General features: G+C 50.7%; 2 protein-coding genes and 1 long non-coding RNA gene across 3 annotated transcripts; all 3 read left to right on the top strand.

The window, feature by feature from the left end:
• Positions 1-194: 194 nt before the first annotated feature.
• LOC120505716 lies at positions 195-13609 on the top strand. Its single transcript, XR_005628286.1, has 3 exons — positions 195-292; positions 6624-6723; positions 13582-13609. It is a non-coding gene; the product is annotated as an uncharacterized LOC120505716 (long non-coding RNA).
• A 14012-nt stretch (positions 13610-27621) lies between these two features.
• Positions 27622-46439, top strand: LOC120505717 (otoferlin-like). Its single transcript, XM_039716527.1, has 9 exons — positions 27622-27626; positions 34494-34567; positions 37249-37375; positions 38530-38584; positions 39759-39890; positions 41389-41451; positions 42747-42831; positions 44316-44475; positions 46229-46439. The coding sequence occupies exons 2-9, from the start codon at positions 34519-34521 to the stop codon at positions 46437-46439; spliced, it is 882 nt and encodes a 293-aa protein (XP_039572461.1). The 5' UTR covers positions 27622-27626; positions 34494-34518.
• Positions 46440-46671: 232 nt separating this feature from the next.
• On the top strand, positions 46672-58534 carry LOC120505718 (otoferlin-like; the record flags this gene model as incomplete). The annotated part of the gene is made up of 8 exons (XM_039716528.1): positions 46672-46693; positions 48240-48463; positions 50317-50425; positions 50875-51058; positions 55481-55608; positions 56056-56059; positions 56167-56257; positions 58345-58534. Coding segments are annotated over exons 1-8 (952 nt in total), but the record flags the coding sequence as incomplete, so codon positions are not given.
• Between the last annotated feature and the right edge of the window lie 24 nt (positions 58535-58558).

Below are 58558 nucleotides of genomic sequence, written 5' to 3'. Positions count from 1 at the left end.
TGGCTCATCCCTCTCCTCCTTTTCCCAACTAATCTTTGCTCATCCATATTTTCCTTTTCCCAAAATGCTCCCAGGTCATCCCTCTCCTTTTCCCAAAACCCTCCTGGCTCATCCATCTCCTCCTTTTCCCGACTAATCTTTGCTCATTCCTCTCCTCTTTTTCCCAAAACGCTCCCGGCTCATCCCTCTCCTCCTTTTCCCAGACTTTCCGCTGGCCGGTGGCGACCAACATCGACGGGAATGAGATCCTGGAGATCCAGGTGTTCAACTACAGCAAAGTCTTCACCAACAGGTGAGTCCCTGCTTCCCACGGCCCGCACGGATCTCATCCCACGGGAAGAGGCGGCTCCGCTTCTGTTTTGAGGCATTCCCAGAGAATTCCTAGATCCCTGGCAGTGCCCAAGGAAAGGCTGGATTGCGCTGGGATCATGGGAAGAGCCCCAGGGATGGGATTGAAGGTCCCTGGATTCCATCAAATCAATTCCAGGATTCTGGGATCAAGGACACTCAGGATCCATCCCGAGGCATTTTTATGGAATTTGGGAATGGAAAAGGGAGGGGAGACCCTCCCTGGAGTCCCGAATTCCCAGTGAAGCCCCTGGATCCCAAAATTCCTACTCAAGGAGGAATCGGGATGGGAGGGAGAGGCTTGGGAAAGCTGATCCGGGCGCTCCATGAATAATTCAGGAGCAGCTGATGAAGGCCATTGATCAAAGGCCTGGAAAAAGGCGGGATACCTGATCCAGGACCTGATCCAGACCCTCCGGAATGACCAGGGAGTCACGTCCCAGCGGCTCCCTTTGTTCCCTTGTCCCCGTTGCTGTCACCAGCAGCCAATTCCTGGGAATGTGATCCTTGTTTGGCCTCATCCAGGTGCCTCTGGATCCTGGTGGGTTCATCCCGGCTCCAGAGGGTCGCCGGGAGCGTTCCCAAGGTGCTGAGTATCCACGGAGAAGGGATGAGGGAGAAGCCTCTTAAACCCCCAGACAGGTCACGACATCCCAAAAATCCTGTCCCCAGTTCCTGGATTGGGAATTTCTGGGCTGGGAATCTCTCCAGGACACATCCAAAGCATCCAGGAGCCACATCTCGCCCTTGGGTCATTTCCAGATGGAGATTCCCACTGGAAAAGCTCCATACGTGGGAAGGGTGAGAAATTGTGGGGCTTCCACATCCTGAATAAAATCCAGGAGATTCCCATGGCATGGAATAATCCATCTGACCCCATCCTGGAAAATTCTGGTGTGAGGTGGGATGACCTGGGTGGGAATACTGGGATCCTGCTGCAATTCAGATGTTTTGCATGGAGAGACCTTCAGAACCTCTTCAAAATTCCTGGGATGTTCTCCCACAGTTCCGTGCCGTGGGAGAGGCTGAATGGAGGAAATCTGAGATCCCAAATTGTTTTGGGATTTGAGCAGGAAAAGCCACCATGGGACGCTCCTGAGGGATGTGGGAATGGGAATCACACCCAGGAGAGGGGAAGATCCAGGGAAAAAAAACAGAGGCACACCCAGGGATGAATCCAAGAGGCAGCCGTGATCCGGGGCTGCGGAGCATCATCCCTGTGGTCCCATTCCCAAACCTTTGGGACAGCCTGGCCCAGCCTTTCCAAGCAGGTTTTCCTTGTGCAGAAAACAGGGACAACACTGGGCAGAGATCCCAATCCTTAAGGAATGGGCACAAAACCCAGGAGCTTTTGCTCCAGGGGGTTCTGCCTCCTCCTTGTCCCTGTTTTCCTCCAGAGCAACAACAGGATCTGGCCAAAGGCCCAAAGCCACATTTCAAACCTGGAGCAGAGATAATTTTCCTATGGAAAACCAATCCCACAGAAAAGAGGTGGTAGTTGCTCCGTTACTTGACAGGGACAAAATTATCCAGATTTGGAAGGGTTAAATCCATCCCTGGAGTCTCGGGGATGGAAATGGAGCTTTGTCCCAGACTTTGTTCTTCTCCAGCCATGGAGATCCTGGCACAGCTCGAGTTCTTTGTGTCTCCGGAGGGATCCTTGTTCTCATTCGGAAAAATCATCTGCAGAAAGTTATCTGGAGAAATAATACACAGAAAATTATCTGGAAAATCATCTGCAGAAAATTATCTGGAAAAATCATCTGTGGAAAATTTTCCAGAAAATTATCCATAGAAAATTATCCAGAAAATCATCTGTGGAAAATTATCTGGTGCAGGATCAGGAGAAGGGAAAAAATTAACTCCGGAGCTGGAGGGTTCCCTGTTGTCCCACTTCCCTTCCCACATGGAGTGGTTACATGGGATTTTGGGATGGAATTCCATGGAGATCCTGGCACAGCTCGAGTTCTTTGTGTCTCCAGAGGGATCCTTGTTCTCATTCGGAAAAATCACCTGCAGAAAATTATCTGGAAAAATAATACACAGAAAATTATCTGGAAAATCATCTGCAGAAAATTACCCGGAAAATAATCTGTGGAAAATTATCTGGAAAAATCATCTGCGGAAAATTTTCCAGAAAATTATCCAAGGAAAATTATCCAGAAAATCATCTGTGGAAAAATATCCGATGCTGGAGCAGGAGAAGGGAAAAAATTAACTCTGGAGCTGGAGGGTTCCCTGTTGTCCCACTTCCCTCCCCACATGGAGTGGTTACACGGGATTTCGGGATGGAATTCCTGGCTGTGAGGGGCTGGGGTGGAATTCCCAGGGACGCTGTGGCTGCCCCGTCCCTGGAAGTGTTAAAAAAAAAGTTGGATGGGACATGGAGCAATCTGGGATTGTAGAAGGTCAGGGTTGGAGTGGGATCAGCTTTCACGTCCTTCCCACCCAAGCCATTCCAGGATTCTGTGCTGGAATTCTTGGTGCCCAATCCCTGCCTGCAGCTCCTTGGGTGTGACCCTTTCAGCTCCAGCCACGTCAGATTTTGTGGAATTTTTAATTTCCAGATCCAAACACAGAGCGAGAGCCTGAGCACACCCAAACTACCTCTCCAGAAATCTCATCCCAAACTAAAATTCCTGGCAGGATATTTCCATACCCAGGGCTGACTTCCACTCACCTTCCAAAGGAAAAAATAATTTCTATTTATTGGGAATTTTTGCAAAAGTTTCCCAAAGAAAAAGGGGGAAGAAACTTGGCTGGAGCAACTTTTAGTACCTGGAGGCTGCTGAGCTGGAGTGCCCCACATTTCTCCAGGTATTCCAGGGGAAAATGAACCTGGAGTAATTACTGGCTCCTGCAAGTGGCGGGAAGGGGATAATTAGGAGGGAAGTGATTTTGGAAGCTCTAATTCCACAGTGTGAGACAATTCCAGATGAAGCTGCAATTTGGCTGGAGAGGGAAAAAGGCTCCAGAGAAAGCTCCAGGCAGGAGCTGCAAGAGGAAGGAGCTGGAATTAATCAGGATTGCCCAAGCAGGGATTTGGAAATCCATGGAAAAGCTGCAGGTTCCAAATTGGAATGGGCACCTTCCACTGTCCCAGGGTGCTCCAAGCCCCATCCAGCCTTGCCTTGGGCAATTCCATGAGGGTTCAGCAGGATAATTCCCTGGAGAAGGGGCCAAAAGGTGTGGAATCCCTCTGCTTTCCTTATCCCACCCTTCCAGGGGTTTCTGGAAGTGGGGAACAAACTGGGGTGGAGGTCCCAGGATTTGGCTGTTGTCAGTTCCAGGGGATGGGTGGATGGATGGATGGATGGATGGATGGATGGATCCATGGATCCATGGATCCATGGATGGATAGATGGATCCATGAATGGATGGATGGATGGATGGACGGACGGACGGATGGATGGATGGATGGATGGATGGATGGATGGATGGATGGATGGATCCACAGATGGGTGGATCCATGGATGAAGGGATGGATCCATGGATGGATGGCTGGAGAGAGGTATGGATGGTTATGTGGATGGATGGATGGATGGATGGATGGATGGATGGATGGATGGATGGAGGGATGGATCCATGGACGGATGGATATGCCATTCCCAAAAGCGGATGGATGGATGGATGGATGGATGGATGGATGGATGGATGGATGGATCCACAGATGGGTGGATCCATGGATGAAGGGATGGATCCATGGATGGATGGCTGGAGAGAGGTATGGATGGTTATGTGGATGGATGGATGGATGGATGGATGGATGGATGGATGGATGGATGGATGGATGGATATGCCATTCCCAAAAAAGAGCCTCTCCCTGGCTTCAGGAGCAGACCTTGCCCATGGATCAAACAGTATCCAAAGGCTGAGGGAGCAGAGGAGGGAAAATGGGATTTCCTGGGCTGGAGGATGCTCCTGGCACAGGAACCTGGAATTTTGGCACTTGGAAAACTTCAGTGCTGGCAAAGCCTGACTGGATTAGTGGGATTCACCATCCCCCCAGTGTCCCTGGAATCGCCTCAGGGACACAGGAGGCATCCCTGGAAGTTGGGATGCACCATGAGGGCAAATCCTGGTGGGTCCTGGGATTTGGAGCATCCCAAACTCCCTGATCCCGGGATTTGAGCGAGCTCCAGGTACAGAACCAGTCTGGCTGGGGTTGGAAACGAGCTGCTCCTCAGGGCTGATAAAATTACAGATGACCCAGAAAATTTCCCTTTTTTCCATCAGCAGAAACGGCGGGGAAGGGAGGGAGCAGGGCCCTGATGAATTATGGAACACTCGGAATTGAACGGCGGCACAGACAAGTCCTGAATTTTTAATTCCGTCTTGCTCGGATCCTGCCGGGGGGAGCGGCCTGGGAAGGATCCGAGGAAGGACAGGAGCTTCTCTGGGGAACCTGTGCCAGGGCTCGCCACCTCCACAGCCAGGAATTCCTTCCCAAGATCCCATCTGTCCCTGCCTTCTGCTGCAGGGCTTGGAATGGCTCTGGGTTTGCAATGGATTCATGGAATGCTTTGGGTGGGAAGGGACCTTAAGGATCGTCCCATTCCAAGCTTGACACCTTCCACTATCCCAGGTTGCTCCAAGCCCCATCCAACCTGGCCTTGGACACTGCCAGGGATCCAGGGATCCTCTGGGAATTTCAGCCAGGAATTCCTTCCCAAGATCCCACAATCCCAAGCTCCTCTTTCCCACTGGAAGCTCCTGGCCCTCCAGGTCTTGTCCCCAGTCCCTCTCCAGCTCTCCTGGAGCTCCTTCAGATCCTGGAAGGGGCTCCAAGGATCTCCCTGTGTCCTACTCCTCTCCAGTTGGACATTCCCAGCTGTCCCAGTCCCTGGAGCAGCTCCAGGGCATCCTCTGGACTCATTCCAAAGCTCCAGATCCTGATGTTGGATCCTGCAGCTGGAGCAGCTCTGCAGGGGGGATATTCCAGGAGGAATTTCCTGTTCCTTCCTCAGCCCTCTCCGGGCATTGAGCACCTGGGAGCCCACAGCCCCTGGATCCATCTGGATCCAAGAGGAGCAGGGAAGCCACCACCACGCCTGTGAATGTTCTGGATTCCAAACAGGTTAAAAAAGAGGGAGAGCTGCAAGAATCCAGGGCCCTGAATGCTCCACCCCTGAAGAAAAGCTGGAATTGGCCTGGAAGATCCTTGAGGGACCATTCCAACTCAGGATATTCCATGGAACAAACCCAAGGAATACTTTCCAAAACAAAAGTGCTGCTGCTCTGGCAGACGGGGGATAATGTTGTTTTCCAAACCCTGAAATCCAAGTGGATAAAGCAGTTTTTCCTCAGCTTGGAGAAGAGGAAGGACGTTTCCATGGGATGCATTATTTCTTCTGGGTTGCGAATTATGGAGCAAACAAAGGAAAGGTTTTCCTGTTCCATATCCTGCGGGGCACCTTGGAGACAGAGCTCTGCCGGGATTGATCTGTGCTTGGAATGTGGAAAATGAGGGATGGAGGTGGAAATCCTGCAGGGACCTGGAGGGGCTGGAGCATGTCCAGGGAAGGGAACAGAGCTGGGAAGGGAATGGAGCCCCAGGAGAGGCTGAGGGAGCTGGCAAGGGGCTCAGCCTGGAGAAAAGGAGGCTCAGGGGGGACCTTTCCCCTCTCCACAACTCCCTGGGAGGAACCAGAAGGGATCGGGATCTGCTCCCAGGGAACAGGGACAGGATGAGAGGAAATGGCCACGGGGAGGCTCAGGTGGATCGGGCTCTGCTGCCAGGGAACAGGGACAGGATGAGAGGGAATGGCCGCGGGGAGGTTCAGGCTGGATTTTAGGAATAATTCCTTCACATCATTGGAGCTTGGAGTCACCTTGGATGGTGGAAAGAATCAGGATGAGCTCCAAGGTGCATTCCCACCCAACACATTCCTTGATTCCATGATGTGGTGCAGCTGGATGAGGGACAGTCCCTGCTCCTTATCTGAGTCACCAGCATGGAAAATTAAGGATATAACAAAGTTAAAGGTGTCCACTGTGGACATTCCATATGGAAAAGGCACTTTGGGATCCCGCAGCGGCGTCCCAGGAATTTGAGAGTGATGGTTCCCCAATCTCCTTCTTTCCTTTTCCCAACAGCATTCCCTTGGAATGGCTCCTCTCCTGGCTTCTCCTTTTCCCATCACCTCCACTGAACCTCAATCTGGGAATCTCACCTCTCCCTCTTCCTAAAGAAAATGGGAAACAAATCCTTTTTCCTGTGAAAACCCGTGCTGGTGGGTGAGAGCTCACGGGATTTCCTGTCCTTTGCTCCGCAGGCTCATCGGGACGTTCCGGATGGTCCTGCAGAAGGTGGTGGCGGAAGGGCAGCTGGAGGTGACGGACACGCTCATCGATGACAACAATTCCGCCATCCAGGTGGGTCACCGAGGCCAACATTCCCATAATTCCCGGATCCATGCGTCCGTGTCTCTGCTGAACCTGTGGGAACAGGGATGTCGGTGTTCCTTGCCTTGATCCCGTTATTCCTTGATGACGTTACTCTGAAAGGACGAGGCAGCCGGGAATGTCTGGAGGGTGCACAGAGAAAACCAAATTGGAAAAAGAAGTTTGGGACTGGGAAAAAACAGGGATGGACCCGAGCATGGACAGGGAGAAGCAGAGCCCAGGATGGAATCACTGAATTCCAGACTGGTTTGGGTGGGAAGGAACCTTATATCCCACCCCATTCCAATCCCAACACCTCCCACCATCCCAGGGTGATCCAACATTTCCTGGGACACTGCCAGGGATCCAGGGATTCTCTGGGAATTCCAGCCCAGCTAAGAATTCCTTCCCAAGCTCCCCTTTCCCACTGGAAGCCATTCCCTGCCTCCTGGCCCTCCAGCCCTTGCCCAAATCCCAGCTCTCCTGGAGCCTCTGCAAAAGGCTCCAAGGATTCCCTGGATCCTTCCCTAATCCAGCTGCACATTCCCAGCCCTCCCAGCCTGGCATCCCCATCCTGAATCCTCTCTGAGAAGGAATTTCAGGAACAAGGGGGTTCACTTGGAATCTCTGGACTCCAGGAAGGGTCTCCCTTCCTCCTTCCTCCCTTTTACATCCCAAACTCCCACAAAAAATCCCACTGGATGCATTCTGAGTGTCCTTTATTATGGAATCATGGAATGGTTGGGATTGAAAGGGACCTTAAAGCTCATCCAGTTCCACCCCTTTCCAGGGGGCAGGGACAGGTGGGATATTGGGAAGGAATTCCTGGCTGGGAGGGTGGGAAGGAGCTGGGCTGGAATTCCCAAAGGAGCTGTGACCACCCCTGGATCTCTGGGAATGTCCAAGGCCAGGTTGAATGGGGCTTGGAGCAGCCTGGGACAGTGGAAAGTGTCTGGAATGAGATGGGATTTAAATTCCCTTCCCACCCAAACCAGCCTGGGATTCCAGGATTCCATCCCAAGCCCTGGCCAGGCTAGGAGGCCAACAGGAATTCCTTTGCCACCAGAAATTTGGGAGGATTCAACTTCCATCCATTGATTTCCCTCTCTGCCCTTTGTGCCACCGAATGATCCTAAAAATCCGGGATTTTTCTCCCTTGGAGGGCGATTTTCATCAGGCAAATTCCCAACAAACCAGCGAGCAGCTGGAATTCTTTTTCCCAAGCGCATCTGCACTCCTTGCGTTTCCCCTCCCTCCTCAGGACTGCATTTCTGGATTTTATTGGTTCCACTCCCTCTATCCCCCCACAGGAGCAGCCACTTAATGAAATCCTGCTTGCCTCCCTGCGAATTCCAAGAATTCCTGCCCCTGTCCTTGGTGCTGGATGAGGCAGCGCCTTCCTGGGAAAAAGGCGGGGGGTGGCTGGTTTTTAATGGAACCCCCGGGGTTGGATATCAGGATCAGAAATAGCTGCGTTTCCAAGCCAGTTCCAAAACTCCGTTTCCATGGGAAACGGCTCCCGGGAGATGGGAGAGCAGCGAGGGAAACGGCGGCTGCTCCGAACAGGGGGGGATTTTCTTTTGGGATGGGGGCTCGGGATCAGGGGTGCGCTCCCAGACTGGTGGATCTCATCCTGCTCTTCCCAGAGGGGTGTGGAAATGTCCACAAGGACATTCAGGATCCATCCCAGGGGATTTTTATGGAATTGGGGGATGGAAAAGGGAAGGGAGACTCTTCCTGGAGTCCACAATTCCCAGTGGAGCCTCTGGATCCTGAAATTCCTTCTTAAGGAGGGATCAGGATGGGAATGGATCCAATGGCAGGCTGGGAGAGCTGGGAATGTGCAGCTGGATCAGGGAAGGATCCAGGGAATCCTTGGAGCTTTTCCAGAGGCTCCAGCAGAGCTGGGATTTGGGCAAGGGCTGGAGGGCCAGGAGGCAGGGGATGGCTTCCTGTGTGAAAGGGGAGCTTGGGATTGTGGGATCTTGGGAAGGAATTCCCAGCTGGACTGGCATTCCCAGAGAATCCCTGGATCCCTGGCAGTGTCCCAGGAAAGGTTGGATGGGTTGGAGCACCCTGGGATCATGGAAAGTGTCCCTGGAATGGGACAAGGGGAGCTTGGGATGGTGGGATCTTGGGAAGGAATTCTTAGCTGGGCTGGAATTCCCAGAGAATCCCTGCATCCTTGGCAGTGTCCAAGGAAAGGCTGGACAGGGCTTGGAGCACCCTGGGATCACAGGAAGTGTCCCTGGGATGGGATTGAAGGTCCATGGATCCCATCCCAACCATTCCAGGATTCTGGGATCAAGGACACTCAGGATTCATCCTGAGGAATTTTTATGGAATTTGGGGATGGAAAAGGGAAGGGAGAGGGAAGGATCCAGGGAATCCTTGGAGCCACTTCCCAATCCCAAAGGAGCTCCAGGAGAGCTGGGATTTGGGCAAGGGCTGGAGGGCCAGGAGGCAGGGAATGGCTTCCAGTGGGAAAGGGGAGCTTGGGATTGTGGGATCTTGGGAAGGAATTCCTGGTGGGGCTGGAATTCCTAGAGAATCCCTGGATCCCTGGCAGTGTCCAAGGCCAGGCTGGATCACCCTGGGATGGTGGGAGGTGTTGGGATTGGAATGGGGTGGGATTTAAGGTCCTTTTCCACCCATCCCGAGGCAGTTTCTGGGAACAGAAATTTTTCCATGATGGAACCCGAAGGAAAGGTTGGAAATAGTTTTCCTTTTTTTTTCCTGGCTGAGAACCTTCCCTGGCAGCTCCCTGATGGTGGGATCTTGGGAAGGAATTCCCGGCTGGGCTGGAATTCCCAGAGAATCCCTGGATCCCTGGCAGTGTCCAAGGCCAGGCTGGATCACCCTGGGGTGTTGGGAGGTGTTGTGATTAGAATGGGGTGGGATTTAAGGTCCTTTTCCACCTATCCCGAGGAAGTTTCTGGAAGCAGCCTCATTGTTCCATAATGGAACCCAAAGGAAAAGTTGGAAATCCTTTTCCTTTTTTTCCAGGCTGGTTGAGAACCTCCCCTGGCAGCTCCCACCCTCCCTCCTGACTTTATTGCCTTGGCCAGGAGATTAAAAAACTCTGGGAACGCCGGAGCCAGGAGCAAAATTCCGGCCGTGTCCATTCTCCTACAACAGCAAAGCCGGGATGGCTCTGAATTAATTTTTTTTCTCAAGAATCAGGGGAAAAAAATCCATAAAAATCAATTTAAAATCCCCACGGAAATATCAACCTCTCCCAGCTCTGCAGGGAGTTTTCTCCTTCTTAATTTTCTTTCCCAGTCCATTGTTTCCAACAGGAATTTCTCCTAATTTCAACCCACACCTCCTAATTGCCCTTCCAAGGCATGATCCCACTCATCCCACAGATCTTTCACTTTGTTATATCCTTAATTTTTCCTGCCTTGAAAGGATTTTTTAGCTCCCAAATCCAGCTGGAAAAGGAGATTTTAACCCCAAAATGTCTGAAAATGTGGAAAAACTGAATATTCCAACTTTGACTCCTGTTTTTCCCCCTCATTTCCTGTTTTTTGTTTTTTTTTTTTCTGTTCTCCAATAGCTTTGGGGGAAAAACTACGTGTGATTGACTCAAATTTGTATTTTGCAAAAAAAAAAAAAAAGAAAAAAAAAAAAAAAGGAAGGGGGGAAAAACTACGTGTGATTGACTCAAATTTGTATTTTGCAAAAAAAAAAAAAAAGAAAAAGAAAAAAAAAGGAAGATTAATCAATCAAAACCTTCCCCCAGAGCTCCATTCCCAGCTGGGACTGAGTCACCCTTTGGCTGTCACGTGCGGGATGCACAGAATCCCTCTGGAATTGTTGCTCTCTTCCCAAATCTTGGATTTTCCAGCTTTACAGCATCCCCCTTGTTTGGAGCAGGTGGGGAGGCTGCACCTCCTTTTAAAATAAACGTGGAAAAAAGAGGATTTCTGTAAGAAATTTCTCCACTCCTCATTTTTTAACCTTTTAATTTTTTTTTCTTTTTTTTTATTTTGTTCTAAAATCTGTTGGTTTTGAACCCAAAATAACAGATAATTTCTCCATGGAAGCAGAGTGGAGGTGGAAAAGTGCTTTTTCCTTGTACTTAAATCTTGTCAGCAGCTGATGGCTTTTCAAAAGAGGCATTTTCTAGGAAGAAGGAATTGGGAATTGATTTTTTTCCCCCAATTTACTTTGCCCAAACCTGAGCTTTTAGAAGGACTTTGGCCATGGGAGCAAAGGCAACGGGATGAAATTCCATGGATTTGATTCCATTTGGAATGCAGGGAATGATTTTAGGGGGGGAAAAAGGGAAATATGTTAGGGAGAAAAAAGGAAATATTTTAGGGAGAAAAAAAAGGAAAGATTTTAGGGAGAAAAAAAAGGAATGATTTTAGTGAGAAAAAAAAGGAAATATTTTAGGGAGAGAAATTAAATATTTTAGAGAGAAAAAGAAAAGATTTTAGGGAGAAAAAGAAAATATTTTAGGGAGAAAAATACTTGAAAGCTTCAGTCTTGAATTTGCTGCAACCTGGAGTAAATTGGGAATGACCACATGGAAAAGGGAGAGGAACTTACCTGGAGTTGGTTCATCCAGAGAGGTTTAGATCAGAGATTGGATATGGGATTTTGGGAAGGAATTCCTGCCTGGCCTGGATTTCCCAGATCAGCTGTGGCTGCCTCTGGATCCCTGGCAGTGTCCAAGGGAAGGTCGGACATTGGGGTTGGAGCACCCAGGAAGGTGGAATGGGAATGGGGTGGGTTTTAAGGCCCTTTCCCACCCAAACCATTCCAGGATTCCGTGATCCATGAGAAGTTTGAGATGAGGCTTGGACACGGCCAGTGCCAGGTCCCTTCGTGTCCCCAAGCCCCCCCTGGTCTGTCATGGCCACTCTGGGAAATCCAAACTAGAATCAATCCAAGGCTCCCCAGGGATGCCCATTCCTAAAAACCCCTGTGCTGCCTGGAGACAGGACCAGGCTGGAGTGAAGCACCACAAATCCATGGATTAGCAGTATCCCAGGGTAAAATTCCCAAAAAAAGCGATGGACCAGGGAACAGAGCTCCACCAGCTCCATCTGCTCCTGGTGCCTCCAGCTGCTCCCCAGGGATGCCCATTCCTAAAAACCCCTGTGCTGCCTGGCTGCAGTGATGCCTCACAAATCCATGGATTAGCAGTATCCCAGGGTAAAATTCCCAATGAAGTGGTGGACCAGGGAAAGGGCTCCACCAGAAACTGCCTCCATCTGCTCCTGGTGCATCCAGCTGCTCCCCAAGGCTCCCCATTCTTAAAAAAACCCTGCCCAGCCTGGAGACAGGACCAGGCTGGAGTGAAGCACCCCAAATCCATGGATTAGCAGTATCCCAGGGTAAAATTCCCAATGAAGTGGTGGACCAGGGAAAGGGCTCCACCAGAAACTGCCTCCATCTGCTCCTGGTGCCTTCAGCTGCTCCCCAAGGCTCCCCAGGGATGCCCATTCCTAAAAACCCCTGTGCTGCCTGGAGACAGGACCAGGCTGGAGTGAAGCACCCCAAATCCATGGATTAGCAGTATCCCAGGGTAAAATTCCCAAAAAAGCGATGGACCAGGGAACAGAACTCCCCCAGGAGCCGGCTCCATCTGCTCCTGGTGCCTTCAGCTGCTCCCCAAGGCTCCCCAGGGATGCCCATTCCTAAAAAACACCCTGCCCAGCCTAGAGACAGGACCAGGCTGGAGTGAAGCACCACAAATCCATGGATTAGCAGTATCCCAGGGTAAAATTCCCAATGAAGTGGTGGACCATGGAGCTCAGCTCCACCAGGGACTGGCTCCATCTGCTCCCTGTGCCTCCAGCTGATCCCTGGGTTTGCAGCTTTTCCAGGCTTTTCCTTCTCCTGGCTCTGCTGCCGCTGGTCTGGGATGCACCAGGAATTCCTGGTGAATCAGGACCATGGTCAGATCCCTCTCTGGCCCAAAGGTGCTTTCCAGGTGTCCAGATGTTGAAACCCTTTGTAGAGAGACGGGGCTCCATTTTTGGTTTGTTGGAGAGAAGTGCTGTAGAGTTCAGGGTTTGAGAGAAAATATAGATAAGAACTGTGAAACATCTGAGTCCCAACAAGAAATTGCAACAAGAAATTGTGATTTAATTCCTTGGCAGAAGAAAATAAGCAAAGAATTCTCATCCAGGAAGAGAGAAACTTCAGGATCAGCAAGGCTAATACACCCAACAGCCGATGCTCTTCCCGCTTTTTGGATTTCTCGGGATATTCCATGGGCGCTGATATATGGGGCAAGATGGAGGTTTTAGGGAAGTGGCTGATCCTTCTTCTTCACCTTCTTCTTCATTTTCTTCACCTTCTTCTTCTTCACCTTCTCCTTCTTCACCTTCTTTTTCCTGCTGCCCTCGGAGGATCCAGGGAACAGCTCCAGGTGAGGATGGGATCCAGGTGGCCTCCAGCAGGTCCTGGAGCTCCTGGAGCAGAGCTGGACTTCCAGGATTGTGGCACTTGGAGAGAAAATGTAATTCCATCCTGATCTCAAGGCGATCAGGATGGAATCACAGATCCAGATCAAAGGTCTGGATGGGATTAAAAGGCCTTGTAGAGAGACGGGGCTCCATTTTTGGTTTGTTGGAGAGAAGTGCTGTAGAGTTCAGGGTTTGAGAGAAAATATAGATAAGAACTGATAAACATCTGAGTCCCAACAAGAAATTACAACAAGAAATTGTGATTTAATCCCTTGGCAGAAGAAAATAAGCAAAGAATTTTCTTCCAGGAAGAGAGAAACTTCGGGATCAGCAAGGCTAATACACCCAACAGCCGATGCTCTTCCCGCTTTTTGGATTTCTCGGGATATTCCATGGGCGCTGATGGTGTCTCCCTGTCTTGCAGACCAGCATCTCCATAGAGATCCGCCAGGGCTCACTGGTGAATCCATTGGCAATTCTCCAGGTGAAGGTGGGATCCAGGTGACCTCCAGCAGGTTCTGGTGCTCCACCACACCTGAAGAGAGCTGGACTTCCAGGATTGTGGAATACTTGGAGAGAAAATGTCATTCCATCCTGATCCAGAGGGGATGAAAAGTCTGGATGGGGGTCAGGGCTCACTGGTGGATCCATGGGAAAGCTGCAGGTGAGGGTGGGATTCAGGTGAGCCACCAGCAGGTCCTGGTGCTCCACCACACCTGGAGAGAGCTGGACTTCCAGGACTGAAGAACTTGGAGGGAAAATGTCATTCCACCCTGTTTCCAAGGGGATAAAGTGTCTAGATGGGGGTCAGGGCTCACTGGTGGATCCATGGAACAGCATCAGGTGACAGTGGCCTCCAGTAGGTCCTCACGACACCTGGAGAGAGCCAAACTTCCAGGACTGAAGCACTTGGACAGAAAGTGTCATTCCATACTGATCCCAAGGAGATAAAAGGTCTGGATGGGGGTCAGGGCTCACTGGTGGATCCATGGAACAGCTCCAGGTGACAGTGGCCTCCAGCAGGTCCTCACGACACCTGGAGAGAGCTGAACTTCCAGGATGGAGGAAAAGTGTCATTCCGTCCTGATCCAGAGGGGATGGAGGGTCTGGCTCCTGGTCAGGCCTCACTGGTAGGATTTAGGACACCTGGAATCTCAGGTGTCCATGGAGCACATGGTGCTCTCAGGACTGAAGTGGCTCCAAGGCCACTATTGGGGTCTCAGTCACTCCCCAGGACAAGTGGAATCCCACAGCAGGAGATTCCTGATGGGAATTCCTGAGGAACCCCACAGTGACAGGTGGGACACCTCCAGCTCTTCCAAGGGAATTCCGGTTTTCCATTCATTTAGGGATCCTTAGCTTTCCTTGGGTGTCTTTGCAGGCTCCTGGGATCTGCCCCTGGATGGGAACAATCCCAGGGGCTGAATCCTGACATTCCTTGACACAAAGCTGCTGGAACCAGTTGCAATCCCAGCCCAGTGACTGGGAATGCTGCAGGTGACTCCATTGGGATGGAGTCCGAGCTGAACAGTTCTCCATGAGCCTGTGGATACTCAGGGCATGATCCTTGGATGGTGATGGAGTGCCCATCCCTGGAGGTGTCCAAGGAATTCCTGGATGTGGCACTCAGTGCTCTGGGCTGGGGACAAGGTGGAGACCAGGCACAGCTCGGGCTTGATGATCCTGGAGAGATTTCCCAGGGAATCTGCTGGGATTCTGTAAATCCAGAATTTGCAGCCACGAGGGGATTCATGGAATGCTAAGGTGGATTTTCAGGCAGCTTTCCACAATTTTTGGAGTTGTGCTATCCGGCGTGGCTTTGTCTGTGGGTCTCCACTCTGAGAGCTCTTGAATCCATTGGAAAAGGGAACAGTTGGAATAGGGGAGACATGAAAGCCCAGAATTTGCTGGAATTCTTCAGGAATGAGGGGGAGGTGGCATGGAGACTCTGGAAGTGGGAGAGGGGGACGGTGAAGGCAGAGCTGGGTCTTGGTGTCACCCACGGCTCCCTCGGGAACACTGCATTCCCTGTCTGCTCCTCGTGGATCCACCACTTCCATGGTGATGGATAAAGGAGGGCAATCCCTGTATTCCCAAATCATGGAATATCAGAACACTTCCAGCCAGAAAATCCCTCTGAGAACACCATGGCAGGGGTAGCACTGGATGGGATTTAAGGTCACTTCCCACCCCCCCAGCACTGCCAAATCCCTAAATCCACACAGGGAGCCCAGCCTGGAGCTGTGAATCCAAACAGAGCCCTGGGAATCAGCTGCTCTTTCCATCCCATTTCCCCCGCCTCAGGGTTATCCCATTTTGGACCACATTCCATCTGGGATTAGCACTTCATTGTGGCCAAAAAAAGGGAAAAACGGGAGACAGAGGGAATATCCCTCTAATTGCTCACATCTCTCCAAGGCAGTTCATTAACTGTGGGAACTGGGCTGAATCCAGAGAATTTTAAAGCAAATTGGAAGCGCAGAATCGTTTTGTTTCCTGGCTCAGTGAGCCGGGACGAGGCTGAGCGGGAATGTGGCAATGGATTGAACAGGCCGATGCCAGGCAGGGAGCCAGGAATGGCACAGCTGGAAGAGAGGGTGTCTGGGTTTGAAAAGACTGCTGAGGAAGGCAAGAGCCTCCCCTGAAATGGAAAATTTAAATCCCCTCCCTCCGAATTATTATAATTTTGAAATTAAAGGGCTGTCAGTGGAATTTTATCAGTGACACTCACTGGCCCATGAACAGAAGATAATTAATAATTAATGGCCCATGAACAGCAGAGATCTCCTGGAGGGAGGATTGGCTGTGGGAGAGATAAAGAAAACTGCCCAATGAACAGAGGATACCTGCCCCACCCCTAACAGATGGAAATTGAACACACACAGATCTTACAACCCAGGACAGAGGTCAGGCTGGCTGGGATGAGATATCCGAGTCCTTCCTGTGCCACTGGAATTTGGGGATGCAGGGAGCATGATGGATGCTCCATCCCTCAAGGAAGTGTCCAAGGAAAGGTTGGATGGGGTTTGGAGCAACCTGGGACAGTGGAAGGTGTCCCTGCCCAAGGCAGGGGTAGCACTGGATGGGATTTAAGGTTGCTTCCCACCCAAACCAGTCTGGGATTCAAGGATTCCAAGGAATTGAAAGATTCCAGGGATTTGGAGGGTGTTGCTGGGGTGGCTCCAGGATGGGTTTTCCGGTTTCTTGTCAGATGAATCCTACAGGATGCAGCTCTGTGGGATTAAAGCAGAAAATTAAGGATCCAGGGAGAGGTCAGAGCCCCTTCCCAAGCCTCAAGGAGCTCCAGGAGAGCTAGCTGGAATTTGGGAAAAGGATGGAGGGCCAGGGGCCAGGGAATGGCTTCCACTGGGGAAAGGAAGCTTGGGGTGGGATCTTGGGAAGGAATTCCCAGCTGAGAGGGTGGGGAGGGGCTGGAATTCCCAGAGGAGCTGTGGCTGCCCCATCTAAGAAGAGTTGTGGTGTTTGCCCAGCGTGGGATGTGCAGAGCCGTGTCCTGGGTGGGGTCTCCAGGTTGGATTTTGGGAACAATTCTTTCATGGAAAGGGCTGCCCACCCCTGGCACAGGGAAGGGCTGGAGCCCCCATTCCTGGTGTGATTTCAAATCCCTGTGGATGTGGCACGTGGGGACATGGATCAGGGGTGGCCTTGGCACTGCTGGTGATGGTAGGACTTGGAGAGCTTTTCCAAAGGACCAAAGGACTCAGTGATTCCATGATTTTGGAATCCTGAATCCAAGGAAGGACAGGGCTGATGCTTGCGGTGTTCCCACCAGGATGGAAGAGGACGAGCTGTATTTCCACAGCGAGGATGAGCTCCTGGGAGAGGGGGACTCCCTGAGCCAGGGGTCCCTGGACACGAGGTAGGGAGAGGCTCCGCAGTGGTGTGCTGTTCCGTGCCTTTTCCCCATGGATCTCCCACCGGAATTGTCCCTGAATTCCCATTCCTGGGCTGCTGGTGAGGAGGAGAAGCGATGGAACAGCCAGAAAAGCAGCCTTGGAATGGGATCTGAGATGGAGATCGGGATATGGGCTGGGACACTGCCGTGCCTTTGAGGTGCCCTTCTGTCCTGTTCCCAGATCCCGGGATCAGCCATTCCCATGGGAATGAGCTCCCTGCGTGTGCATGGAAGTTTGTTTGCTGTGGATTTTCTTGGAGTGACAAAAGAGTTTGGAAAGGAGCCAAAGAAGGGGAATTTCAGGTAAAATCCCAAGGATCGTCCCAAGAGGAGTTCAGCCAGAGGAAGGAGCATTTCGGGAAACGCTCCTGGATTCCTGTGGGATAAGGGATGGCAGGAAGGATGTGGAGGGGCTCATAATAACAGGATTTAATACTGGCTCTGCCTTGGAGAGGGCGGAGTCTGACCAGGTGATCCTTGTGGGTCCCTTCCAATGGAAAATATCCCACCCTAACCCATCCCATCCCATCCCATGGATCCCATCCCAGCCCATCCCATCCCATCCCATTATCCAACCCCATTCCATCTCCATCCCCATCCCATCCCATCCCAGCCCATCCCATCCCATTATCCCATCCCATCCCCATCCCATGGATCCCATCCCATTATGCTATTATCCCATTATCCTATTATCCCATTATCCCATCCCATGAGTCCTATCCCATCCCATGATCCCATTGTCCCACCACATCCCCATCCCCATCCCATTATCCCATCCTCTCCCACCCCATCCCCTCCTATCCCATTCCATGGATCCCATTCCATGGATCCCATCCTATCCCATTTTCCCACCCCATCCCATCCCATCCCATCCCATCCCATCCCATCCCATCCCATCCCATCCCATCCCATCCCATCCCATCCCCATCCCCATCCCCATCCCCATCCCCATCCCATTATCCTATCCCATTATCCTATTATCCCATCCAGTGGATCCCATCCCATGATCCCATCCCATCCCATGGATCCCATTATCCCATCCCGCCTTTTCCCTGGCTGGGCCATGGATTCCGTTGGATCTCAGGGCAGAGTCCAGGATCACCCTGGATCATCCATCCCAGCATTCCCACTCAGCCTGGATTGATTCTGGCTGGGAGGGGCAGGAATTCCCCCGGCCCTTCCTCATGGAAGTCAGGGATGAGCGAGGATAGAACTGGGAGAGGGAGATTCCCAAAGCCAAGCCTTTTAAATGAGGTTTTTAGGGATAAACCCCCCATTTTAGGAATAGAGGCATCCATACAAGCAGCAGGAAGGGGATGACGCAGGAAATACCAGAAATACAGTGGGATGGGAAAGGTTTATCCCCCATCTCAAACAATTCCCAGGTCTCAGCACCTCTGGGGATCATCCATGGGTTTGTTTTATCCTTGTTTTCACTGAGAATTCCTGGAGGATTTTGCTCCAAGGAATGCCTGGCTTGGGCAAGCATGATATAATTTACCAGGTATAAAAAAACCCTGGGAATAAAAGAAAAGCAAGGTTCCATATTCCAGCTTTTGGGAAGGATCCAAAGGTGCTGGGATGTGAGCCATCCTTTGGAATCCAAGGAAGGGCTTTGATTAAAATTCCTTTAGGAACAAAAATGTCCCATCTCCTTTGGAAGGTCTTTCCTTCTCCATCCCTTACAGATGCCAGATGTGGAAAAAAATTGGGTCATAAGAATAAAAAATAGGAATTCTGGTGTTTCCGGACCTGCGTTTCTGACAGGAAATTCAGTGGGATGGGGAGGGCTCCTGTTGGGCCCTGTCTTGGCCTTCCTCATCCTCGTTCCCATTCCCATTCCCATTCCCATTCCCATTCCCATTCCCATTCCCATTCCCACTGTCCTTCCTCCAGTTTAGGAATCCCTCCAGATTCCCTGTTTTCCACATGGACGGAAGGTTTGTGGGCAGGGATAGGGAGGAAAAGGGCAGTGGGATACACAAGGAAAAGTGGGATACACAGGGCATGGAATTCCCTGTCACAGGAGCAGCCTCAGGGACCATGGGCCACAGCCCTGGAGACAGGGAATTGTGGAACCATGGAATATTCTGGGTGGGAAGGAACCTTAAAGCTCATCCCTTTCCAATCCCAACACTTCACACTATCCCAGGCCGGTCCAAGCCCCATCCAGCCTGGCCTTGGAAGTTCCCAGGGATCCAGGGGCAGCCACAACTGCTCTGGGAATTCCATCCCCCCCCCTCCCCCCCCTCCCAGGGAAGAATTCCTTCCCAAATCCCATCTGAATCCAGCCCTTTGCAGCTTAAAGCCTTTCCCCTTTTCCTGGTGTTCCATCCCTTATCCAAAATCTGTTCCTGGGCACGGGGACCTGGTTTAACTTCCTTCTTTTCCAAGGACTAATCCCACGATCCCAGGCATTCCCTTCCCTGTTCTTCCTTTCTCCCACCCCACTCCCAGCTTGGAGCCCCTTTTCCCCCTGGAGAATCCCCTGGGATTTGGGCACGGATATCCCGGAGAAGGTTGAGCCTGGAGATCCCAGACTTTGGCAGCTCTGGAAGCAAAAATCCTTCTCTGGCAGATCCAGGGCAGCCTTGTCCCCTTCCCATGGAGCAGAGCATCCACATCAAGGATTTTGGGAATTTGTGGAGCTGTTGATTCCAGGGAAAGCAGATCGGAGCAGAGCATCCACATCAAGGATTTTGGGAATTCTCCTGTGGAGTTGTTGATTCCAGGGAAAAGAGATACAGCTTTTCCTCGGCCGCTGCTGGATCCAGGCTGATCCCTTGGGAACACAGGGAATTTTCCACCTTCATTCCCTCTTTCCCAGGGAATGTGTGACCCTCCCGTGTCCGCAGATCCATGTGGGCACCTCTGCTTGGGAATTGCCCAAAACTGGGGAATTTCCATGCAATCAAGACCCCCCATTAATTCCCTCCATCTGCTTGGGAATTTCCCAAAATTGGGGAATTTCCATGTAATCAGGACCCCCCATGAATTCCCTCTCTTTGCTTGGGAATTGCCCAAAATTGGGGAATTTCATGTAATCAAGACCCCCCATAAAGAAATCTTGCATCTTTCCAAGGGACGGGAAGGGTTTTCCATCACTGGGATAATGGCAGGGCTTCCCAAGGGTTTCCAAAGGCTGGGAATTCCCTTTTCCTCCTTCCAGGAATCCTGGCACGGGGTACAGCACCCGCCCATTCCCACTTTTCCTTTGGGATTTGAGCAAATCCATCCCAAAGAAAAGAAATGAGTGGGAAAAAGGAGGTCAGGCAGGAGGGAACCACTTGGAAAAGGTGGAATATTGGCCAAATATCCCCCAAAATCTGGTCTGGGACAAACCTGGATGCTGTGGACACAACGGGAAGTGGAACAGGGGGATCCCGGGATTCCAGCCATGCATGGAGTGTTTTGCTGTGCTGGAGTGTTCCCAAGTTTTTCCTGGTTTAGAAAACAATGGAAGAGCCCTTTGTCCTCACATCACAGCCGGAATTTTTCCTCTCTCCCTGTAAATTCCCAAGCCTTGGAGACGAAGCGGAAGAAGATCAGCATTCCAGGTAAATTCCCACAGCAGATCCTCCCCCCTCCAGGGCTGATCCACCTCCAAAGTTCTTCTTTCCAAAGAAAATTCCTTAAATCCAGGATCCCCATCAGGATTTGGATCTGTTAAATTCCATTTTTGTGTTTCCCTGGGGATCCCAAGTTTGGAATCTGCTCATCCCTCACAGAATCCAGGGATGAAGGAGCCAGGAATGGGAGGTGGAGCCTTCCCATGTGCCACAACCCTGGAATGGCTTGGGCTCCTTGATCCCTTGGGAACTTAAATCTAGCAAATCCATGAAAAAAAAAATCACAGGGAAGGATCCAGAAAGGGGAAATAAAGAGCTAAAAAAGTCCAACCTGGATAAAAAAATAATCCCAGGAGATGGGAGGACACTGGATCAGGATTTGGAAGGATCCTGGAGGACAAGATCCTTCCAAAAGCTGGACTTATGTTCCATTGAGAAAAACAGAAAATAACAAAAAAATTTTATATTGGGAAGGAACTCCTCCCTGTGAGGGTGGGGAAGAGCTGGGATGGAATTCCCAGAAAAGCTGTGGCTGCCCCCAGATCCCTGGGAGTGTCCAAGGCCAGGCTGGAGAACCTGGGATAGTGGGAAGTGTCCCTGCCCATGGAATGTGATGAGCTTTAAAACCCTTTCCTAACCAAACCATTCCTAAATTTTACAATTCCAGGATTTATTCACCAACATAGACTCACCCTTAGATTCCCAGGAAAATCAAGAGGGATGGGCACTTCCAGAGACAGCTCAGGAATTGCCAAAACCTGTCTGAGCCCAGCTCCCAAACCCCTGGAAAGTGAGATCCCGGGAAGCACCACCTGATAGGGGCTGTCCTTGAAATATTCATGGCCAGGACAGAGCTGGGAGCCGAAAGGAATCTGCTCCCGGTGAATTATTGATGGAAGCTTTTCTTCCGTGTCCCCGGCGGATCCGAGCCTTGTCCGACTGTCTGTTGCTAATTATCCCTCTGGCACCTGCTCCAAAGTTGGGATCTGTGCCAGGTGTGGCAGAACTTGGGATGAAAATCCCCACAGGTTCCCCATTCCCATTCCGATTCCCATTCCCGTGTGGATGTGGCACTTGGGGACATGGATCAGTGCTGGGAATGGCTGGAATTTGGGATAGTGGGGAATTCATCCGTGTCCAAAGAGGTAAGAGGGGTCCAAAATTCCCAAATCCATGTGAAATTTGGGCATGGATCTTTGGGATGTCACAGTGCCACCACCAGGATGAGCAGGAAGTTTGGGATCCTTTCCATCCTGAGGGAAAAAAAGTCCCAGTCGGGGTTTTCCATATTTTTTTTCCAACCCCTCCACTAAATTTAATTAAATTACGATAATCATTTAACGTGCCATTAAATTCCTTGGGGGAAAATAATGCATCCTGAGGATCCTGAAAGTCAGGAAATTGTTCAAAACAACGGAATAGGTTCTGCTGCGAGTCCCAGGGCAGAGCTTTCAGAACCTGGAGATTTTTCCTGGATTTTGGGAATGTAAATTGCCCCCAGCCTGTCCTGTGGAGGAGATTCCCAGATGGAGCAGGAGCAATGGATAATGCTGGAAGTGCTGGACACAGCTCCTGTTCCTCACACCAGAAGTGCAGATCCGGCCTCCAGCCAGGTTTTTCCTGGGAATAGGGGGACTGGAACAGTCTAGGCTGGATGCACAGCTGGAATTCCCTCTCTGGAGCACCCGGAGCTTGGACACAGCCCCATCCCCCTGGGAAGGGCTGTCCCTGCTCCCTCAGGAATTCTGATGTTGGGATTTGATTGGATTTTTTTCCCTCTCTTTCTCTCCGGTGCCTCACCCAGGATTAAGTTTAACGATGGATACAAGGCAGTGGCAAGGTACCGAAATGTCCTGGTGGAAGGGATCCCAGATTTTGGGGTGGGATCTGGGATTTTGGGGGATTGCTTCCATTCCAGCCCATCCCAGGCATCCAAATCCTACAAACAGGTGCTGGTCCCAGCATAAAACCAGGATTTGGGATCCAGATCCTGTGCTCCCTCTGCACCGTATCCCACATGGTGATACCAGGAATTATAGTGCCAGGACACAGGGAAAGGCTTCCCACTGGGAAAGGGAGCCTTGGGGTGGGATATCGGGAAGGAATTCCTGGCTGGGAGGGTGGGGAGGGGCTGGGCTGGAATTCCCAGAGAAGCTGTGGCTGTCCCTGGATCCCTGGAAGTGTCCAAAGCCAGGCTGGAGCACCTTGAGATAGCGGAAGGTGTTAGGATTGGAATGGGATGATCCTTAAGGTCTTTTCCCACCCAAACCATTCCTGGGATTTGAGGATCAGCCCCTCCCCCTGTCCTGCTCCCATGGGCTGTGTCCATTTGGGAATGTTCTTTAATTCCTCACCTTCCTCCTCCTGGCTCCGTCTCCTCCCAACAGCGAAGACCCGGAAGATCCCAGGTACGGGATGTGGTGTCCCTGCTTCCCTGTGGGAATGGTGTGTGCATGGAAGGGAGCAGGCCATGCATGGTGTTTGGATCCAGGGAAAGGGCTTTTTCTGGGATCACCCATCCCTGGGATTCCCTCTGTCCTTCCTAATCCCAGCAGCGACAAATCTCCTTCCAGTCAGGCACTTCTGAAGGGGCTCCCAGAGTTGTGTTTGTGTTCCAAGCAATCCATGGATCCATCCATCCATCATCCATCCATCCATCCATCCATCCATCCATGGATCGATGGATCCATCCATCCATCCATGGATCCATCCTCCATCCATCCATCCATCCATCCATCCATCCATCCATCATCCATCCATCCATCCATCCATCCATCCATCCACCCATCATCCATCCATCCATCATCCATCCATCCATCCATCCATCCATCCATCATCCATCCATCCATCCATCCATCCATCCATGGATCCGTCCATCCATCCATCCATCCATGGATCCATCCGTCCATCCATCCATGGATCCGTCCATCCATCCATCCATGGATCCGTCCATCCATCCATCCCTGATCCCGTCCCTACCAGTGCTGTCCCTGTTTCCATTCCCTGCCATCCTTGGAAATCCCGGGCACAGGGATCTCTCCCTTTGGGACCCTCCTGGATTGGCTTTTTGGATTGCTCCGTGCATGTGGAGGAGTTTGGGGGCAGAGGGTGGATCAGTGTCCATCCCTGGATCACAACTCATGGAATCGCTCCTTTGGATTGCAGAGCCAAGGCCAAAGGGAAAGAGAAAAAGCACCTGGTGTTGCCGTTCAGGTATCCCAATTCCCTGATCCCTAATTCCCAGGGGCACCCTCCGCCTCTAGGCTCCAGCCCCCAGCAGCAGAATCCCCTGGGAACAGCAGCAGGGCAGGATGAGTCCATTTTCTCGAGGAAAGTGCCCCAAACTGAGTGGTTTGAGGGATAAAATGGGAATTCTCCATCTGTGCCCAGGCCAGGACTGTCTGTGGTCACCTTTGGAAGGAGAGTTGGACTGGAAGGGCCCCGGGAAAAGGAAAGGAGGGAGAGAGAGGAATTTGGCATTGGCTGCTCCACCAGGACCTTGGGAAAGGATCCTGGATCCCCCAGGAAGAGCTGATCCGAGTGCCAGGAATGCAGTGGATGCAGGAATCAGGAGAGGAAAGAGATGCAGGAAACACTTGGAGAAGGAGGAAGGGAACAGAGGAAAAAGAGGGACACGCTTGGAATGTGCTGTGTTCCTGCATCCCTCACCCAGGGCATGTTTTCCTGCCAGGAAGAGGGAAAGGATACAGGATCTGCACTTCCCTGGCCCCTCTCCCAAGGATGGATCCCAGGGATGGGACATTCCAGCCCTTCTTCCCACCCAGGGATGGATCCTCAGGGATAGGAGATCCCAGACCCTCTGCCCACCCAGAGATGGCATATTCCCAACCCTCTTTCCACCCAGGGATAGGATACCTTAGCTTCTCTTCCCATCCAGGGGTGGATCCCAGGGATGGGACATTCCCAACATTTCACCCAGGGAGGGATCCCATCCTGGCTCCAGGGAACATTCCAGCCCCTCTGCCCACCCAGGGATAGATCCCATCCTGACTCCAGGGAACATTCCAGCCCCTCTTTCCACCCCAGGGATGGATCCCATCCTGACTCCAGGGAACATTCCAGCCCCTCTGCCCACCCAGGGTAGCTTGGGTGGGGAAGGGAAGGAGGGAAGGATCCCACCCAGTGAGATCAGTGGGATGTGATTCCTGCCTTGAATCCTGGCCAGTCCATCTCCAGTGTGTCCAGCAGGACCTGGCCCAGATCCCCGAGCCCCAGGAGAAAGCCTGGAATGATTTAATTCCTCTCCTGGCAGCTTTTCCAACGCCGAGCTGGGGTTTGGTTTTCCCGGGAGAAGCTCAGCTGGCAGGGGAAGCATTTTTTCTTGCTCTGCTCCCATAGCAGGAGTCGGGACAGGGAAAAAGCAGGAATTCTTGGATCAGAGATCAGAGCAGGCTGATCCCTGCCCGTGCTGCTCTTCCCAGTTTCCCTCCCGTCTCCCGTTTTATGCTGGAGCTCCTTTGGAATGATCCCGAAACCCAAAGCCCAATATTTGATTTTTTCCCGGATGGTTTTCCAGCAGCACAGGCACAAGGAGTTGGAATTTCAGGCTTTGCAATCTGTCCCTTGTCCCCAGCCCGGCAGAGGAGCCGATGTAATTAACTCCAACCTCCTTAATTACTTCCCGAGCTGCTTAATTGCTTTCTCCTCCCTAATTGCTGCAGGACAATGAGGGCGATTAACGGGGGAGAGAGAGAGGGGAGGGAAATGGGGAGAGAAGCAGGAGCGGGGAGGAAAACAGGGAAGGAGGATTTTCCGTGAGGAAACCAGAGAGGAAAATAAATAGGGAAGAAGGACCGGGGAGAAAAATAGGAAGGAAAACAGGGAAGAAAACGGGGAGAAAAATAGGGAAGAAGGACAGGGGAGGAAATCAGGGAGGAAAACTGGGAGGAAAACAGAAAGGAAAACAGGGAGGAAAGTAAGGAGAAATATAGGGAAGAAAACGGGGAGGAAAATAGGGAAGAAAACAAGGAAGGAGGACCCGGGAGGAAATCAGGGAGGAAAATAGGGAAGAAGGACTGGGGAGGAAAACACGAGGAAAATAGGGAAACAGGACCTGGGTGAAAAACTGGGAGGAAAACAGGGAGGAAAGTAGGGAAGGAGGATCGAGGAGGAAAACAGGGAGGAAAACGAGGAAGAAAATAGGGAGAAAAACAGGGAAGGAGGACCCAAGAGGAAAACTGGGAGGAAAATAGGGAAGAAAGTAGGGAAGGAGAACTGGGGAGGAAATCAGGGAGGAAAGTAGGGAGGAAAATAAATAGGGAAGCAAGACCTGGGAGGAAAACTGGGAGGGAAACAGAAAGGAAAACAGGGAGGAAAAGAGAGAAGTAGGAGCGGGGTGGAAAGCAGAGAGGAAAATAGGGAGCAAAATGGAGAGAAGCAGGATTCAAGAGGAAAGTGGGGAACAGGACCAGGGAGGAAAACAAATAGGGAAGAAAGACTGGGGAGAAAAATAGGGAGGAAACAGGGAAGGGGGACCAGAGAGGAAAGTAGGGAGGAAAATAAATAGGGAAGAAAATGAATCGGGAAGAAGGACCAGGGAGGAAAACAGGAAAGCAGGACCTAGGAGAAAAACAGAAAGGAAAACAGGGAGGAAAAGAGAGAAGCAGGAGCAAGGTGCAAAACAGAGAGGAAAATAGGGAGGCAGGTCCAGAGAGGAAAATAGGGAGGAAAATGGAGAGAAGCAGGATCCAAGAGGAAAACAGGGAACAGGACTGGGGAGAAAAAAGAGAAGGAAAACAGGGAACAGGACCAGGGAGGAAAACAGGGAAGAAAATAAATAGGGAGGAAGGACTGGGGGGGAAAATGGGGAGAAAAACAGGGAAGCAGGGCAAGGAAGGAGAATAAGGGGGAAAAGAGATAAGCAGGAGCAGGGTGGAAAATGGAGAGGAAAAGAGGGAGGCAGGTTCAAGGAAGGGAAATAGGGAGGAAAACCGAGAGAAGCATGATCTGGGAGGAAAACAGGGAACAGGACTGGGGGAGGGAAATAGGGAAGAAGGACCGGGGAGGAAATCAGAGAGGAAAATAAATAGGAAAGAAAGACTGGGGAGAGAAACAGGGAGGAAAGCAAGGAAGCAGGACCTGGGAAGACAACAGAAAGGAAAATAGGGAGGAAAAGAGAAGTGGGACCGGGGTGGAAAACAGAGAGGAAAATAGGGAGGAAAATGGAGAGAAGCAGGATCCAAGAGGAAAACAGGGAACAGGACTGAGGAGAATAAAGAGGAGGAAAACAGGGAAGAAGGACCTGGGGAGGAAAACAGGGAGGCAGAACCTGCAGAGAGAAACATGGGAGAGAAGCAAACCAGAAGCTAGGGAGCAGAACAGGATCTCAGAGGGAAAAGGGAAGGGAAGGATTGATGTTTCCTATGTGAAGTCTGGGCAGGAATGAGGAATTCCAGATCCAGCCTGTTCTCTGCAGCACAGGCCTCTCTGGTGTGGGTATACGGATGTGTTAGGATAAGGAAAACCATTCCACTCTCCCGAAAGGAGAAGCCTTGTCGCCTGCCTAGGAGCTTCCCAAAGGCGGGAATGGAATCTGGGAATCCCATATGTCCTGCATTAACGGCCCCAAACACAAATCCTGGGAATTTCCCTCACTTCCAGCTCCAGTGCTGGGAGTCGGGGTGTCCTAAGGCATGCAAGGATGTTTTCCACCTAAATTTTAAGCTGAGAGAGAGGAAGTTTTGATGGGATATCAGGAATAGTGGAAGGTGTCCCCACCATGGCAGGGCTGGCATTATGGATCTTAAATGTCCCTTCCCAGCCAAAGCATTCCATGATTCCCTGATTCCCCAGTGCACTGAAGATTTGTTTGCTTTTATTCCCTTGATATTCCACATCCCTTCCCAGCCAAAGCATTCCATGATTCCCTGATTCCCCAGTGCACTGAAGGTTTGTTTGCCTTTTATTCCCTCGATATTCTGCCACCGGCTCCAGCAAAGGCAAGGAGAAGACCAAGGAGCACAAGTAGGTTTGATCTCCCTGCTCCTCCTCATTCCCACTTTTCCCAGCTGATCTAGTCAGTTTGATCTCCCTGCTCCTCCTCCTCCTCCTTTTCATTCCCAATTTTCCCAGCTGATCCGGTTGGTTTGCTCTCCCTGCTCCTCCTCCTCTTCATTCCTACTTTTCCCAAAAACTTGGTTCTCTTGAATGTGTGGCCTCATGTTTTGGAGCCTGCAGGGAATATTTATCTAAAAAATGAAGGAATATTGATCCAGAAAAATCTTTGGAGCCTGGCAGTGCCTGAAGGGAACTGAGAGGCCTTGAGGGATCCATAGGGATTGGATGGAGGGAGATTCCCAGGCTGGACTTCGGGCAGGAGAAGTCTGGGTGCAGACAGGACCAGACCTGTCCACCCTGGAAAAACTTGGTTCTCTTGAATGTGTGGCCTCATGTTTTGGAGCCTGCAGGGAATATTTATCTAAAAAATGAAGGAATATTGATCCAGAAAAATCTTTGGAGCCTGGCAGTGCCTGAAGGGAACTGAGAGGCCTTGAGGGATCCATAGGGATCGGATGGAGAGAGATTCCCAGGCTGGACTTAGTCAGGGCAGGAGAAGTCTGGGTGCAGACAAGACTTAGATCCAGCTTTTCTTTGGATTTCAGGAAAATGTTCTTCCCCCAGAGCTGGCTGGGCACTGGAACAGCTCCCCAGGGAATGGTGACATTCCCAAGGCCACCAGAGCTCCAGGAGCACTGGGACAGGGACAAGTTGGGATTGCTAGGGTGTCCTGGGCAGGAGTTGGATCCGTGATCCTGGTGGATCCCTTCCCACTTGGGAATTCCATGATCTGACAGCTCCTGTGCCCACATTAGGCTGCCAGGTTTCTTCAGCTGCTGCCTTCCTTTTATTGCAACAATTTTCATGGATACCAGACTGGGATGTTCCCCCCAAAACCAGATCCTCCTTCTCAAATCTAAATTTAGCTCCAGGGAATGATCCTGCAATCAGCTCAGGGGACTTCACCATCCAACAAGTCTCTCCTGGCTCCTATTCCTTGTTTTGTGGTTTAGGGATCATTTCATGGCACATCCCATGGATGGATCATCCCAAATAATGGGATGAAGCAGGAGGTGGAGATGAGGTGGAGAAGGAGGAAAATGTCCTCAAGGAGAGACAGGGTCAGGAAAAATGGGAAGAGCTCTCCCAGCTCTGGTCTTTCTTCTGGAAAGAGGAACAGAGGTATTGAGGGTTGGGATCTTCCCAAGGGTGTAGGATGGAACCAACAGTGGGATCTGTCCTCTGGAAGAATTCCTGACAGGTGGAATTCCTGCAAGGAAATGAGCCATGGGAATGCTGTTCCCTGCTCCCAACTCCCAGTTTGGGGCAGTGATTAAAATGTCCTTTCATCCATGGATAATTCACCAGTAACGGGATCGTCAGCTGGAAGCTGGCCAGGACAGAGGCTGCTCCCAAATCCCTGCTGTGGTTCCAGAATCCCTGTGGATTCTGGAGATCCCCATGGGTGAAATCCTGAAGGACAAAGCCAAGAGGAGCAGCAGTGGGTTTGTGGAACTGATCTCCAGGAGCAGAGGGTTTGTGGAGATGATCCATGCTCAATCCCATATTAGACCCCAGAAAATCCACGGGAAGAGGCAGGCTGGAATCTCTGGTGTCTAACATGGATTTAAACTTCCTTGGAAGTTCTTCCAACTCCCACTTTGGGGCAGTGATTAAAATGTCCTTTCATCCATGGATAATTCACCAGTAACGGGATCGTCAACTGGAAGCTGGCCAGGACAGAGGCTGCTCCCAAATCCCTGCTGTGGCTTCAGAATCCCTGTGGATTCTGGAGGTCCCCATGGTTGAAATCCCAAAGGATAAAGCCAAGAGGAGCAGCAGGAGGGTTTGTGGAAATGAAGATGATCCATGCTCAATCCCATATTAGACCCCAGAATATCCATGGGAAGAGGCTGGAGTCTCTGGTGTCTAACATGGATTTAAACTTCCTTGGAAGTTCTTCCCGCTCCAAATTTGCCGGAACCCAGGTGGGATGTGGTGGAGCAGCAGCGGCTTCTCTGGAGCTTGGGCTCTTCAGAAAAGCGGGAGAAGGGCAGGTGATGTCCCAGGAGGGCTCTCGGTGCCGTGGTGGCAGCTCAGGTTCCGCCGGTGTGCAGATCCTCATGGAATATTCATGTGGAGATGGTGTCAGCTCTCCGCCAGCCCCGGTGTCCCACCGGCGCCGTCGGGAGCGTGGCGGGAGCATCGGGAAGATCCCACAAAAACCCCGCTGTGCCCACGGAGGATCCCCCATCCCTGCTCCGTCCCCTCCAGCACTGGGATGGATGTCCCACCATAGAGGCTCCGTCATTCCCAGCTCGGATCTTCCAGAACCTTCTCTTGCAGGGCTGGGTGAAGGTAGAAGCCGGGATGGGAAGGGGGAGGTGTTTGGGATTGGGCAGGGCTCACCCAGCTTGGGAAAGGGACGGGAGGGGATCAGAAAGGGGTTGGGGATCGGGATGAGCCACTGGGAAGCTTCTCTGGAACTTTTGGGATGGCTCCATCTTCATCCTCATCCTGCTCCTTCCCTTCTTCCCAGCACCTGTCGAGTGCTGCCAAAATCCACCAAAAGCCGCTGTTTCAGAATTTATTTCTTTGTATCTTTTTTCCTCTTATTCCTTTTTCCATCTGTTTTTCCTGTTTGTTTGGTTTTTTTTTTTCCCCTCCCTTTTTCGTCCCCTTATTTTTCTTGGTGCTTTCTCTTGTTTGTCTGGAGTTTTTTCCTGCTTTATCTTTGGCAGGTTTTTTTTTTTAATCCCAGCAGTTTTCTTTCCTAAAGTTTTTTCTTTCCTCTATTTTTCCCCCATTTTTTTCCCGTGCTGATTCCTCCTGGGGTTTATTTCCCAAATTTTTCTGAGTATTTTTCCTTTTCTTTTTTTCTACTTTCTCCCTGTTCTTCGCTCAGGTTTTCCCCCTCTCTCCCCCATTTTATTTTCCCCTCTATATTTTTTTCCCCATTTTTTCCTTTTCTCCCCCTGCTTATTCCTCCTAGGGTTTTTTCCTTTTTTCTATTTCCTCCCTCATTCCCCTACCCCCATTTCCCCCCCATTTTTCCCCTCAATTTTTCCCTCCCTGTTTTTCATTCACATTCCCTTCCCTATTTTTTCCCCATTTATTTTCTTCCCTATTTTCCCCTCCATTTGTTCATCTCCCTTTTTTCTTTTTCCTTTTCTCTTTTCTCATTTTACCTTTTTGCAATTTTTTCATTTTCCCCTCTTTCTTTACTTCCCCTTTCCCCCTTTTTTCTTTTTTGTTACTTTTACCAATTTTCTTTATTTTCCCTTTTTCCTTTTAACCCTTTCCCCCATCTTCTTTTTCCCTTTTTTTCTTCTTTCCTCCTTTTTCCTTTCATTTTTCCCCTTCCCCCAGCACCCTTCAAACTCAATTATTCCCTTCCCATTCCTTCCCAAGTCTCCATTCCCTCCTGGGCATGGACACAGCACCTGTAGCTCCGTTCCACATTTTTATTTTCTGGATTTTCCCCTCCGATGCCCCTCATCCCGTGGATGTCCCAGAGGTTTTTTCCCATTCCCAGGTGTGTTTTTTCCACACCTTAGTTCCTTTCATTTTTCCCCTTCCCCCAGCACCCTTCAAACTCAATTATTCCCTTCCCATTCCCCTTCCCAATCTCCATTCCCTCCTGGGCATGGACACAACACCTGTAGCTCTGTTCCACATTTTTATTTTCTGGATTTTTCCCTCTGATGCACCTCATCCTGTGGGTGTCCCAGAGGTTTTTCTCCACTCCCAGTGTGTTTTTTCCACACCTTGGATCAGGTGATTAATCCCATTTTTTTTTCCACACATGACCCCAAACCTACCATCATCATTTTACTGACAGAAATATCTGAGAGACCTGAATCCTTGTTGTCCATGGATTTGGCAGCTGGGAGAGGACCCTGATGGGATTTTCCATGCAGAATCCATCACCAGCTGCTCCTCACTTTGGTTTTCCTTCCCAAGGAACCTCAGAAATTCCTGGGAACCTCAGAAATTCCCGGGGCAGGGATTTTATCAAATCCATTTAACAAATGCATTTGATAAAAATTTGATTAATTTTATCAAATCCATTTAACAAATGGCAGCTCTGGGAATTGAGGGATTTTTTTGCTCTCCATTTTTTGAGAATTTGATCGAAAAGAAAGGAATGTAATCCAACCAACCAGGAGGTGTGGCTGGAAGGAATCTCCACGGCAGGGAATGGTCTGGGAGCAGAATTCCAGAGCTTGAGCCATGATTCCAACATTTCCTCATTAAATAAATAAGTTTGAAAACAGATCCAAAGGGTCCCATCCCCCAGGTGTACCCTGATGGGATTACAGATATGGAATCCTCATCCTTAATTTTTCTCCTCCCATCCATGGAAAAAATGGAAGATCCTGGGTATAAATCACAGCTCCCAGAGGCTGGAGTGCTGCTTTAATCCCAGGTTTAAATAGTTCCTGGATCTTATTCCAGTCTCATCTCCTCCCTCAGATACTTTATTTTCCCATTCTCCTTAATTTTCTTCCCTCTTGCTCCAGCTCTCTCTGTGGCCTGGAGACTTCTGGGGGTGATTTCTGGGCATGATTTCCAACCAGAATGCAATTCCAGGGCTTTTTTGGCCTTGGGAAAAAATTCCCAAGAGTAAAACTTGACCCTTTGGCCCCATCCGGAGGTGGGATTGGGAAATCCCATAGGACCAGCATGGTTTCCTTGTGGAATGACATCCCAATCCTGCAGAGTCCAGGAGCTCTGGATCCCCTGGATCCCCTGGCCTGGCAGCCAGGTGAGGTCCTGGCTGGAGTTATGGTGGGATTGGGAAATCCCATAGGACCAGCATGGTTTCCTTGTGGAATGACATCCCAATCCTGCAGAGTCCAGGAGCTCTGGATCCCTTGGATCCCCTGGCCTGGCAGCCAGGCGAGGTCCTGGCTGGAGATTAGATTTGGGTTTGGAGGTGAGGAAAAGTCCAGGCTGGAGGTGAGAAAAATTTCAGGTTGGAGGTGACTTTTTGTCCTGCCTGAAAGTGGATGCCAGTTTGGAGGCGAGGTCCCGGCTGGAGGTGAGGTCCTGATGGAAGTTAAATCCAGGCTGGAGGTGAGGTTCAGGATGGATGTGGGGTCCAGGCTGGAGGTGAAGAAAATTTCAGGTTGGAGGTGACTTTTTGTCCTGGCTGAAAGTGGATGCCACTTTGGAGGTGAGGTCCTGGCTGGAGGTGAGATCCAGGCTGGAGGTAAGGTCCTGGTGGAAGTCAAATCCAGGCTGGAGGTGAGGTCCTGGCTGAAAATGGGGTTCATTTTGGAGCTGAGGTCCAAGCAGAAGGCGATGAAAGGTGCGGTCCCAGTTTGGAAGTGAGATCTGGTTTTGAGGTGAGGTCAAGGCAGGAGGTGAGGTCCTGATGGAAGTTAAATCCAGGCTGGAGGTGAGGTTCAGGATGGATGTGGGGTCCAGGCTGGAGGTGAGTTCCTGGTGGAAGTTAAATCCAGGCTGGAGGTGAGGTCAAGGCTGGAGGCGAGGTCCTGATGGAAGTTAAATCCAAGCCAGAGGTGAGGTCATGGTTTTGAAGTGAGGTCATGGCTGGAGGTGAAGTCCTGGCTGAAAATGGGGTTGATTTTGGAGGTGAGGTCCAAGCAGGAGGTGATGAAAGGTGCAGTCCCAGTTTGGAAGTGAGATCTGGTTTTGAGGTGAGGTCAAGGCAGGAGGTGAGGTCCTGACTGGAGGTGAGGTCAAGGCTGGAGATGAGGTCATGGTGGAAGTTAAATCCAGGCCGGAAGTTAGATCCAGGCCAGAGTTGAGGTCCTGGTTGGAGGTGAGGTCATGATTGGAGGTGAATCCTGGCTGAAAACTGGGTTCATTTTGGAGGTGAGGTCCAAGCAGGAGGTGATGAAAGGTCCCAGCTGGAGGTGAGGTCCCAGTTTGGAAGTGAGATCTTGTTTTGAGGTGAGATCAAGGCAGGAGGCGAGGTTCTGATGGAAGTTAGATCCAGGCTGGAGGTGAGGTCCAGACTGGTGGTGAGGAGGTTTATCTTGGAGGTGAAGTCCAGTTTGGGGGTGGGGTCCTGGCTGGAAGTTCCCTGTTACTTCCAAGAAAATCTCCAACAAACCTGCAAAGGTTCCTCCACTTCCAATGATGGGAATTTTCCAATTAAAAATGTTCCCCTTTCACGGGTGGAGGAATTGTTGGGGTGTCTGAATTTTGGGCTCTCTGAATTTTTGGGGCGTTTGAATTTTTGGGCTGTTTGAATTTTGGGGTGTTGGAATTTTTGGGGTGCCTGAATTTTACGGTACTTGAATTTTGGGGTACTTGAATTTTGGGTTTCTGAATTTTTAGGCATCTGAATTTTTGAGTGTCTAAATTTTGGGGTGTCTGAATTTTTCGCTGTCAGAATTTTTAGGGTGTTTGAATTTTTAGGTGTCTGAATTTTTTGGATATCTGAATTTTTTTGGTATTTGAATTTTTGGGTGTCTGGATTTTGGGGTGCTTGAATTTTTCGGGTGTTTCATTTTTAGAAGTTTCATTTTCTGGTGTCTTGGAAAAAAATTCCATGAACTTGTCGGGAGAGATGAGGAGTGGGACCCCAACCAGGACCCCCAGCAGGACTCTGCTCATGGGGAGGCAGAGTTATCCCAAGCTCCCAGGCTGAGGCATTCCCAGATAAAAAATGGGATCCAAGATTCCAGGGCTGTGAATTCCGCTCTCTATTCTGACTCTCTGGAATATTTCCTGCTCTGTTTTTCAGCTGACATTTCCTCTTTTCCTTTTGGAAAAAACCTCCTCCTCTTCCCATGTCCTAGAAAACACCAAAAAATGCAGCAATTAATGGGGATTTTTATTCTCCCTCTCTTCATCCAGAGCTGGAAAAGGAGTTTTTTCAGCCATGAAGCTTGGAAAGACACGTCCTTCCAAGGATGAGCATCGCAAACAAGGTACAGTCATGGAATGACGGTGGATTCCTGGAATTGCAGTGGTGGGAGAGGAAGGGCTGCCCGTTCCCTGGGCTCTGCACTGAGGCTGGGCTGGAATTGGACACCTCTGGAAAGGCAGGAGAGGGCAGCGACTGGAAATTCATGGCTGTTTCCATTCAGAACCGAGGATCGGTTTTCCACAGCAGAGAAAAGCAGGAATGTGCATTTACAGGGAAAAGCCTCAGTTTGGGTCGTGGTTCTAGGAAAACTTCCCCGGTTTTTCAGCCAGGTTTGAGGATAGGAAAAGAGAATTTTGCCTGGGATGCTGGCATGGAAACCTGGGTGCTCTTCCCAGAACCTGAGTGTTCCCCTCGTGGTTAAAGCTCCCAACAGGACCATGGGAAAACACCCCGGATGCAAAGGAACAGAGAGTTGGTCCCATAGAAGCCTTTCCACAGGCTGGATTTATCCATGGTCATGGAATGCTCACTGTGTGGTGTGGGCAGTGCTGCAGGGCTGGGAGGCTCCTGATCCCGACTTTTCCAGGAACCTCCCTGGGTTGGGATGGTGATTCCGACCCTTGGCCACTGGATAAGGGATGGGTGGATGTTCTACACCCGCTGCCTGCTGGCCAAGCCGGCATTCCCAACCTTCCATGTGTGCTTCCCTCCCACCCAGGCTCTTCTGCAGCTTAGATCAACTCCAACCTGGCCTTGGACACCTCCAGGGATCCAGGAGCAGCCACAGCTTCCCTGGGAATTCCAGCCCAGCCTCTCCCCACCCTCCCAGCCGGGAATTCCCTCCCAAGATCCCACCCCAAGCTCCCCTTTCCCTGTGGGAAGCCATTCCCTGGCTCCTGGGAAAAGAGAATTTTGCCTGGGATGCTGGCATGGAAACCTGGGTGCTCTTCCCAGAACCTGAGTGTTCCCCTCGTGGTTAAAGCTCCCAACAGGACCATGGGAAAACACCCCGGATGCAAAGGAACAGAGAGTTGGTCCCATAGAAGCCTTTCCACAGGCTGGATTTATCCATGGTCATGGAATGCTCACTGTGTGGTGTGGGCAGTGCTGCAGGGCTGGGAGGCTCCTGATCCCGACTTTTCCAGGAACCTCCCTGGGTTGGGATGGTGATTCCGACCCTTGGCCACTGGATAAGGGATGGGTGGATGTTCTACACCCGCTGCCTGCTGGCCAAGCCGGCATTCCCAACCTTCCATGTGTGCTTCCCTCCCACCCAGGCTCTTCTGCAGCTTAGATCAACTCCAACCTTGGACACCTCCAGGGATCCAGGAGCAGCCACAGCTCCTCTGGGAATTCCAGCCTGGCCCCTCCCCACCCTCCCAGCCGGGAATTCCTTCCCAAGATCCCACCCCAAGCTCCCCTTTCCCAGTGGGAAGCCATTCCCTGTGTCCTGTCCCTGCAGGCCTTTTCCCCAGTCCCTCTGCAGCTCTCCTGGAGCCCCTCCAGACCCTGCAAGGGGCTCTGAGCTCTCCCTGGATCCAGCTCTTCTCCAGCTGGACATTCCTAGCTCTCCCAGCCTGGCTCCATGGCCCTGAAGCAGCTCCGTGGTCTCCTCTGGAGCGACTCCAGCAGCTCCATGACCATTCCATGCTGAGGATCCCAAAGCTGGAGAAAGCAATTCCCAGCTCCTGTGACTCTGGCTCAGACTTAATCTCCTGACTGAGTCAAGGACCCCTTTCCCTCAGGAAAGGAACATTCCAGCAACTTTTTCCGATAGAAACCCAGGCATGGCGACATGCTGGTGGGATCTGCATCAGTTTTTCCTCTCAGGAATGACACATTTCTCCCATTTTTTCACCCCTCTCTCCTCAAAACCAGAGAATTGGTTGCCTTTGCAACAACTCACCCTCCCAAGATCCCACCCCAAGCTCCCCTTTCCCTGTGGGAAGCCATTCCCTGGCTCCTGTCCCTTCAGGCCTTGTCCCCAGTCCCTCTGCAGCTCTCCTGGAGCCCCTCCAGGCCCTGCCAGGGGCTTTGAGCACTCCCTGGATCCTTCCCTTCTCCAGGTGGTCATTCCCAGCTCTCCCAGCCTGGTTCCATGGCAGAGGGGCTCCAGCCCTGGAGCAGATCTGTGGTCTCCTCTGGAGCGACTCCAGCAGCTCCATGACCATTCCATGCTGAGGATCCCAAAGCTGGAGAAAGCAATTCCCAGCTCCTGTGACTCTGGCTCAGACTTAATCTCCTGACTGAGTCAAGGACCCCTTTCCCTCAGGAAAGGAACATTCCAGCAATTTTTCCGATACAAACCCAGGCATGGCGACGTGCTGGTGGGATCTGCAGCAGTTTTTCCTTTTGGGAATGACCCATTTCTTCAATTTTCACCCCTTTCTCCTCAAAACCTTCTCAAATTCTTCTCAAAAGACTTGGTTTTCTTTGCACCATCTCTTGTGCCCCTCAGATCTCCAGCTCTTCCTCAAATGCTTTTTCACCCGCTAATTAGGGGTGTTGTCATTATTCCTTATTTATCCTCCCCAAAACCCTCCACAGGAATTCTACCCAGATAGAATTCCATGTCATCTCTTTGATAACCCCTTTTCTGAGCAGGTTGTCCAAGACCCGACCTGGTCCCCATTGTTTTTGTGCTCCCAGCCGAGGGGATGGATTGGTTTCCCTTCTCCCAGCCGTTAATTATTCACCGATGGAAATTAAAACCGGAGCCATTCCTTTGTCCCCTTCCCGCAGATGATCCGGCTGTTCTGGAAACAGAAGACCTGGATAGAAAGGCCATGAGATACGGAGCAGGCCTGGAGCCAGACACCATCTCCCTGGCCTCTGTCACCGCTGTCACCACCAATGTCTCCAACAAAAGGTGAGATCCGGGGCTGGGATTGTGAGGACGGACATCCCAAAAATTAGTGATCCCTGACACAGGCAATGTTGGAAATCATGGACCCACGGAGTCAGTGGGATGCTTTTTGGAATATCTGACCTGCAGCAGCAATCACCAAAATTCTGTGGAGCTTCCCACCTCCCAAGGTTAAAGGAGTGTTGAGCCGGGGCTGGGATTGTGCTGGTGGGAGGTGAGGAAGGACATCCCAAAAATTAGTGATCCCTGACACAGGCAATGTTGGAAATCATGGACCCACGGAGTCAGTGGGATGTTTTTTTGGAATATCTGACCTGCAGCAGCGATCACCAAAATTCTGTGGAGCTTCCTAGCTCCCAGGGTTAAAGGAGTGTTGAGGTGTCGGGGTCGGCTGTTACTCGTCTCTGCCCCAGCACGGGAAAAGGTGGTTCTGGGCAGGCCGCACTTTGAAGAAGGAGTCTGGACTCTTGCTTTTCGGTCTTCAGTCGTGTTTATTGTTCCTTATCTACAAAGTTTTTCTGTCTGTCCAGCCGAGGTCTGATCAGCAAGACAGCCAAAAGCATTCTCCAACCCCGCTGTACAACACCCAAAACCCCCCTGTACAGTGCATTAAAATCTATGTTTTATCTAGTGCATATCATCCCCTCACCATTCAAACTTGAAAGTCTCTCATCTCCTCACATTCAGGTGTCATTTCTTTAGAAGGATCAAAGTCAAGCCACCAGGCACTTTTGGCAACATCCCAGGACTCCCGAATCCCCCAAGGGTTGGCTTGGTAGCTCTGGACACCCAGAGTGATGTACTGAGTTCCCACATTGAGGGTGACCCTGCTCTTGTAGTGAGAGGGACTGGGGACAAGGGATGGAGAGACAGGACACAGGGAATGGCTTCCTGCCACCAGAGGGCAGGGATGGACAGGATACTGGGAATTAGAAATTGTTCCCTGAGAGAGACTGGGATGTAATTCCTAGAGAAGCTGTGGCTGCCCCATCTCTGGAAGTGTCCCAGGCCAGGTTGGACGGAGCTTGGAGCAAGCTGGAGTGGTGGGAGTTGTCAGGCTCTGGATGATCTTTGAGGTGCCGTCCTACCCAAACCATTCTGTGATTCCATGAATTCCACCTGTGACTTGACCAAGGGTTTCTTCTGCCTCTCCCAAGGTCCAAGCCCGACATCAGGATGGAGCCGAGTGCCGGGAGGCCCATGGATTACCAGGTAGGTGACAGCAGCATGTATCCTTAAGGTCACAACCTGGGCTTGGGGACACCGTTTGTAGGGACTGAGTTCCTGGTGGGTCTCAACTCACTGGACTTAGAACCAGGACATCCCAAGAGCTGGAATTCAGGTTGGACGGGGCTTGGAGCAAGCTGGAGTGGTGGGAGGTGTCAGGCTCTGGATGATCTTTGAGGTGCCGTCCTACCCAAACCATTCTGTGATTCCATGAATTCCACCTGTGACTTGACCAAGGGTTTCTTCTGCCTCTCCCAAGGTCCAAGCCCGACATCAGGATGGAGCCGAGTGCCGGGAGGCCCATGGATTACCAGGTAGGTGACAGCAGCATGTATCCTTAAGGTCACAACCTGGGCTTGGGGACACTGTTTGCAGGGACTGAGTTCCTGGTGGGTCTCAACTCACTGGCCTTGGAACCAGGACATCCCAAGAGCTGGAATTTCACTGGTTGAGCCATAAACTCAAGATTAAGTCATTGACTGGGTTTGTTGTTCAGCATGTGAAACCCAGAGAGCCCAAATTAAGCTCTCTTTGAGGTTGTCTCCATGGAATTCCTCCTTGGAGCACTCTGGGATAGCAGAATGTATCCCTGCCCCTGGCAGGGAGTGGGATGGAATGAGATGTAAGTTCCCTCCCAACTCCAACCACCCTGTGATCCCAGTGTGGTTTCCAGCAGAAGTGAAGCCAATGGGATTGGTCTCTCTGATCCCACAGCTTGGGTTAAATCCATTGGATTTTCCAGCAGAAGTGAAGCCACTGGGTTTGGTCTCTTGATCCCACAGCTCATGTTGAATCCATTGGATTTTCCCGCAGAAGTGAAGGAAACAGGATCAGTCTCTGATCCCACAGGTCAGGTTGAATCCATTAGATTTTCCAGCAGAAGTGAAGCCAATGGGATTGGTCTCTCTGATCCCACAGCTTGGTTGAATCCATTGGATTTTTCACGTTGTGTAGAGTGCCTACATCCTAGGGGTGGAACAACTGGGATTCCTGGGATCTCCTGCATCCCACACCCTGCCAGCCGCTCCTCAGCCATGTCCCAGTGGGACCAGCAGACCCCACAGCACTGGGAATTCTCCTCAGTCAGAGGTGGGAGGGTGGGTGAAGGCAGCCTGGAGCTGCTCCCGGGATGTGGAATTTTGGGAATTCCTCTCCCCAGGTCAGCATCACCATCATCGAGGCCCGGCAGCTCGTGGGGCTCAACATGGACCCCGTGGTGTGCGTGGAGGTGGGGGAGGAGAAGAAATACACGTCCATGAAGGAATCCACCAATTGTCCTTATTACAATGAGGTGGGTCTGGCCCCGGTGCTGCTCCAACCCCTCCAGGCTACTCCACCCTTGATTTGCTGATTTCTTTTTCATCTGTGTTTTTTTGGGTTAAATTCCTGCCAGAATAAGATGAAACCTCAAACTACACAGGAGAAACAAAGCCCTTGCCTTCTGAAATTTTGTGATCAATTATTCCCAGTATTTCTGGGAATAATGGGCTACTCCATGCATGATCCCATGATTTCCTTCTTATCTGCAGAAGGAAATTTTGGGTTAATTCCTGCCAGAATAAGGTGAACCCTCAAACCACACAGCAGAAAAAAAGCCTTTGCCCTCTGGAATTTTGTGACCAATGATTCCCAGGTTTTCCAAGAAATCTGCGCTTCCCTTGGCTCCCAGCATCCCCGTTGGTGATCCATGTGGTCCCATGCTGTGTTGGGATCACATGGATCCATCCCTGCTGGGCCATGGGCACCCCACAGGCAGCCACAGCTTCTCTGGGTGTTCTCAATCCCTCTGGGCTATTCCGTCCATGATCCCATGATTTCCTTCTTATCTGCATGGTTTTTTGTGTTAAATTCCTGCCAGAATAAGATGAAACCTCAAACTACACAGGAGAAACAAAGCCCTTGCCTTCTGAAATTTTGTGATCAATTATTCCCAGTATTTCTGGGAATAATGGGCTACTCCATGCATGATCCCATGATTTCCTTCTTATCTGCAGAAGGAAATTTTGGGTTAATTCCTGCCAGAATAAGGTGAACCCTCAAACCACACAGCAGAAAAAAAGCCTTTGCCCTCTGGAATTTTGTGACCAATGATTCCCAGGTTTTCCAAGAAATCTGCGCTTCCCTTGGCTCCCAGCATCCCCGTTGGTGATCCATGTGGTCCCATGCTGTGTTGGGATCACATGGATCCATCCCTGCTGGGCCATGGGCACCCCACAGGCAGCCACAGCTTCTCTGGGTGTTCTCAATCCCTCTGGGCTATTCCGTCCATGATCCCATGATTTCCTTCTTATCTGCATGGTTTTTTGTGTTAAATTCCTGCCAGAATAAGATGAAACCTTCAAACTACACAGGAGAAACAAAGCCTTTGCCCTCTGGAATTTTGTGACCAATGATTCCCAGGTTTTCCAAGAAATCTGTTCTTCTGTTGGCTCCCCACATTCAGTGAGGGATTGGTGATCCATGTGGTCCCAGGATGAATGCTGGGATCACATGGATCCATCCCTGCTGGGCCATGGGCACCCCACAGGCAGCCACATCTTCTCTGGGGGCTTCTCAATCCCGATGAATCCCACTCCTCATAGATTCCCAGGTTTTCCAAGAAATCTGTTCTTCTGTTTGCTCCCCACATTCAGTGAGGGATTAGTGATCCATGTGGTGCCATAATTGGTGTTGGCATCACACGGATCCATCCCTGCTGGGTCATGGGCAGCCCCCAGGCAGCCACAGCTTCTTGGGGGGTTCTCAATCCCGATGGATCCCACCCCTCACCATTCCTCTTTCCCTTCCAGTATTTCGTCTTTGATTTCCACGTCCCCCCTGATGTCATGTTCGACAAAATCATCAAGCTCTCTGTAAGTGACCCCGATATCTGTGTCTTTTTCCTTTTTTGGGGGGCTTTGGAAGTAAACAACTCATTTTTGGGATGGAGTTAAGGTCCTTGATGTGAGATTCCCAACAGGAATTCTCTTCTGCAGACCCCCGGCCTGTTTTTCTCTTCCAACCCTCATTCCTGGCCCCACACAGCTCCTGCATTCTCTGTGTCCCTTCAAGAGTTATCTCTGATACTCCAGAGATCCAAACTTGCTCCCCACATTCAGTGAGGGATTAGTGATCCATGTGGTGCCATAATTGGTGTTGGCATCACACGGATCCATCCCTGCTGGGTCATGGGCAGCCCCCAGGCAGCCACAGCTTCTTGGGGGGTTCTCAATCCCGATGGATCCCACCCCTCACCATTCCTCTTTCCCTTCCAGTATTTCGTCTTTGATTTCCACGTCCCCCCTGATGTCATGTTCGACAAAATCATCAAGCTCTCCGTAAGTGACCCCAATATCCGTGTCCTTGTCCTTTTTTGGGGGGCCTTGGAAACAAGCAACCCATTTTTGGGATGGAGCTAAAGTCCTTGATGTGAGATTCCCAACAGGAATTCTCTCCAGCAGACCCCCAGTCTGTTTTTCTCTTCCAACCCTCATTCCTGGCCCCACACAGCTCCTGCATTCTCTGTGTCCCTTCAAGAGTTATCTCTGATACTCCGGAGATCCAAACCTTGGAATTTATTTATTAGAACCAAACCTTGGAATTTATTTGTTTATTCTTGTGGAGCAGAAGGACCTTCCTGAGCCTGCCAGGGAAATTCCTGGGGCATCAGAGCTGTTGTGGAAATCCAGGACTGGGAATGCTGAGAGCAAAGCTGAGATTTCAGTCCACCCAAAACCAGGAAGGTGATGGACAAGACTTCCAGATTCCCTGCCCAATTAGGGCACATTAATTAGGATCATCCATATCCATCCCGGTGCACAGACAGGCTGTACAATTTCTCCCAGTTTTCCTCAGAGTCTGAGCATTCTAAAGGTACTTTGCTCAGTTAAATATCCCAGCATTTGCTGCTGTAGTGGCTGGAAAAGGTATCTTGCTCCAAAGATTCATTTATTTGCATTTTTTGTTCACTCCAAATACAAACTTCCTGGCAATTCCACTAATCAGGACCTGCCACCCCCACCGGGCTTTTTGGTGTCCTTGAATCTTCCCCAGACCACGGAAAACTCCTCAGCTTCTTTCCCATCCCATCCTGGAGACCTCTGGAATGGCTTTGTGGCTCCCAGGTCCTGGGAGAATTCCTGAGTGGTTTCCCCCTCTTGATTTCCAGGTGATCCACTCCAAAAACCTCCTGAGGAGCGGGACATTGGTGGGGTCCTTCAAGATGGATGTTGGCACTGTTTATACCCAGCCTGGTACGTGAATGTCGTTTGTAACAATTCTCGGGCACCTGCACCTGCTCAGTGGAGTAAAATTCCCGAAAAAGGAGTCAGGCAGGGGCTGAATTCCTTGGAAAACACTTTCCCGATTTAGTGTAAATATCCAAGATAGAAAAAAGCCACCTGGACTCGCTCCTAGGTCAGGGAAGAGCTCTTGGCACCTCTGGAGAAGGGTCTGTATCCCATCTTGGAATCATGGAATCACAGAATGGTTTGGGTGTGATGGGACTTTAAAGATAATTTAATTCCACCCCTGCCATGGGCAGGGACACCTTTCATTGTCCCAGGGTGCTCCAAGCCCCAGTGTCCAGCCTGGCCTCGGACACTGACAGGGATCCAGGGATTCTCTGGGAATTCCAGCCCAGCCAGGAATTCCTTCCCAAGAGCCCACCATCCCAAGCTCCCCTTTCCCACTGGAAGCCATTCCCTGCCTCCTGGCCCTCCAACCCTTTCCCAAATTCCAGCTCTCCTGGAGCCTCTGGAAAAGGCTCCAAGGATTCCCTGGATCCTTCCCTGATCCAGCTGCACATTCCCAGCTCTCCCAGCCCTGGCATTGGATCCATCCCCATCCCAACTCCTCTCTGGGAAGAAATTTTGGGATCCAGGGTCTTCACTGGAATTCAGGACTCCAAGAATGGTCTCCCTTCCCTTTTCCATCCCCAACTTCCTTAAAAATATCTTGGGATGGGAACCTGAGCATCATTGATCCCAGAATCCCCAACACTTCCCACTACTCCAGGCTGCTCCAAACCCCATCCAACCTTTCCTTGGACACTGCCAGGGATTCTCTGGGAATTCCAGCCCAGCCAGAAATTCCTTCCCAATATCCCACAATCCCCTCTCCCAATGGAAGCCATTCCCTGGCTTCTGGCCCTGCAGCCCTTTCCCATATTCCAGCTCTCCTGGAGCCCCTTGAGGCCCTGGAAGGCACTCTGAGCTCTCCCTGGATCCTTCCAGGATTCAGGAGAGCTTCTCCAGCTCTCCCAGGTGTCCCTGAGATCCTCCTGGCTGTGCTGGTGTCCGTCCCTGCCCTGCCTTGCCCAGGAAGAAGTCCCAGGTGATATTCCCAGGCAGGACGTGAACATTCCAGACAGGAATGTCCAGGGCTGGATCCTGCCCCGCATTTCATCTCAGCCTGGAAAAGACAGAGAGGTTGATCAGAGCTGCTGATCATTGAGTCCAACCATCCCCAGCACCGCCAGGGCCACCACCACTGCCCCATGTCCCCAAGTGCCACATCCACACGGCTTTAAACCCCTCCAGGGTGGGGACTTGAGACTCCACCCCCCTCCAGCTTATCCCGTTGTTTCTCCATCTTCAACACCTTCCCAATGGATTTTCCAGGGGTTTGTTGGGATCCCTCATGCACAGGGCAGTTCCCACTCCATGGAACGCCGTGTCCTGGTGGCGTTGGCCGTGTCCGGTGGTGACAAAGGTCTCTCTTGTCCCCTGGGTTGCAGAGCACCAGTTCTACCACAAATGGGCCATCCTGTCCGACCCTGAGGACCTCACGGCAGGCCTCAAGGGCTACCTCAAGTGTGACATCGCCGTGGTAGGCAAAGGGGACAACATCAAGACCCCGCACAAGGCAAACGAGACAGAGGAGGATGATATTGAAGGGTAGGGATCTACTGGGATCCGCTTCTTCCTGGCTCCCTCGGGAATCCTTTCCACCTCTCTGTCCCTTGGGTGGGATCACAGGATGCAAACCTGGTGGCAAACCCTGAGCCATGAAAGCAGAGGGACCAATCCGGTGGTTTTCTGGGAGGGAATGCTTGGTCCTGGTGTAATTCCAGGCGATCTCCAGCACGGAGTTGTCCTTCCTGTGGGGTCAGACCATCTGTTGGTGGTTGAACTCTCCAGCAGCACCCATCCTGATGTTCCCTGATGTTCCTGATAGGCCCTGGGTGGGAAGATGGGATGGGATAATGGGATGGGGGATCATGGGAGGGGATCTCACACCCCAAGGCAGAGCAGGGAAGTCTGGATGAGGTTTCCCAGACTGTGTGTGTGCACAGGGATCTTGGACTGCCCAGAACATCTCAAAGGTCACAGAACCAAAATCAGGAGCTTTAAGGCTTTATTCCAGCCCCAAAACTTTTCCAGATAAATTAATATCTCAATTTCTAATCTGCCTCTGTGGCTCTCCCCACATGGAATCATGGGATGGTTTAGATTGGGAAAGACCTCTGGGATTGAGTGCAGCCATTAATAGTCAGAAAGCACCAGCACAGCTCTCCTGACTTGCTGGGATTTGAGGAACCACCTCCAGTACTTTGGGCTTCATCTCATGCTGTAGTGGTGATGTTCTCCTACTTATTCCTAAAGTCCTGGAGTTGTTTGTTTTGGAAGGGATCTTCAAGATCAGCTTCTTCCAACTGTCCTGCCATGGGCAGGGACACCTTCCACCGGTCAAGGAAAACTCCAGCAATTCCTAGAATTGCCCTAGAAATATTTTATTCACAGCATTCCCATTTATTCCTGCAAAGGAGGAAAGCCACCTATCCCAAAAAAACCCCAAATGAATGGAGTTAATTTCATCCCCAAAATAATCCTCCAAGCTCCCCTTGGTAAGGAAAAAGCAATTCTTCCAAAACCCCATTAATTCAATTTCTGTGGGTTGGAGTGGAAGCGGAAGGAGTCAGTGCTCGGAAAATGGAGCAGCTTTTCTCTGGTCATTTATGGAACCACAAAGGTTGGATGGAGATCATCCCATCCAACCTTCAGTCTTCCCTTGTGGAAAGGGTGACACGTGCCCCTGGCAGGGGGCTGGGGAGTCCTGGCAGGAAGCCAAAGACACTTGGGATCTCAGTCTTAACCCACAGAGCAAATTACCAACCTTGTATGAAGAATCACAAGTCACAGAAGTTTAAGTAGAGTAATAATGAATTAATCACAGGGTGAAAAGTGGAATTTTGGCGATTTTATTATAGGGGGTCTAGGAGGTGAAATGGAGGGACTTGGGCATTGTCCTATTCTTCTTCTTTCTTCTTCCTAGCCTCCATCTTCTTGGTGATGGTGGCACATTTGGATTGGTCTAAAGTAGAAGTAGACAGTCTAACATCTGAGATAGGTATTGGAAAATAATGATAAATAAAGTATATGTAACTTGTAGTATAAAATGTAGACACCAGCCCGGGGGTGGGCAGTGTGCCCTTGAGAGACCTGCAGATCAGACCTCTGCAGGTCTGAGAAAAAATATTTTAGATAATAGATAATAAACAACCTTATGAATCAGAGCCAAAGAATCCCGACTTTCTTTGGCCAGCGGGCTGGGAAAAAGGGACTCTCGGGTCATCCCAGCAGACAACCCAAGATTCCCTGACCACCCCACCCCAGCAGCTGTTCCCAACTCCATCCACTGGCATTCCAGGAACCTGCTGCTCCCTGATGGGGTGCCCCCGGAGCGGCAGTGGGCTCGGTTCTACATCAAGATCTACCGCGCCGAGGGGCTGCCGCGCATGAACACCAGCATCATGGCCAACGTCAAGAAGGCCCTCATCGGGGAGAACAAGGACCTGGTGGACCCCTACGTGCAGGTGGCCTTCGCGGGGCAGAAGGTGAGCGGGGAGCTCCCAGAGTGACCACAGGAGGTGACGCCAGCAGGTGGCCATAGATGGTCTTGGTCATCCTTGAACGTCAGGATGGACGTGATGTCAGCTGGCATGATGGGTGTGATGTCATCTCCCAGGGTGACCACAGGAGGTGACAGCAGCAGGTGGCTATAGATGGTCTCGGTCATCTTTGCATGTCAGGATGGGTGTGATGTCACCTCCCAGGGTGACCACAGGAGGTGACACCAGCAGGTGGCCGTAGATGGTCTCGGTCATCCTTGCACGTCAGGATGGACGTGGTGTCACCTGGCATGACCAGATGGGTGTGGTGTCCCCTGGCACATCAAGATTGGGGTGGTGTCACCTGGCACATCAAGATGGGCGTGGTGTCACTTGGTACATCAAGATGGGCTTAGTGTCACCTGATATGTCGAGATGGGCGTGGTGTCACTTGGTCAAGATGGGTGTGGTGTCACCTGGCATGACCAGATGGGTGTGGTGTCACCTGGCATGCTGAGATGAGCATGGTGTCACTTGGCACATCAAGAGGGGCATAGTGTCACCTGGCATGTCAGGATGGGTGTGATCACCTGGTGCATTGAGATGAGCATGGTGTCACCTGGCACATCAAGATGGGCATGGTGTCACCTGGTGCATTGAGATGGGTGTGGTGTCTCCTTGGTTTATATGGGTGTGGTGTCACCTGGCATGTTGAGATGGGCATGGTGTCACCTGGCATGTCGAGATGGGCATGGTGTCACTTTGTTCTCTCTCTCTGGGATGGGTTTGAGCCCTCTCCAGTTGAGGAGGAGAATTCTTTGCTCAGGAGAGGGCGGAGTGGGTGGAAGGGATCAGCTCGGGTGGTAAGGGATGGTTTGGGAGATCCAACCTGTTGGGAAGGATGAAAGTTTGACAAGAAACTTTCACAGATCTGCATGCTTGGCAGAAAGCTCTCAAAATGCAGAACCTGAGAACGAAATAGAGGTGGAACAAGTTTTGATATAGAAGAACAGATGTGTAAATTGACAGTTGCTGAGCCAGTCTTGCTGTACAACTATGAAAGCAAAGGTTAAGTCAATTTGGAAAGAGATTTTGTGACTTAGAGCAAAGGATAAGCTGACTGCAAACAAAAAAATGTTTTTTCCAAGCAGAAAGATACCACTGGCAAACAAACATGCCGATGTGGCAAGTAGAAAAAAGGTCTAAGAATTTTCCACTGCAAGAAAGCTGAAACACAATTTTAAGCTTAAACTGTAACATTCTAACTCATGTGATTGGATAGTATTGACCACAATATAGTAATGATAGGTCATAGGTAATACTAAAGGTATTGATTGGATGATTATGTATTAAGATGCTCAGCAAAGAAAAATATACAATGCAATGTAACCAAAACTAAAGGGTTTTCAGGCTTGTCAGCAGCTGGAGCTGACAGCTGTGGCTGTGGCTCCATCACCCACTGCTGGAAATCCAGGCTCTTTCTTGCTCCAAGGGTCAGGGTGAATAAAACTCAGGAGATGTTGTTTTTGAAGTCTCACTCTGAGGTTTATCATCCTTATGTATTACAAACTCACAAGATGTGAGCTCCCCCTTAAACGCCAGCTAAAATGGTGTCTGTTCAAGGCTATTTAAGTCCTAAACAGTTAACATAATAAACAATAAACAGTTGATATCTATATTGTTTATGCTTCTAACCAATTATGATCACCCAAAACCCGCAATGCGGATTGTCACCACACAGAGACCAGGAAAGTGGTGCCAACCATGACTGCCAAGACATTCCCTTTTCCCTCTCCACCCCCTTCCCACCTGTCCCTTCCACCCCCTCAGGTTTCCTGCCCACCTTCGGCCCCGCCTGGGTGAACATGTACGGCTCCACGCGGAATTACACCCTCATGGATGAGCACCAGGAGCTCAACGAGGGCCTGGGCGAGGGCGTCTCCTTCCGCGCCCGGCTCCTGCTGGGCCTGGCCGTGGAGATCCTGGACACCACCAATCCCGAGATCAACAGCTCCACTGAGGTGCAGGTGGAGCAGGCCACGGCGGTGGCTGACGTAAGTCCCCCGTGACGTAGGAGCGTGCCCCCTAATGACAGAGTGGCAAAACTATCTTTTGTCCCCCAAGAAAGGAAAGAAGCCCAGAAGTTTCTCTCAACGATTAGGTGAAAAGCCACCTCATAGGACCTCAGGGACTTCACCAAAAACTTGAGGACAGCTAATTGGATAGAAGCCAAAAAAGTCCCGCCTGGCCCATCAGGTAGAAAAGAGGAGAACAAAAGAGCTAAAGTGCTTTTGTGAGGTGTTTTTTACCAGGAGCAGACCTCTGCACCTGGCTTAAGTTTTTCTGTTTCTTGTTTTGCCTTTTATTAAACCTTTTTTGTTTCTAACACTGCAGCAGAAGTCATCCTGCTAATTTTATGCCCCTAAAGTAATAGCTGAGCTATCCTTGGGTGTATTATATTTCTTTTGAGGCCTTATGAGACCTGGCCCAAGAAAAAGAAACATAGTACCGTGACGCCTCAGGTGTCCCCATGACCCCACAGCATCCAGGGGGCAGTTTGGGGTCTCGGGAATATTGGATTGTTACCTTTGGTCTCATAAGTTGTGGATTGTCCTGGATCAGGAATGGTGTGGCCAGCAGGGGCAGGGAGGTTGTTCTGCCCCTGTCCCTGGCATGGTCACACCTCGAGTGCTGTGCTCATCTCTGGCCCCTCAGTTTGGGAAGGATGTTGAGGACTTGGGGAATGTCCAGAGGAGACAACGAGGCTGGAGAGGGGCTGGGAACACAAACCCTGTGAGGAACCACTGAGGGAGCTGGGGGTGCTCAGCCTGGAGAAAAGGAGACTCAGGGGTGCCCTCATCACTCTGCACAGCTCCTGAAAGGTGGCTGTGCTCAGCTGGGGCTGGGCTCTTTCTCCAGGCACTGACAGAACCAGAGCACACAGCCTCAAGCTGCACCAGGGAAATTCAGGCTGGATATCAGGAAAAAGGTTTTTCCAGCAAGGTGATGAAGTTCTGGAATGCTCTGCCCGGGGAGGTGGTGCAGTCCCCATCCCTGGGGGTGTTTAACAAAGCCTGGATGTGGCACTGGGGGCCAGGATTGAGTTGAGGTGTTGGGGCTGGATTGGACTCAATGATCTTGGAGGTCTCTTCCAACCTGGTAATTCTGTGAATTCTGTGAACTCTGTGATTTCAAGTGTTGTCCCAGCTGTTCTGCATCTCAGAGAACAATGGAAGTATTGGGTTTTAGGATCATTCCAGTTCTCACTTCCATTAGAAGCACTGGGAATGTCAGAGTGACATTGTCACTGGCACAGCGTTCCCAGAGGAGGTGTGCTGATCCACCCCTGGAAGTGTCAGTTTCAACAAGGCTTGAAGCACCCTGGGATAGAGCAAGGTGACCCTGCCCATGAAACTGGATGATCTTCAAGGTCCCTTCCCACCCAAACCATTCCATGATTTCTATAATCTCCTGAACAAAGGGATGTTTCTACATGAAGGAAATACACACGGGTAGTGACTCATTCCCTAATTCCAGTTATCCCACTCTTATCCTGATGAGTTTCAATCAGAAATCAAGAATCTAATTTATTTCCCAGCCAGGGGGAATGAAACCACCTGGAAACAGAACCATCCCAATTCCACAGGAACATCCAGACACCTGGATTTGTCTGGTTTGATCAGTTCAGGGAACTCAGGCTTGTATTCCTGAATATCCCTGAACACAGCTCAAGCTTATCTTTAATTAAAAGATATTAAAATTAAATCTTTAATTAAACACTCTCTACAACAAGCCAGGACATGGGAGACAAAACCCTCCCGGTCCCTTTGGAAAAGGCATCCCGAGGGATGGACCTGTCTCTCCCTCTGGCCCCAACCTCAGCTCTGGGATCTCTTTTTTCCTGCAGAACTGCAGCGGGAAGATGGAGGAATTCTTCCTCTTTGGAGCCTTCCTGGAGGCCACCATGATCGACAGGAAGATTGGGGACAAACCCATTAACTTTGAGGTCACCATAGGTTGGTTGTTTTTTCTGGGGGAGTGTGATGGTGGTGAAAATCAGAATCCAGAGCTGGGGGTGGGGTTTATTCCCGAGTTTCCATTCCAGCTCCTGCTAGAGCGGGCTTGGGGAGCAGGGAATGGCTCCTCCATGGGCATGAGGGATGTGGGATCCCATTTTGTGCTTGCTGGGCTGTGGCCAGTGGAGCTGATCCCTCTCTCCCATCCTGGTTTCATGCTCTGGAGATGCCAGGGAATTCCCAGGGGATCGAGAGGGGACAGGAGCAGGGCAAAAACACCTCTGCCTAATTTCCACCTCCTGGATGTGATTCCAGGAAGTCAAACTCCAACGTTCCCTGTGATTCTAGCAGAGAAAACTTCTGCCAACCCAAATTCAATCCCAGAGCTGGGAGTTATAACCCTGTGAATTGATTCAATTTCTTTTTTTTTTTTCCTTCTTCTCCTCGAGGTAACTATGGCAACCAGGTAGATGGCTCCAGCAAACCCCTCCTGAGGAGGAAGAAAGAGGGAGGGGATGGGGACGAGGAGGAGTCGGAGCTGCTCCAGAATTCCAGTGACGATGAAGGTGGCGAGGATGGAGAGCTGGTTTCTGTTTCTTCATCCCAGCCCATGAAGCCCCTGATCACTGACAGGTCAGTGTGTCCACCTGGGCATGGACAGGTCAGTGTGTTTCCCTGGGCACTGGCCAATGTGTCCACCTGGATTTATGTGGTCAGTGTGTCCACCTGGACACTGGTCAGTGTGTTCTCCTCAATTTATGTGGTCAGTGTGACCCCTGGGCTTGGACAGGTCAGTGTGTCCACCTGGGCACTGGGTCAGTGTGTCCTTTTGGTGACAGACTGGTCAGTGTTTCCACCCAGGCACTGGTCAGTGTGTCCACCTGGATTTGTGTGGTCACTGTATCCACCTGGGCACTGGGTCAGTGTGTCCACTTGGGCACAGACATGGCACAAATTCCCTGGGATCTGTGTGGTCAGTGTGTCCACCTGGTCTCAGACTGGTCAGCGTGGCCCCCAGGCATGGACAGGTCAGTGTGTCCATGTGGGCACTCGTCACTCTGTCCACCTGGGTATGGACAGGTCAGTGTGTCCACCTGGGCACTGGGTCAGTGTGTCCCTGGGCACTCGTCACTCTGTGTGTGTCCACCCAGACACTGGGTCAGTGTGTCCACCTGGATTTGTGTGGTCACTGTATCCACCTGGGCACTGGGTCAGTGTGTCCACTTGGGCACAGACATGGCACACATTCCCTGGGATCTGTGTGGTCAGTGTGTCCATGTGGTCTCAGACTGGTCAGCGTGGCCCCCAGGCATGGACAGGTCAGTGTGTCCACCTGGGCACTCGTCACTCTGTCCACCTGGGTATGGACAGGTCAGTGTGTCCCCATGGATTTGTGTGGTCACTGTGTCCACCTGGGCACCAGTCAGTGTGTCCACCTGGATTTGTGTGGCCAGTGAGTCCACCTGGATTTGTGTGGTCACTGTATCCACCTCGGCACTGTGTCAGTGTGTCCATTTGGTCACAGACTGGTCAGTGTGTCCACCCAGGCACTGGGTCAGTGTGTCCACCTGGGAACTGGTCAGTGTGTCCAGCTGGACACTGGTCAGTGTGTCCACCTGGATTTGTGTGGTCACTGTGTCCACCTGGATTTTTATGGTCACTGTATCCACCTGGGCACCGGGTCAGTGTGTCCATTTGGTCACAGACTGGTCAGTGTGTCCACCCAGGCACTGGGTCAGTGTGTCCACCTGGGAACTGGTCAGTGTGTCCACTTGGGCACTGGTCAGTGTGTCCACCTGGATTTGTGTGGCCACTATGTCCACCCGGGCACTGCTCAGTGTGTCCATCTGAATTTGCATGGTCAGTGTGTCCACCTGGGCACAGAGAGGTCAGCATGTCCACCTTGTGTGGCACCTGGGGACCGCCCTGGTTTGGGGACATGGATCAGTGGTGGCCTGGGCAGTGTTGAGATCCCAGAAGGAAAAACTGCTGGAAAAATCTGCAAATGTACCAGGCAGGAAATTGGGATAAAAATGCTCAAATCCTCTGCCTGGTGAGATGTGCCCAGGGAGATCTGGATTTGCATTCCAAGACAGATAATGGAATTTAAGACTATGAGATTCACTTAAAGTGGATTTTTATCAAGTTTCAGCAGTAGATTGGTGCTAATTGAATTCACTGATTAAATCAATTGGGAAAATAATATCCAGTGAAGACAGGTGTCTCCCTGGAATTTTCTTCCTGTTTACATCAATATCCAGCAAAGATAAATCCCCTGGAATTCCCTCCTTTGTTCCTCACCTCTTTCTCCAACTGAATCCCAAGGGGAGATGAGAAATTCCAATGTTTTGGTCCTCTCCCACCCTGTTTATCCAAAAATCTCCATCCTCTGGCAGCTGGGGAACTCAACTGCGGGGTTCTGCTGACATCTCCTGGTGGGAATACCCAGGAAGGGCTGGAGCTCGATTCGAATCCTGGTGATCCTAGGAGCAGCAGGATTCCCTTTCCAGGAGCAGCAGGATTCCCTTTCCAAGAGCAGCAGGATTCCCTTTCCAGGTGCAGCAGAGCAGGGTTCCCCTTTCCAGGTGTAGCAGGATTTTCCTTTCCAGGTTCAGCAGCATTCCCTTTCCAGGTGCTGGATCCTGGCTCACAGCCAACACTCCAAAAGTGGATCACCCTTCCTTTGGTTGTTCCAAGGACAGCTTGGGCAGGGCGTGGAGCTACTGGGAGGTTCCAGAATCCCAGAATTTTTAGGTGGAAAGGGATCTTAAAGATCCTCCAGTTCTGAACTCGACACATCCCACTGTCCCATTATTACCCGGCCCGGTAATAATTAGCATAGACTCCATGATTACAGATTAATCTTTATTAAGAGACTCATTGCTTTTATAGACAGTTACAATACAGCTGGACCTGATTGGTCCTTTAATTAAAACACAATCACCATTGGCTAATTAAGGAACCATCTTTTGGTAAACAAATCTCCATGGTGCCGGGGTCGGCTGTTACTTGTCTCTGCCCCAGCATGGGAAAAGCTGGTTCTGGGCAGGAGCACATTCCTCATGTTCACAACACCAGGTGCAGCAGGTTAAGATAAGAATTGTTTCTCATTCTTTGATCTTCTCACAGACTTTTCCCAGAACAATGCCCGGGAAAGTTGTCTGTTTCTCTGTTGCTCTCAGTGACCAGAGAGCTGCTGCCACATCCCAGATTGCTCCAAACCCTGTCCAACCCGGCCTTGGACACTCCCAGGATGGATGGGGCAGCCCCTGGGCACTGCACCCATCCATCCTGGCTTCGGGAATGGCCTTGGGTAAAACGGAGCCTCCATTCCATTAATCTTTATTAAGAAACTCATTGTTTTTATAGACAGTTACAATAGATCTAGGTGATCCCAGGTGATTCCCAGTCCAAAGCTGGACCTGATTGGTCCTTGAATTTAAACACCATCACCATTGGCTAATTAATAAACCACCTCTTGGTAAACAAATCTCCATGACACATTCCACATGTTAACAAACACCAGGTGCAGCAAGTGAAGATAAGAATTGTTTCTCATTTTTTTCTCTGATCTCCTCACAGCCTTTCCTCATGTTTCCTCACAGAATAATGCCTGGGTAAGTTGTCTGCTTCTCTCTGTGGCCAGAGAGCTGCTGCCACATCCCAGATTGCTCCAAACCCCGTCCAACCCGGCCTTGGACACTCCCAGGATGGATGGGGCAGCCCCTGGGCACTGCACCCATCCATCCTGGCTTTGGGAATGGCCTTGGGTAAAACGGAGCCTCCATTCCATCAATCTTTATTAAGAAAGTCATTGTTTTTATAGACAGTTACAATACGCCCAGGTGATCCCAGGTGATTCTCAGTCCAAAGCTGGACCTGATTGGTCCTTCAATTTAACACCATCACCATTGGCTAATTAATAAATCACCTTTTGGTAAACAAATCTCCATAGCACATTCCACATGTTCACAACACCAGGTGCAGCAGGTTAAAATAAAAATTGTTTCTCATTCTTTTCTCTGATCTCCTCACAGCCTTGCTTCATGTTTCCTCACAGAACAATGCCTGGGAAAGTTGTCTGCTTCTCTCTGTGACCACATCCCAGACTGCTCCAAACCCTGTCCAACCCGGACTTGGACACTTGCAGGATGGATGAAGCAGCCCCTGGGCACTGCACCCATCCATCCTGGCTTTGGGAATGGCCTCGGGAAAAACGGAGCTTTTTCTCTCCAGAATGCCCTCACAGCCTTTCCTCATGTTTCCTCACAGAATAATGCCTGGGTAAGTTGTCTGCTTCTCTCTGTGGCCAGAGAGCTGCTGCCACATCCCAGATTGCTCCAAACCCCGTCCAACCCAGCCTTGGACACTCCTAGGATGGATGGGGCAGCCCCTGGCACTGCACCCATCCATCCTGGCTTTGGGAATGGCCTCGGGTAAAACGGAGCCTCCATTCCATTAATCTTTATTAAGAAACTCATTGCTTTTATAGACAGTTACGATATACCCAGGTGATCCCAGGTGATTCCTAGTCCAAAGCTGGACCTGATTGGTCTTTCAATTTAAACACCATCACCATTGGCTAATTAATAAACCACCTTTTGGTAAACAAATCTCCATAGCACATTCCACATGTTCACAAACACCCGGTACAGCAAGTTAAAATGGGAATTGTTTCTCATTCTTTTCTCAGATCTGCTCACAGCCTTGCTTCATGTTTCCTCACAGAACAATGCCTGGGAAAGTTTTCTGCTTCTTTCTGTGGCCACATCCCAGATTGCTCCAAACCCTGTCCAACCCGGCCTTGGACACTCCCAGGATGGATGGGGCAGCCCCTGGGCACTGCACCCATCCATCCTGGCTTTGGGAATGGCCTTGGGAAAAACGGAGCTTTTTCTCTCCAGAATGCATCTGTGGCTGCCTCCCTCCCACTCCTGAGTCCCCGTATCCCCCTTCCCACCATGGCATTGCCTCCCAGGAGAGGGGTGGGATGGGGGCTGCTCCAGGGCCAGGATTGTCACCCTCAGGGAGCGCCTCTCCTGCCTCCTCTTGCAGGAATTACTTCCACCTGCCCTACCTGGAGAAGAAGCCCTGCATCTACATCCGGAGCTGGTGGCAGGACCAGCGGCGCCGGCTCTACAACGCCAACATCATGGACAAGATCGCGGACAAGCTGGTCAGGGGTGGACAGGGATGGACAGGGAGGGGTGGAGGGATGGGGGGACACAGCTGGGACATGGGGCTGGCACCAGGCACAGCCACAGCCAGGCTCCCTGAAAAGCAGGGACGCACTGGGTGCCAGGGTTGAGTTGAGGTGTTTGGGCTGTGTTGGACTTGATGATCTTAAAGGTCTCTTCCAACTTGGTGGTTCTGGGAATGTTGGGAATTCCCAGGGAGGTGATGGAGTCACCATCCCTGGGTGTGTTTACCAAAGCCTGGATGTGGCACTGGGGGCCAGGGCTGAGTTGAGGTGTTTGGGCTGGGTTGAACTCGATGGTCTTGGAGGTCTCTTTCAACACGGTCTTTCTGGGAATTCCGTGAATTCTGGGTGACACCTGGTGGCACCTGATGACACCGACTGTCCCTTCCCGGCTCCGAGTCTACAGTGTGAACTGGCCTCTCATCCACAGTTTTGTTGGAGATCAGCAGGAATTCCAGCATTTTCCAGGGATTTGGCCAGGCTGGCAGGGTGGAAAGGGAACCTTGGGAAGGATTCCCATGGGAATCACCTTTTCCCGCAGGCGCTTCCTGACCTTGGCTGACAAGGACCAGCACCACTCGTCCCGCACCAGGCTGGACCGGGAGAGGCTCAAATCCTGCATGCGGGAGCTGGTGAGCGGGATCCGATCCCTAAAGGGGCTCCAGGAGAGCTGGAGAGGGACTGGGGACAAGGCCTGGAGGGACAGGACACAGGGAATGGCTCCCACCGCCAGAGGGATATTGGGAACAGAATGCTTCCACGACGTTTTTCCAGTTTAGGACTGGCTCAGAGGGGGTTCTTGTCCCTCCCTGGAGCTGCAGCTGTTCCACATAAAGCAAAATGGAGGTTGTAAGAGGAAAACAAATTGTTCTTCTTTACCTTTTTCTTCCTTCTTCTTCATGAGTTTGAGTGGTATTTTGTAATTAAACAGAAAAGTCGCATTACAGATTTTGAGTGATCAGTTGTTAGATTAAAAGAGAAAATAATTTAGGTATAATTTCTTAATTAAATAGTTTGACCTTAAAAGACCTTATAACAAAAAATAGTTAAGCATTTTACACCTTACTAATAAAAAACTACAGAACTCACTGCTGTGAAGCTATAATATTAATAAAAACAAAAGACACCTAAATCTAAACAAATTATCATCTCAAATACCTTCAATCCCAATCACAAGACTACATTTTCTTCATGCCAAAAATTGGAAAAAGCCAATTTTTTATTCTCATAACTCATTTTTTATACAGTTTTACAGACCTTGTGTGTGACTCCATTTGGTTAGGAAATTTCTTGCCAATTACTTTACTGGTTAGTAAAAGGCATTTTACTTGTTTTACTTGTTTATTAACAATTCTTAAATTGTTTACAAATTTTCTTCACTGATTCTCATGGGATAGATTTAATGTCTATGCAGGTGCCAGTTGTTTTTCACCCAGGAATAGATTGTTATGTTGACGAACTGCTCACACCAGGATTGTTTCCACATGGGAACTTGCAAAGCGCTGGCTTGACAAGGCTAGATCTAAAGCAAGCCTGATTTTATGAGGCCTTTCTTCTGTAATTTTCCTATTTTACTTCATCAATAAATCCCAGTTTCTTTCCTGATGGGCTTAGCTCTGAACAGCTTTTTTGGAGTGGGAATCTCCAAACAATTCTAGTGCTTCCAGTGTGACCATTCTTCTATAATTTTTCTATTTTACTGCATCAATAAATCCCAGTTTCTTTCCTGATGGGCTTATCCCAGTTTCTTTCCTGATGGACTTATCTTTGAGCATCTTTTTGGGTGTGGGAATCTCCAAACAATTCCAGTGCCCCCAGTGTGGCCTTTCTTTTATAATTTTTCTATTTTGCTGCATCAATAAATCCCAGTTTCTTTCCTGATGGGCTTATCCCAGTTTCTTTCCTGATGGACTTATCTTTGAGCATCTTTTTGGGTGTGGGAATCTCCAAACAATTCCAGTGCCCCCAGTGTGGCCTTTCTTTTATAATTTTTCTATTTTGCTGCATCAATAAATCCCAGTTTCTTTCCTGATGGGCTTATCTTTGAGCAGCTTTTTTGGAGTGGGAATCTCCAAACAATTCCAGTGGCCCCTGGAATCCACCTTCCATGGAATCTGTTGGATTTGCCTCCAGCAGCTCTCCAGCCCCACCGGTGCCTCAGTGGTCAGATGGGCCTGCTCTTCCTCTGGAAATGCAGGGCAGGAGAAAGCTGCTCCTGTGGGAATGCAGGGGGCAAAGGCTGCTGTGCTGTTCCAGGCTCAGATTGTATCCAGGTAGGAATGCTTGGATCCTCCCCTGGGCGGAGCATCTCCCAATGGGATGGTGGAATTTTATCAGTGACACTCACTGGCCCATGAACAGAAGATAATTAATAATTAATGGCCCATGAACAGCAGAGATCTCCTGGAGGGAGGATTGGTTATGGAAGAGATAAAGAAAACTGCCCAATGAACAGAGGATAACTGCCCCACCTCTGGCAGATGGAAAATAGAACATACACCCCCAGCCACATCCTGCATTTCCAACCTAGGGCACTTAGGAAAAGGAAACCACGGTGGGAAGAGGACAATGCCTGACCCAGAGCAGTGTCATGATCCCAAAGGATCCTTGGATTTAAGGAACAGCAGCACAATGCCCCAGAGAGCTTGGGCGCTGCAGGAGGGGTCTGTCTGCCCATATTCCCGATATCCATGTGAACTCATCCATTCCTTGTTCTCAGCTCCCCGGGAAGAGGGGCTTCGGCCCTGCTGGCTGGACAGTCCAGGCCAAGATGGAGATCTACCTGTGGCTGGGCCTCAACAAGCAGCGCAAGGACTTCCTCAGTGGCCTCCCCTGTGGGTTTGAGGAGAAGAAAACCCCCCGAGGCCAAAACCTGCCCTCCTTCCCACCCATCAGCCTCCTGTACACCAGTAAGGAGTTCCCATGGGATGGGG

This window comes from Passer montanus, unplaced genomic scaffold, assembly GCF_014805655.1.
Source record: "Passer montanus isolate IOZ18808 unplaced genomic scaffold, ASM1480565v1 scaffold350, whole genome shotgun sequence".
Taxonomy (NCBI): Eukaryota; Metazoa; Chordata; class Aves; order Passeriformes; family Passeridae; genus Passer; species Passer montanus.
This window is presented reverse-complemented; position numbering and strand designations above follow the sequence as displayed.

Bases quoted from the DNA above. Each gene is read 5' to 3' on its own strand.
- LOC120505717 (XM_039716527.1), top strand. From the start codon at position 34,519: ATGAAGCTTGGAAAGACACGTCCTTCCAAGGATGAGCATCGCAAACAA. The intron at 37,376-38,529 runs GTGAGATCCGGG...GCCTCTCCCAAG, and splicing joins ACCAATGTCTCCAACAAAAG to GTCCAAGCCCGACATCAGGA. The intron at 44,476-46,228 runs GTAGGGATCTAC...CTGGCATTCCAG, and splicing joins GAGGAGGATGATATTGAAGG to GAACCTGCTGCTCCCTGATG.